This window comes from Rhineura floridana, chromosome 11, assembly GCF_030035675.1.
Source record: "Rhineura floridana isolate rRhiFlo1 chromosome 11, rRhiFlo1.hap2, whole genome shotgun sequence".
Lineage (NCBI taxonomy): Eukaryota > Metazoa > Chordata > Lepidosauria > Squamata > Rhineuridae > Rhineura > Rhineura floridana.
In genome coordinates this window covers 26,198,173-26,270,261 of record NC_084490.1, presented here as the reverse complement: position 1 = coordinate 26,270,261, position 72,089 = coordinate 26,198,173, and the positions used below count along the sequence as shown (strand labels likewise).

The following is a 72,089-nucleotide window of genomic DNA, read 5'->3' as shown; positions in this document are numbered from 1 at the left end:
ACAATCTGCATATGATATCTAAAGTATGTTTGTCACCATTATATGTACAAAGAATGTTTACAATGCAATTCCTTTTGCATGATGCTTTTGGGATGGGACATATTTTCCTCCTTTTGCTCTTCCTTCAGTATCTAGCTGCTGTTGCAAGAAGGAAGGAGGGGAAGGAGGTTGTCAGCTACCCAAAACAGCAGGCAAGCTCTAATAGCAGCTTTTCTCAGACACCGAGGATCTAACTGCTGGGCAGAATTCATATTTCAAGTACCAGTGGAGAGTACAAACCTAGGTCTCTTTGACACAATACATTTAAATTACATTTCACACACATTTAATGGGTATATCTTCCCCCAAACAATCCTGAGAATTGTAGCTCCACCTCCCAGAGCCACAACTCCCAGCGCCTTTACCAAGTTCCCAGATTCTGAAACTTCAGTTCCCAGATTCTTTGGGGAAAGCCATGTGTTTTAAATGTGCTTTAAATGTGTGGTGCAGCCTTAGCCTTTTGCCCCAACAAATGGATAAATAGGTAAGTAGGAAGGTAGGTAGTTAAATAGGCAGATTATTTTTTTTTATAGTTCAGTCAATGAAGACAGATGAGATCTGTGATCTGATGGTGACTGGGATGAAAAGCTTATACAATTTCAAGAGGTCCCATTTTACTTATGTCCATGCATTCATGTATATTCTCTCTCTCTCTCTCTCTCTCTCTCTCTCTCCTCTGCCCCAATTCCTGTGGCACTCCTCTTTCACCCACCCGCTTCCTTCAGTCACTTGTTTTAGCTCTCCCCAGTCACTCTTTTTTTTTTTACTTTTACCTCCTATACCCTCCACACTTCCCTCCTACCTTCTCAGCCACCCTGTTTTCTGTTCAGCAGCTCAGGTACAGATCTGAATCTTGAAAAGTACTTGAAAATTACATAGAGCTGCAAAGAAGTGGGAAAGAGTGTTGTTTTTCCAATTTCTTCATTCAGCTCTATGCGCTTTTGCAGGGCATGAGAGGGGGAGATAGCCAATCTCATCAAGTCATAATAAAGGAGAAAGTCATTTTTGCTGACATCTGCTCTTCAACAGTTATATCTATAGTATAAGCTGATTACTTTATTTTGTCTCCCTTGTTTTTTGTGGCTTTTAATGATGTTTAGTGTCCAGCAATAAAAGATATTAGCAGCTATGTTGATATCAGCTGTGAAATTCTCACAGAATGGTGTTTCATAAAGTGTTGGATATCTGTTGTACACATGACATAAATCTTCCTTTAGGGCAATATCGAAGAAATACCAGCATGTTCTTTCCTTGGTATTTGCCGTCAAGGAGATCAATGAGAACCCCAAGATGCTACCAAATGTCAGCCTGGGGTTCCACATCTATGACAGCTACACAAATGCAAGGATGACTCATCAGAATACCCTGAATCTTCTGTCCACCACAGAAAAAATTATCCCCAACTTCAAATGTGACAAACAAAAGAATCTGATTGCTGTCACTGGAGGACTTGATTCAGACACCTCCTTTCACATGGCTACTATCTTAGGCATCTACAAGATTCCACAGGTACAATGCATTCATGGACCATAAAGCTTTTCCAACTCTGATACAATATTATCCTCCTATATCCTCAGGTCTTCATTTCTCCTTTGTTCATCTTTGCTGTCTCCATTATGTCCTCATTATAATGTCCAGCTAAACTTTTTCAGATGGTTCAGGACTTATTGCATAGTAGCCTGGTGGATAAACCCCCAACAGTCTACTGTGGCCTGTTCCCCAAGTACTTTTGAGGGTAAAATAATTTACATCCACTGGGATTTACACAGTAAAGATGTGGCAGGTAGACCAGAGTCCAGGGTACTGTCTGGTCGACTCTTGTTGGATGAGTTTCTGCCTGTGATGTTGAGGATGTTGCAAGGTGCTTGGACTAGTGCAGCCAACCACTTATGCACTTGCCCCTCTTGGCTTATTAAATATGGCAGGGAGAGAAAGATGAATGGGGCCAGGAGGTGGAAGAGGGAGTACTCCTGGGCTGCCTAAAGGAGATGGCAGTAAGCAACTCCTAAAAAGTCAGCCCCTGGCCCCAGATTATCTAAACAACTACAGGGCAACTGAAAATATACCCTTCCTGGGTAAGGTTCTTGAGTGAGTGCTTGCAAACCAGATTCAGACACTCTGGGATAAGGCTGATTTTCTGGATCCATTTCAGTTGAGTTTCAGGCCTAACTATGCCACTGACAATGTCTTTGTCACTTTCTATGATACTCTTTATTGGGAGAGAGACCCAACAGAAAGCATGACTTTGCTGATTCTCCTTGATTTCTTGGTAATGTTCAGTACCATTGCCTCTGGTATCCTTCAGGTGCAGCTGTATGAGTTTTGGAGCAGTTGGCAGTTGGCACTGCAGCATAGTGGCTCATACCTGAATGGCTTGCTCCAGAAGGTGGTGCTGGGGAATTTTTCACAGATCATGAAGCCTCTAGCATGGAGTTCAATAGGGTTTCGTTTTAATCCCCATGCTGTTTGACATCTATGGGAACCGCTGAATATGTTGATGGCACACAATTCTTATGATACTTTTCACCTCAAGCAGGTGTGGTGGTAATGCACTACATCAAGGGTGGGGAACCTCTGGCCAAGCCCACCCACTCTACATCTGACATTATACGATGGGTGGTAGGAGCACACTTTGCTCAAGGAGGAAGAAGTGTTTCCACTCAATGGAAACCACTTCTCCTTCCTAGTACTGCTCTTTGAAGCTGCCACAACACAGGTGGAAAGAAGTGCAGGGAGGCTTGCAAAACGCAGTGGTGGCAACACCCATTGCATTGTGGGAATCCTGTGTTTCACATTCTTTCCCTAGTGGTAGTATTGTTGTGGGAGTATGTTGGGTAAATAAAATGTGTCCCCATCTGCTGCAAACAGTGTGGTGGCACGTGAGAGTGCAAAAAGCCAACAAAGATGTTGGCAACAATAAATCTGGCACTGCATGCTGTCAGTTCTCATGCCACTGAAACATACAACTACATATTTACTTTAGAAAACTCTCACGGGTTCAGTGAGATGAATCATTACAGTTAAGTATAACTTCTGTCCATCATGGTGAAACAGATTATTTCCCCTTAGGTTGCCAACTGTGTAGTAGCTCCAGTGAGTAGTGTTCAATTCCAGTTCCATTCCTTCTACCGGATGGTCCCAAATGAACAATATCAATACAGAGGGATGGCTCATCTACTTCTGCATTTCCAATGGACATGGGTGGGGATTGTTGCATCAGATGATGACAACGGAGAGAAGTTCATGCAAACCTTGATGCCAATGCTCTATCAACATGGAATCTGTACAGCCTTTAATGAAAAAACACCATCCATATCTCATGCTCTAGATAATTTCAGTTCATTAGAATTAATCAGGGCCAAGTCCTTTTCTGTAATAGTCTCAGAAGTTAAAGTATTGGTTGTATGTGCTGAACCTCAGACTATGACAGCTTTGATATGGATGATATATTTCTTTTCATTATTAGAAGGTATTGCAGAGATTTCTATGGCCAAAGTGTGGATTATGACAGCTGAATGGGATTTCTCACTTGAAACACTGCATAGGGGCATTGATATACAAGTATTTGATGGTGCCTTGTCTTTTGCAATTCATTCAAATGCCATACTGGGGTTTACAGAATTCCTGCAGCTCCTACATCCTGACTCTGCCAAAGAGGATGGTTTTATCGGGATCTTTTGGCAACAGGCATTCAACTGCTTGTTTTCTGATTCTAATGAGCACCACAAAAACATAACTACTTGCACTGGCCAAGAGAAGCTGGAGAGCCTTCCTGGTGCTCTTTTTGAAATGAGCATGACTGGTCAAAGCTACAGCATCTATAATTCAGTCCAGGCCATTGCACATACTTTACATAAGGTGTACTCATCCAGAACAAACCACAGAACAATAGCACATAGTCTTAGACTGAATCATCGAAATCTGCAACATTGGCAGGTAATATTTCACATCTAGAACAATCCTCTTTTCGTGGCTTATCTAATATGTGATGACATGCAATTCATTGAGTACATCGATAGAGTCAAATTGGCATGAATTCTTTTATTTAACATGCCTATATTGGTGGTATTGCCTTGCACATCAATTACGAAGAAAATAGTCATGCATAGCAATGGATCATAGAGCCTAATTTGTGTGTTTATTGCACAGAAGAAGAAATGTTAATTGTATAGTGCACGTTCCAAGATTTCACAGCAGCATGGGATGGGGGGACAGACTGCACACTTCTAATGTAGAGATAAAAGAAAAGGCATGTTTTTTGAAGCTATCCATACTGATCAGAGAATATGCATATTTCTGAATAACACTATATTCTATGTGTGAGAGAAGAGTGTATGTTTGTTTGACCTGTGAGTGCATGGGCAATTCTTCCACCTCCCCACTATCAATGATCACTTGCTAGTTATTGTACATAAATACATGTTTGAAATGTTATATTCTGCTGTTTCTCAACACTTTTCTGACCTTTTCATTGCATGACCTACTTTTTTTTCTCTGTAAGAGCCAGAAAGATGGTCTGTTGTGTTGTTATTTTTTCGTCATTTTGTAAAACCAATGTTTGCCTCTTTCAATCTAGCTTCACCCTTTCCTGAAGCATATCTCATTTAACAACAGTGCTGGGGACACAGTGTCTTTAGACGAGAATGGTGAACTAGCCTCTGGATTTGATATTATAAACTGGGTTACTTTCCCAAACCAATCTTTCTTACGAGTGAAAGTAGGAAGAATAGATCCACAGGCATTGCCAGGCCAAGAGTTCACTGTGAATCAGGAGGCCATCACATGGCACAGCACATTTAATCAGGTCAGATCGCACTACAGGTTTAATGCACTGGAACTGAAGATATAAAGTTCAATATATTCCACTATTAATAATCTTACCCACCTTGCTAGGCAAATTCCATTCTGTTGAATTCTGGGTTAACAAGTTATCGACCTGTGATGTGCAGTATCTTTTGTCTACAAGACTATGACAGGAATATTCCAAAATATTTACCATAAGAAAATTAAGCAGTATGAGACTTGCATGATGAAGAAAGAACTATATAGTCAGAGCAACTTTGTCTTCCTTGTCTGGTCAATGTTATTTGTCATGCACCTCAATCTGATCTGGGGGTGGTGGTAGATGCTTCCAGGTTAAGGATGGGGGGCAGAAATTCAACAGCCATCCTTTGAAATGTGCACTTACTTGAATTTTGTGAAGCAGTTCTCCAACAAAGCAATGTTTACAAAAATGCATATATTAGCAGAAAGTGTGCATGAAAATGAACACATTGGTGAAAATAACATACAAACATACATTATATAATTGCTTGCAAAGATATGTGCATTAGTCAAAACTGCATATATAGTAAAATGTGTTTATTGAGAGAAATTGCACAAAAATGTTGGAATTTTCCTGAGGATTAAAAAAATTGCAAATTGCTGCAGAAATGTGGGGAACCAAATTCAATGTTGGGGAAAAAACTGAAAAACTGAGGGAATTGTACTTAACGGCTCTTCCGTCACTATTCCAGGGAAACTATTTATTTTCCAATGCCAAATCAACCAGAATCCCCACAGACATTGATGAAGGGGGGCAACTCTATCAAACTCCCAAATTTGAGGATTCCAGGTGCCTTCAAGTCAGCTGCCTGAGGAATTAGATGTGTGGAGCCATTCCCTCCTTCTTAGGCATTATATGATTCACTACCAAATTTAGTCTTGGAGCTGGGTAACAGGTGCTTCCAGGGAGGAATTGTTCTCCAAGATACCCTAACCCAGCAGAGACAATCACCCTAACCGGGTGGAGACAATCAGGCCTAAGGTGAAGGGGTCTGTTTCTTTGTTTGAGGGTAGAAGATCCACATGCTGAGACTGCTGTTGAGTGTAAAACAACTTTATAGAAATGTGTTTGTAAACCATCTTTTAATATGTAAACTGCTCTAAGAACTTTTTGCTGAAAGGTGATTTATAAATATTCTTATGAATGGATGAATAAATCTTAAGCTGCAAATCTATACACATTTTGGAAAAGTTGGCTCAAACTTAGTAGAACTGAATAAACATGCTTTGAATCAGGCTGAAGTAGTCCATAAATCAGAAGCCTCCTTCACGTGTTACATACATAAAGGGGTATCACCAACTCTTGATAATGCATAGCTTCCTGCCAGCCCCAACCCTTCTTAGCATGGATATTTGAGGTTGGGAAGCCTACACACATAGATCTCTATGCATTAATGCTTTCCTGGGTTCTGGAACCCTGGGTAATCAGGGTTCCAGGATCTGGGAAATTGTACATGCATAGAGTTTGTACATATGCTTCCTCATGTCAGACATCTACATTTATTCATGAAAGGAAGGGGTGCAAATGGTGGGTGTGCATCCTCAGAGTGATGGCTGCAGTCATAAACACACAGCCCTTTTAAAAGACAATGTCGTTTCACACATAGCATTTGACAAGGGCTAAACACTAAGACATATCTGTACCTTCATACATGAGGTAATATCATTTTACACCTTATTAATATATCTAGAATAATTAGAATCCCTACATAAGAACATATCATGATCAGAGATTAATTGTCTTTTCTTGACCCAAGGGCCACATTCCTTGTTGACCAACCCTCCAAAACATCTTAAAAACATCTGAAAAAGAAAACAACTCAAAAATATGTTTTTAAAAAATCTTTAAATACATCCTAAAAAGCAATTCCAAAACAAAGGTATCTACTTAAAAGGCTTGTTGAAAGAGGAAAGTCTTCAGTAGGTGCCAAAAAGATAACAAAGATGGCACCTGTCTAATATTTAAGGGGAGAGAATTTCAAAATGTAGGTGCCACAACAGTAAAGGTCCACTTCCTATGTTGTGTGGAACACTATATGCAAGAGGTCCTCACCTGAACACACAGTGATCAACTGGGTATATAAGAGGTAAGATGATCTTTCAGGTATGCTGATCCCAAGCTGTATAGGGCTTTGTACACTAAAAGCAGCACCTTGAACCTGGACTAGCAGCTAACTGGCAGCCAATTCTTTCAGCAGTGGGGTAACATTTTGGCGGTATCCTGCCCAAGTGAGCAGTCATGCCACCACATTTTACACCAGCTGCATCCTCCAGACCAACCTCAAGGGCAGCCCCACATAGAATTCATTACAGTAATCCAGCCCAGAGGTTACCAGTGAATGGACAACAGTGGTCAGGCTATCCCGGTCCAGAAACAGCTGCAGCTGTCTTAGCAGCTGAAGCTGGTAAAAGGCACTCCTAGCCACTGAGATCACCTGGGCCTCTAGCAACAAATATGGATCCAGGAGCAGCCCCAGACTACAAACTTGCCTTGTCAGAGGGTGTATGATCACATCCAAGGCAGGCAACTGATCAATTATCTGAACTTGGGAACCATTTACCCACAGCACCTCCATCTTGCTAGGATTCAGAGTCAGTTTATTGACCCTCATCCAGCCCACCACCAAGATCAGGCATTGGGCTGGAGTTTGCACAGTCTCTCCTGATTCAGATGTTACCGAGAAATAAAGCTGGATATCATGAACATACTGCTGATACCTCACCCCAGATCTCCTGATGACCACTCCCAAGAGCTTCATATAGATGTTAAACAGCATGGGGGACAAGATGATGTTGGATTCTTTGTTTACAATGCAAAAGAAAAGTACACTTTCTGCTCTTTATATGGATAGGTGGTGCCGCTTGCAGTGTGTAATGCCCACTGTTATCCAGGCTACAGCAAAAAAAAGGAGGGGAAACCATTCTGTTGCTACGATTGTGATCCATGTCCGGATGGGATGATTTCAAACCAAAAAGGTAGGAGATACCATGTACAGTCTTATTAATATATCTCAACTGTGTCTCCTTAGCAGCAGTTCAGTTCTCCTAAATGCACCACAGAAATAATGTCACCAATTCTAAGTTATGAGAGGTTAACCCACTCCTTATGGGCTGTATCTAGACCAAGATGTACTGGTGGCCCCTTCGTATCTATCTATCTATTTACAGGCATACCCCGCTTTAACGTTCGCAATGGGACCGAAGAGTATACTTTAAGCGAAAATAAACTTTAAGTGAAGCAATTGTCTTCACTTGTACTGCACACAATCACCACTAGATGGCAGCGGCGTCATGCCAATAAAGTGTATGTTATTGCGAAGTGCGCAAACGTTAAGCGGGATATGGGGACGTATGGAGCATGTACGTTATAGCAAGGTGATGTTAAGTGAAGCAATGTTAAGCGGGATATGCCTGTATCCATCCATCCATCCATCCATCCATCCATCCATCCAATCTATGAGGACGCTAGTTGGCTATCCCTGTTTTAATGGGAATTACACCCATGTAAGTGTAGCATAGAATTGCAGCATCGAGCTTGGCCCAAGCATTTTAACACTTGTTAAACTATTGTTAAACTACTTGTTGTAACTATTTTGTACCTGATCTGGTCAATGTTTACAATTTTATTGTTTTAAATTTGCTGGTCTTGTACCAAAATAAACAAATAATGAATTGCAGCATCAACTGTTCACTGAAAACTGTAGCCTGTATTGTTGTTACCATTATTATTTGTATATGAATGAAAATGTGTGTGGCACTTCACTTACTTTGAAGTCTCAATTATATTTACTTCCTAGTGGCTCAAATTTATGTGTCTCAGCTAGAGCAATGTTACAAAGAAATATAGGTTCTGGACAAATAAAAATCATTGGAGATGAACATATACATTCACTCCATTTTACGCACAATGCTAAAGGTCAAAAGAAGAATGAAGGCATGATTACAGAAATTGATAGAGCATGTACTTTTCCGGATGATACCATGATTGTGTCAAAGTTAGATATCTTTGCCACCACCACATGGTGGGCATGATTGTGCATTCTAATATGTTCCTGAAAGTAATGGCTATGACAGTATGGTAAATTGTGGAACTTATGCATCATTTACTTGATTTTTCAGACATGAATTATTGCTTCAAATGCCAAGAAGATAAATTTCCAAACAAGCATCAAGATCAATGCATTCCCAAGATTCTTCATTTCCTCTCTTTCTCAGAACCTCTAGGGCTGAGTTTAGCTGTCTTGGCTCTGTCTTTTTCTCTGAACACAGCTTTGGTGTTTGGAGTCTTCACTAAACATCATAAAACTCCCATTGTCAAAGCCAACAATTGGGATCTCACATACTCTTTGCTCATCTGTCTTTTCCTCTGCTTCCTTTCCTCATTGCTGTTCATTGGCCATCCTCACATAGTGACCTGCTATTTAAGACAAACCACTTTTGGCATTATCTTTTCAGTTGCTGTGTCTTGTGTATTGGCCAAAACCATCACAGTGGTTCTAGCTTTCATGGCCACCAAACCAGGATCCAGGATAAGGAAATGGGTGGGGAAAAGATTCACAAACTGTATCTTGCTTGGTTGCTCCTTTATTCAAAACATTATTTGCGTTGTATGGCTCTCTACTGCTCCTCCATTCCCAGATTTTGACATGCACTCTCTGGCTGGAGAAATCATTGTGGAATGCAATGAAGGTTCATTCTCATTGTTTTATTGTGTCTTAGGTTACCTGGGATTCTTGGCGATTATCAGTTTCACTGTGGCTTTCCATGCCAGGAAGTTGCCAGACAGTTTTAATGAAGCCAAGTTCATCACTTTCAGTATGTTGGTGTTTTGCATTGTGTGGTTATCCTTTGTTCCCTCGTACCTGAGCACCAAGGGGAAATACATGGTGACTGTGGAAATCTTCTCCATCTTGGCCTCTAGTGCTGGGCTATTGGGTTGTATATTTTTCCCCAAATGCTACATAATTATCTTGAGGCCTGACCTGAACAGCAAAGGACACTTAATTAGGAGAAATTAAGAATGCACTAATTTTGGAATGTTTATTTTCATCTTGTTCTGAAATAGTTGTGACTGTTAGAAGAAAACCAAACAAAATAATGTAAAACACTGCTTAAGGTTTGCCAGTTATACCCCCGCAAGTACTTCCTTCTCTCTGTACTTGATTTGTACTTGTGAAATGACATGCTTTATGAACCTTTCCTCTTAAGAATGATAATGGGGGGAATTGCCCCAATAATAATCCTTTGGACGATTGAAATGAAAATAGTACAGTGTGTTGTTTGTTGGGCAATTATTGTTGGGAAGTCAGTTTCCTGAATGGAGAGTAGTAAAAGAATCTCTAAAATTTAATCTGGTACCAAACATCAAAGTCAAGAGTGTTACCAAACGTAAATATATGACCCTTCAATATATTCATTCTGTAAATAATTTCTGAGACAGATAATGTAGTTATATAACAGGCTCATCCACATCATCCATGGCAAACTGCAGTCACACAACAATCTTGGCTGACCAATGGTGGTCCAGGGCACAGAAGGAACCAATCTACACAGAGCCATGGCAGAATGTCTCCTCAAAGACACTTTACCCAGCACATAGACAATCCACTACTTAGAAAACATTGCCATTCTACTTTTCCAGAAGGTGATGCTTTTGCAGGTGAAAGTGGAAGGAGGGCAAGAAACCACTTCCTCAAAGTACTGACATCACTGCATTAGTGTTGTCTTGTGTACCTTTGGGAGAAAGGACAGGATATAAATGTAAATGTAAATAATATGATGTATGGTCAGAGAAAGTGTGTGCATATATTGCCAGCAGCTTCATAGTGTGGGAACAATAACACTAAAATTATATGTAAACAGCAGGTGGATAAATTGTTGTATCTAAACCTGGGGCCTGGGAATTCTGCATGTCAACAACCCAAGGACTTACTGTATGTGACAGCACCATCTCTTGGCCACTGCCAAGCATTGGCCAGAAGAGGACTCAATAACTGGACATTCTTTGAGTATAAAGCTCTGAGCAGCACCTAGGAAAATGGACAGGGACTAAGGCCATGTTCACACCAGACATTTATTCCACTATTATTCCACTTGAAACAGTCATGGCTTCCCCCAAAAAATCCTGAAATGTGTAGTTTGTGAAGGGTTCTGAGAATTGCTAAGAGACCCCTGTTCCCTCACAGAGATACAGTTCTCACAGTGGTTTAATAGTCAGTCCTTCCCAGGGAATTCTGAGAATTGGCTTTGCGAGGGGAATAGAGGTCTCTTAGCAACTCTCAGCACCCTTCACAAACTACACTTCACAGGATTCATTGGAGGAAACCATGACTGTTTCAAGTTCAATAACAGTGGAATAAATGTCTGATGTGAATGTGGTCTAAGAGGCCTAATGCACATGGTCAAGGTGACCCAGCAGGAGCTCGGCACTGCTGTTACAGATATCAGACAGCAACTAAGGGTTGTAAATATCTGCTGTTTCCTAACCGTCTTTTAATAAAGATTTTGTTTAGCTTTATCAAGCTGATGTCTTTAATTGCCTTATCAGTATCAAATAAGACTCCCAGCCCAGGCATAGCCTTTCTGTAGTGTCAGAATAACTTACACTGAAAACTGATCAACTTTTTATTTATTTGCTACAAGTAATACCTTCCACAGGGTAGTACAGTGATTACTTTGAACCATGTAATTATCCCAGATTATTATGATTCATCCTCTACTTTGTCAGACTCCATGTGGATTTGCTGAGGGTACAAAGACACACAAAAAAGTGTGTGTGTATATAAAATCAAAGCTGGACTGAGGGATTTTGGACAGAAATTTCACCTTTTCAAAAAAATTTGGACCCACTGAAGATTGTTGTAAACTAGCTGATGGTGAATGGTAGATAGAAAATTCTAGGTCAAGATATACTCTGAGATGTCTGGGATGTGTCTGGCCTTCCTGATCTTTTTCATGCTGCTGCATCTGCCTTCAAAAGAGGGAAAGGAAGACACTATTATGTGTACTATGACCAGTCCCTTCCAGATTCCATATGAATATTACCAAAAAGGGGACTTAATCATTGGAGAGATGACTTCTCAGCTTGGCTTGGTATTTGATGAATTATTTTTCAGTGAACACCCTAAAACCAAGTTTGTATATGAACTTCTGTAAGTACATTTTTTGCCCATTACATGCAGTAGGGCTTTTCATATCCTCTCAAAAGAAGTTTTAAAAGTGATGATATGTTCAGAAAACAGTCTGCATATAATTTGTAAAATATTTTCCAGAATTATTAAACATGTTTATGCCATTTCTTCTATAGCATGTTCTTATTATTTCAACAACCTTGTTTTTCCAATCAGTAGCTGCTGTTTCAGAAAGGCAGAGTGAATGGGGAGGCTGACTGGTCTGTAGTTCCCAGTAGTTCCCCTTTTTGAAGATAGGAACAACATTACCCTTCCTCCAGTCATCTGACACTTCACCCATCCTCCACGATTTCACAAAGATAATAGACAGTTCTGAGAGTTCTTCAGCCAGTTGCTTCAATACTCTAGGATGCAGTTCATTGGGCCCTGGAGATTTGAACTAGTTCAAGATGATTAGGTATTCCTTGAGCATGTATCTATCAATCTCAATCTCCAATTCTGCTCCTTCAACTTCACATTTGCCAGGAAGATCAGATACTTTTTTGGGAGAAAAGTGAGCCAAAGTAGGAATTGAGCACTTCTGCCTTTTCGTTATCATCTGTTATCATTTTGCCATCCTCACTGAGTAGCTATACCGCCATTTCTATTTTTTGTCTTTTACTGTGGTAACTGAAGAAAGTTTTTTGTTGTTTATAGCATCCCTCACTAACCTCAGCTCATTCTCAGCTTTAGCCTTCCTGACGCCATCCCTGCAATTCCATGCTGTCTATACTATTCCTTTCTGGCCTGTCCTTCCTTCCACTTCCAATATGTGTCCTTTTTTTGTTTTTAGGTCATCACTAAGCTTTTTGTGAAGCCACACTGGCTTCTTCTGTTGTCTTCCTCCTTTTTTCCTTGCCGGATTTTTTTGCAATTGTGCCTTTAGCACTCCCACTGCATGAGCACCAGGGGCTCAAGCAGCCACTGTGAGTCTCCAAGATTAGTTCAAGGCAGAGGTCTGAGGATTGTTATGCCACCTTCTGTCTATGAACACTGTTTTTGAATAGATCCCACAAAAGGTTGGAAGAAGATGCCATGCAACACAGCACCCACACAACTCTGTCTTCAGTAGGTCTGAAGAAAAGACACAGATATTTGCTTAGGATAAGGGCTAAATATTAAATGAGGGATGGAAAGACTCTTTTGCAAATCAGTGAAAGGGAAGGGCCAGGACATGCAATGAGAATAACAATAAACTTGCACTTAATCAGCTTCCAGTAGCTCAGTGCATTGAGCAAGGGCTTGGGAAGTAGCAGATTTGGATTACAACCCTATCATAGTGAATATGCATGCCTGGCTAAAGGAGTCAAGCCAGTGGAAGTTCCCTGGACCTAAATCCACACTGCAGATATCAGAGAGGTGTAGTACCACTCGGCCACACAAACAGACAGGAAAAAAGTAACAATGGGGCATTTGTCCTCCCGTAGCTTCATGACCCAGTCAAGGATGTAAGAAGCGCATGGGCTGCAGGAAGTGGTAGAACCGTTTAGTCTCACATAGAGCAGGCCCCAGGTTTGAATCCTGGATATACTTTATTTATTTTATTATATATTTAAAATATATCTATCCCACCCTTCTATCCTACAATGGGGCACTCAGGCAGCTCACTATGTTATCATATACAGTAAATAAAAACACACAAAAAGCATTAAAATACATAAAATGCAGTTAACAATTCAAGGGGAGTATTAAAAGGGGACTAGAAGTAAAATCAGAAAGGGGGGAAATAAAATCAATTTCAGTTTAAACCTTCTGTCCCTCCCAAAGGCTCTCTGCAACAAGATTGTTTGCACTAGGCAAGGTGGTGATGGGTTCCCAAACTGGTGTAAGAATGAGCCAATCAGAAGCAATGTTTCATGAGCCCATAGCATTGTTCCTAAATGAGCCCTCTTAGCCATTCCTTCACAGCAATATACTGCTGCCTCCCTTTCCCAAACATCCCGCTCTGCCCCAACCCCAAACAACTGCCATATGCAACCTGCTAGCAACACACATATCACGAGTGTGTTATGATCCTCACAGTATCTCTGAGTATGCTAAAGAACGGAGGGTCCACTGGCCCTAGTAATGTAAATCTAGGGAAGGATGAATATGTCAATTTTGGTTTCTCTCAGATTCTCATTTTTCAAATCTTAAGTTCAGTTCTCCACATTTCCACAAGTTTGTACTTTTTAAAGTCCTTTATGACAATTCTTCAGCATTTTCCTAATATACACATTGTTGTATGCAAAGTTGCCTTTGCATACACATTTTTGCAAAGCAATTTCCTCTTATGTAATGCAATTTTGAAAAGTATATATATATATATAGTTTACCCTAGTATATGCAATTGTGTACACATTACTTGGCTGGAGAACTGCACTGTGACATTTGGAGAAGTGTGAATTTTAAAGGCTGTCTATGTTTTGGTTCTCATATTGTTTTGGAAAGTGCAAATTATGAGTTCAAACATGTTCTCTCCCATCTCTACAGAAATCTCCCTGCTTGCTCCCATCAGTGTCCCAACTTGAGGCCACCTAAAGCAAAATTATAGCAGGGTGAGAGGAGGGATCCCTATTGACTTTGGGGGTACATGTCTTTAGGGTGAGCATATAGGTGGTCCACATCCAAATACTGAACAGAAGCACAAAGTTTAGGAGATATTCAGCCCACCTCTGATGTGAAGCACATCTTTCTCAAAGCAAAGCCATTCACATAAGGGTCAGATTTGCTACCTATATTCACAGAGTATTAGGGCAGCTGCTAAAACCTTGTTGCATGCCTTCAGAGCACTGCTCTCCCTGTCTTAGTGAGCAGGGACTGTTCTGAAGATAGGTGTTGGGGTTTTAATGAATGCCCCAATTTATCTACATCAATAGCCTCCCTCCCTCCCCATGCCAGTCAATACAGAAAGTACTGTCTCTATTGATTTGTATATATAAAAAGAAGTTTCCTGTATGAACATGACTGGTAGGGGACAAAGTCCCATTGCTAGCAGCAAGGACCTTTCACAAAACCGGGTCCATGCTGGATGCAGGTTTTTCCTTGCACCAGCCATTTTCTGGTGCTCAGCCTTTATCCCCCATTGCAAGTCAATATAGACAGCACTGTGTCCTTTAACTTACATAGGGAGGAGACACCTACAGTTTTGGAAAACTGAAGTGGGACTCTTCCTCAGGTTGAGGTCAAAGCTATTTTGCCTGAAGTGAACCAAGGTGATGTGGCCCCTGGCTAAATCACTCTAAGAGAGTTAACATGGATTTTTCCTCCCCAGTGCACACTGTACAATCCTAGTTGCGCTAGGGACAACTTCAGCTCTTGAGCTTGCAAGGGTGCAGAAGCCTGCTGGAAAATATAGTTTGGCAATTCCACAAAAAAATAACTGGGACCATCTGGGTCACTGCTGCCAGCCATGACTCCTTCATAGCCTACATGACACAGGATATGGGAGTAAGTCCTTTATCTATGAGAGAGTGGCCTGTGGAGAGCAAGCAGATACCGACAGAGAGTAGCCCATCAATAGTCAGCAGCCGCAAGACATGGTCCCTGAACCTGGGTGCACAGTAAGTTTGTGAGGGGTTGAGAGGAAAGAGGGAGTGGTGCCACATGGGTACCCTGTTGGTGCTCATGCCGCAGCTTCCATGGGAGCAAGGGGACAATGCCATGAATGTTATTAGACATTCTTCCTCCTTGGGGGAGGGGGGTTTGTAAGACCCTGTGTGTGAATTTTTGCTCCATGCATCTGGACTGTCTTTCTGAAGCTGGTGCAAAATGCAATGGTGAGACTTCTCACTGGGGCAGGGTATTGCCAACATGTCACCCGGCTGCTAAATGAATTGCACTAGCTACCTATTAGCTACCAGGCTAAGTTCAAGGTGTTGGTTCTGGTGTACAAAGCCCTATACAGCTTGGGACCAGGATGCCTGAAAGACCGTCTTAGCCCTTATATACTCAGTCAATCACTGTGCTCTGCAGGTGACGGCCTCCTGCAAATACCATCATATCAGGAGGTCCATTCCACACAACATAGGAAGTGGAGCTTTGGTGTAGTGACACCTACCCTTTGGAATTCTCTCCCTTTAGTTTTAACACTACTCACTTGGGCAGGTTATCGCCAACATGTCACCTCACTACCAAAAGAGTTGCACTGGCTACCTATTAGCTACCGAGCCAAGTTCAAAGTTCTGGTTTTGGTGTTCAGAGCCCTATGCAGCTTGGGACCAGGATACCTGAAAGGGGTAATATTACCACGTATATACCTAGTCGATCACTGCGCTCTGCAGGTGAGGGCTTCCTGCAGATACCATCTTATCAGGAGGTCTGTTCTGCATAACATAGGAAATGGACCTTTAGTGTAGTGGCACCTACCCTTTGGAATTCCCTCCCCTTAAATATTAGACACAGTCAGGAGGACAGCCTGGCTGGAAGTCCAGAGTCTGTGAGTTCAAATCCCCACTCATGCCTCCTGGGTGTCAAGGGCCAGCTAAAGATCACCCCACAGTGAGTGGCTCAGAGGTTACGTGCACTGCCACCTGTGCAGCCGTGGGCAAGCTCCATAGTCCCAAGGAGACCAGTTGCCCCCCAGCTGGCAGTTGCGGACAAGGAAGGGGCTGGCTTGTGCAGCTGTGGCAAGCTAAGGAGGACTAGTCTCAGAGGGAGGCAATGGTAACCCCCCTCTGAATACTGGGAGGAAGTGCAGGATATAAAATAAATAAATAAATAAATAAATAAATTCTGCCAGGCAGAGGTTTTCATGAGCATTTATCCTGCAGAGGCAATGACTGGAGTGGTGGTGTTTGGACTTTGCCAACAGACAGATTTTGTATCTCTCTCTCTCTCTCTCTCTCTCTCTCTCTCTCTCTCTCTCTCTCTCTCTCTCTCTCTGTGTGTGTGTGTGTGTGTGTGTGTGTCCCATTCCTAATCTTACCAGTGTTGGATGCTCTCTCCATGTGTTGGACTAGAGTGGGTGTTGAGTACTGGGTATTTATGTCTGGAATGTACAAGGAAGTAGTTGGGGTTTGAGGAAGAGAGGTGTTAGTAATGTCCTCACATTCCTGAACTTTCTGTCATCTGAGCAATGGAAACACTTTGTGGAATGTATATAGTGCCATATTATATGCTTGGTCATCATTTCTTCATTGAAGAAAATTAATAAAGTGAAATACCTTGCACCAGCTACAATGTCAATATAAAGTTGTATGGTTGATGGAGGTATAGTTGGGGGGGGGTTATGGTACAAGTGTCCTCTGTCCAATTCCATATTATGTATGTGACTCCACCCCATTTAGGTGGCCCCAGTGGCACTTTTCCACTGACACAGCATGTCCTCAGTGGTGTGTTTCACCAGCATATCTGGGGAGCCATTTGTTGTGTGAGCATAGGATTGTGTTCTTAAATTTTGCTTCTTTTATTTTTATGGGCTTGAAGAGATGCTAACTTCAATTTTACTGATATTTGTGCCATGATAATATAAAATATGGCATGGTACTTTGGGTATCTGACAAATAATGTACCTCTTCTTTAGAGCAATGCCGAAAAACTACCAGCATCTTCTGTCTTTGGTATTTGCAGTGAAAGAGATTAATGAGAAGCCCAATATCTTATCAAATGTCAGCCTGGGGTTCCTCATCTATGACAGTTACTTCAGTGCAAGGATGACTCAGCAGAACACCCTGAAACTTTTATCTGCTTCAGAACGGATTGTCCCCAACTTCAAATGTGACAAGAAAAAGAAGCTGATAGCAGTTATTGGTGGACTTAATTCTGACATCTCCCTTCACATGGCTGCTATTTTAGGCATCTACAAGATTCCTCAGGTAGGGTGAATGAATATGTGGCCAATGAAGCTTTTCTGTTTTTGATACAATATTATCCTTCTTCAAGCCTCAGGACTTAAAAGTATTTAGACTTTTGTTCATGATCTGAATGTGGAACATAGGACGGGGGATTATTATTTCACTTTGAGATCAGCAACACATCAAACATGGGCTTTACAATGTGTTGTTCCTTGTATGATCTGCAAAGATGATGCAGAAACTATTCTTACTGTCCACCAGCAGCAGCTAATTTCAGTGGTAGCGGGTGCCTATTTGGACTGGTAGGGCAGAAGGCAGGAAGACCTAAACAGGGCTGTGCACCAGATTCAGCTGAAGCCAAACCTAAATTGGGATGATTTGGGGTTGTTTGTCTGAGTAGTGACAACCCCAGATTGCCCTGGGTTGAGCCATCTCAAGCAATCCAGGCTTGACAGGGGGTGGAGTGTCAGGCAGAAAGGCTGCAGGGATCTGCTTTGTCAGTGGGTTCCCTACAGGGAACACTCTGGGAAAGCAGACCCCAGCAGGATCAAATTATATACTCATCAGCTGGTGAGTAGAAGATTTGATCCAGGAACTGGCCAAGGAGAAACAAGCAGGGAGCCCAGTGGTAGATGTAGGCCCAGATGGTTGCCATAGCAACAGGGCCTTGGGAACAAGCCTGGTGGAGAGGTACTTGGAGAGGGGAGGTGGGGAGGGGAAAAAAGAGGCACAGTATCTCCTTCTTTCCCCTCTTCCTCTCAACTGTATGTTTAATTGGAGTTTAAAACCCCTAATTAAACATGCATCTCACCCATGAATTGATTCAGGGCCAGATCCATGGATGGGAGTGTGGTCCTGACTCCCAAATCAGCCCAGGTTGGGTTGGAGAGGCTGTGCACAGCCCTAACCAAAATTAGGGGAGCCAAAGCTAACATCAGGCAGAGCCAACTATTCCTAGTTTTGTCCCCATTCCGTTCCCTGCTGAGTTCTACAAGGACAACACTTGCATTAAACAGGAGAAAGCTGACAGCCGCTGCCATTCCTTGGACTGGTTGTAAAAAAGAAGGGAGGCAGGTAGGTGGATGGCAGACTGAGGGTGGTGGGGCAGTGCCCCTTTAGCTTTAATGGACTCGCCTCCACTGGGTAATTAGTTGTATCGGTTGTACAGGATGGATCAAACCGAATCTTGATGTAAAAAGTAAGGATGAATTACCTCAATTAACATACAGTATAAAGTTGATTCCCCCCCCAAAAAAAATCCCCCCCCCATTTCGCTGGTATCTGGCATGGTTATCCTGTATATATAGCACCACTCAGAGTAACTGCTGGAGATGTCGAATGTTAAATACAGACATATTATATATATTTTGGTCTTGCCCCCACATAAAAATCTTTTGGGAAGTTATTGTAAATGAAATGGAAATAAAAACTGGATATAGATTACCACCAGACCCAGTTATTTTATTGTTTGGTTTTGTCAAGGATCTGGTTCTGTTGGAAGATTCAGAAATGGTGATCCATTTGCTCACTGCTGCTAGAATCTGCTAACTGAAAAAAAGTAAGATCCCCTAAAAATGATGAATACTTCTTAAAAGCTAGTATGGTCAAGCTGACATATCTAATTAGAGTTAGAGAAGGATTATAGACAATTCCTTTGTAGAAAAATGGTCCTTATTATTGCGTATCAGATTAATAAAACACAGGATGGAGTTCAACCATATGTTTTACTCAGTTCAGTCTTGTCATGAACATCAAAATATTAAGAAATGCAGCTCTGCAATAATCTGAAAGATGACAGAGTATAGATGAATTATAAATATTTTTCCTTGTTCCCCCTCCTTTTTTGAACATAAGGTTAGAAAAGATGTATAAATATATGTGAACTTTTTTATTTAATTACTTCACTTGAAATCATTATATAATTGTATATAATATCATGTAACTTTGCTTTTCCTTTCTCCCTAATAAATAAATAAAAATTAAAAAATAAGAATGAATTCTTGGGAGACAGATCATATACTTTTCAGGGTATGTGTGTGAATAATTTCTTCCTTGCAAGATAGCAGGCATGTACAAATGTAAGGACCAGTTATTACATTATTAGTACAGTCCCTGCTTCTCCTCCCCATCATGATAGGCTATTTAATTGGTCACTTGCCTTAGTGATTGAAGTGACTGAACAGTTAATTCACCACAGACAAATGTTGTTATACATATTTTACAAGTACGTATAACAACATTTAACTAATAATAATAATAATAATGAAGATTGAACTAATAATAATAATATAATGAATATCTGATATTTGCATGAAATTAATTGAAATTATTTTGTAGCTTCCCAAGAAGTTGGAAAAAGGAAATTAACTAGTGGCACTGTGACCCAAAAGACACCAGAGTTGGCCTCAAGGGGGGAAAAAGCAAGAAAGTATCTTATGCTGTCAGAACTAATGAATCTTTAGGACACTTCATCATGAAGAAAAATCCTATCATGATGTTGTCCTCATTGTTTTTTTAATAAAACAACAACCTGGGATTCATGCTCCACATGCAAATACAAAGCAAAAGAGGGTAGGCACCTCAAAAAGAACAAAAAACAACATAGGGGAAACCCCGAGGTGCCAGCCAGTGACGACAAGAGAGACCTCTCTTGTTTTGATGGAAAGACTGTCATGTGAATATGTGAATATTGCCCTTGATAAAGGGTGTTTATACCCGAAACGCGTTGGGCATACAATAAATATTTTATACCTACATTCATTGTTTTTCACTGGCTGGCACCTCAGAGTTTCCACATTCAAATACCACATCAAAAAATCTTCAGGAGAATGTTAAGGAATTTTAAGTACCAGGGTGATAGTGTTATATTCCTTCAAATTCCTCTTGGGGATATTTACTTACTTACTTACTAACTTACTTTCCTAATAGAAAATTCCAAGTCAGAAGATATTTCATATGAATCACTGAAGTTTAGTATGACCGCTTTCCATTATAATTAAATTGACATTTTTTCCTTAGGTTGCCTTCTCTGTATTAGCTCCAATGTTGAATATTAAAACTCAGCTACCTTACTTCTACCGGGTGGTCCCCAATGAAGTCTATCAATACACAGGGATTGTCCGGCTCCTTCGTCATCTCCACTGGTCATGGGTGGGGATTATTGCATCAGATAATGAAAATGGAGAGAAGTTCATGCAGACCTTAATGCCAATGCTTTCCCAGCATGGGATCTGTACATCCTTCAATGAAAAAACACCAGCCATAACTCAAACTATAGAGAATTTTAGTTCATTAGAACACATTCGGGCCAAGGCCCTTTCTGTGATCATCTCAAAAGTCAACGTGTTGGTTGTATGTGCAGAACCAGAGACCATGACAACTTTGATATGGATGACATTTTTATTTTCACTTTTGGAAGGTACTACAGAATTTTCTATACGTAAAGTTTGGATTATGACAGCCCAATGGGATTTCTCATTAGAAACAATGCAGAGGGATTTTGATATACAAGCCTTTGGCGGTGCTTTGTCTTTTGTAATTCACACAAATGAAGTGCTGGGGTTTCCAAAATTCCTGCAGATCCAACATCCTAACTCTGCCAAAGAAGATGGTTTTATCAGGATCTGCTGGCAACAGGCATTCAACTGCTTATTTTCAGATGTTGATGAGCAAAAGCAAAAGCTAGCTACCTGCACTGGTCAAGAGAAGCTGGAGAACGTTCCTCATGCTCTTTTTGAAATGACCATGACTGGCCAAAGTTACAGCATCTATAATGCAGCTTATGCCATAGCACATGCTTTACATAAGATATACTCATCCAGGTCAAAACACAAAGTGATAACAGACAGAGGTAGACTGGATCCTCCAGATCTGCAACCTTGGCAGGTAAGATTTCACATCAAACCCAACCTTCTTGTCATGGCTTACCTAATATGTAATGACACTCAGTTCATGGAATATATTAATAGAAGAAAATCTGATTGCAGCATTCACCTGCCCTTAAAACTTCTACCTCTCCAAATCTCAAGTGCCTTCCACTGCCATCTAGCTGAAGTTATCACAGAAGTCCACAAATCAAGATTTTGCCCATATTTTATTTTCTGATGGACCGGTTGAGGAAGTCACTGCAGCTTATAACTTTCACATCCTACTTCTCCACAAACATGAAATGTCAGAAAACACATATGAGGGCTTCCTTAACACCAATGTCACACCTCCCAGTAGCCAAAGGACTCCTGTAATATGGTATTACTGGTGTACAGGTATTGAAAGGAGGCCTATTACTGGGTACCACAAAATAATAAAGAGCCTGAAAGGTTAATAAGTTGTGATCCAGAAAGTGCTTGCTTCTGTACTTGTGTCAGCCATGAATTCACTAACTTGTCAGATACAGGTCACTCATTTTCACCACCCCCCACCTACAAACACACCTGTAAAAATACATGCCAATATCTCTGAATACTAAAAGCAGATAAAGAACAACTGTATGAAAATCTTTCCCAGTTCAAACACAGCTCTGAAAACAAACCTTGCTCTCGTCTTTCTTTGTTTTCTCAAACACATGTAACAGTGCTTGGAAAGTTTTCAGACAAGACAAACAATGAATATCCAGAATCAGGGCTGGTGCTAATGGAGGCCAGGTCAGGCACTGGCCAAGGACCCCTGCATCCCAGAGAGTCCCCAGAAGGGCCCTCTTTAGGGTGTGGGGGCAGAGCTCCCCTTCTGCGATCTCTCTCTCTCTCTCTCTCTCTCTCTCTCTTTCTCACTCACACACACACATGAAAAATGTGCTGTTGTGTTACCCATTTTTACCATTTTATCTATCTCTCAGACAGGCATCAACGGGTGGCATTGGGGGATGAGGTTTCAGACCCTTGGCCTCTCAATTGTGGAGTGCCACAGGGTTCTATCCTGTCCCCCATGCTATTCAACATCTTTGTGAAACTGCTGGGAGCTATCATCAGGAGTTTTGGGCTGCAGTGTCACCAATATGTGGATGACACTCAGCTCTATCTCTCATTTAAGTCCTTACCAGAGTTGGCTGTGAACACCATGTCCAAGTGCCTGGAGTATGTAAGTGGATGGATGGGAGAGAACAGGCTGAAACTAAACCCCGACAAAACCGAGGTGTTGCTCATGGGTGACAAGAGAAGGTTGGGAGATATAGACTTGGTGCTCAATGGGATGAGATTACCCCTGAAGGACCAGGTCCGCAGCCTAGGGGTCATTCTCGACTCCCAGCTGTCCATGGAGGCTCAGGTCTCAGCGGTGAGCCGGGCAGCTTGGTATCAATTACACCTGATACAGAGGCTGCGACCCTACCTTCCTATGCATCTGCTCCCACGAGTGATACATGCCCTGGTCTCCTCTCGCTTAGACTACTGTAATGCGCTCTACGTGGGGTTACCCTTGAAAACGGTCCGGAAATTGCAGCTGGTACAGAATGCGGCGGCACGCTTGATCAAGCATAGCCGTCGCCGGGATCACATCACTCCGGTGTTAGTAGACCTACACTGGTTACCAGTTGTTTACCGGGCCCAATTCAAGGTGTTGGTGTTGACCTTTAAAACCCTATATGGTTTCGGCCCAGTTTATCTGAAGGAATGCCTCCAGTATCACCAATTATGCTGCCAGACAAGATCGGCCACGCAAGACGTTCTCTTGGTCCCACCAGTCAAAACAGCTAGGCTGGTGCGGACCAGAGAGAGGGCATTCTTGATTGGGGCCCCCACCCTCTGGAATTCCCTTCCTTTTGACCTTCGACATGCCTCCTCACTGATGGGTTTTTGCCGAGCCTTAAAGACCTGGCTATTCAGGCAGGCCTATAGGATTGCTGGGGTGGATTAGTTTTTATGATGTATTAATTGAAGGCTGGTTTTAGATTAACTGATGAGTATGGCTTTTTGATTTGTATATTGTATTTTACTATGCTATTGTACGTCGCCTAGAGTGTCCGTTAATTCGGACAGATAGGCGACTCACAAATAAAATTTTATTATTATTATTATTTTGTAAATTCTGTCTTTGCCACATTATTTCTAGCTTCACTCTTTCCTGAGGAGTATCTCCTTTAACAATAGTGTTGGTGACACAATGTCTTTTGATGAGAATGGTGAACTAGCAGCTGGATTTGATATTATAAACTGGGTTACTTTCCCAAACCAAACTTTCTTACGGGTGAAAGTAGGAAGGATGGATCCACAGGCATCACAAGGCCAAGAATTCACCTTGAACAAAGAGACTATCACATGGCACAGGACATTTAATCAGGTGGGATCAGGCTATAGGTCTTAAAAAGCAGAAAATATATGAAAAATGTACAGACTATATAAAAAAGAGTTCAAAAAGAAATAATTTTCTGCACCCTGCAAGGCAAATTCCATTTTGTAAAGCTCAAGTCCAGAAAGTTATTTTGCCACCATATATTTCATGAAGTAGATTTTTTAAAGTGTTTTCCTATAAGAATATAACAGCAGCAAATGTCTGTATATCTACCAAACCCAAATACTTGTGACTTGTAATCCTATCAAAATATACAAGTAATTTGCCTTGAATGTATATGGACTTGTGGCTGAATAAACATGCTTTCAAACAGGCTTCAAAAGGCAACCCACCCAAAGTACCCTTATGTTATTTGTGTGATTATTTTATCATATGATAAAAGGAGCTGTGAGGCTATGCTTCAGGACCAGTCTTTGGTGACACACAGCTCCCTCTTCATTCCATCTCATTTGAACTTGGAAGGTGAGGCATGGAAGTCAATAGTCATAAATACTGTATATATGTGTGTAGGCTTTCCTGGGTCCTCAGCCATTGATGATCATTGCTCTGCATTTGATGAAATTGTGTCCATAGAGTTCTAGGGTCACCTCTGCCACCTTTACCTCTGGTGGCATCATGGCTGCTATGTAGATGCCTTGTGCTAATCCTAAGCTTTATAATCACTGCATGTGTTCTGCTTGTGTACTCACTGTGTACAATGTACTTGCCAAACCTACTTTTATTCACACACACACGACAAAGTACTAATACACACCAAAAATAGAGCACATCTTTAAATAAAATACAAACCAATCCTAAGCAAACCAACCAACCTAGGGCCAGAATATGGGGTGGGTGAGTATTAGATGACACTTGCCAAGTAACTAGTAAGACTAAGACATCAAAAACAATTTTATTTTATTTTTAGAATAAGGATGAGACTGGTATTGATTGGGAAAGAATTGGAAAACAAAGAAGTATATTAGAAAGGCTGGAAACTAGTATGAATTGAAGGATAAACAAAAGACAATCTGAACAAATGCCACCAAACTCTTTCTGACATTCAGAGAACTAAGAAAAGAGTGAATAGCAGTGAGAGCGAGCTGCTAGTTTTAACACTACTCACTGGGGCAGGGTATTGCTAACATGTCATCCCACTACTGAAAGAGTTGCACTGGCTATCTATTAGCTACCGGGCTAAGTTCAAGGTTTTGGTTTGGTGTACAAAGCCCTATACAGCTTAGGATCAGGATACCTGAAAGCGGTAACGTTACTACGTATATACTTATAAGACCTCCCTCTTTCAACAAGCCTTTTAAGTTTGTGTCTGTGGTGGAATTGCTTTTTAATATGTTTGTAAACCTTTTTTTTAAAATAAAAAACAATATATGTTTTTAAAGTTTTTTAAAAAAGGTTTTTAATGATGTTTTGTTTTAATATGGTTTTAATGGTTGTTTTGTTTTAATATATTTTAAAGTCTGTTTTTATGATGTGTTAAAGTGTATTTAGTGCTTTTGTTTGCTGTCTTGGGCTCCTACTGGGAGAAAGTGTGGGGTATAAATCTAATACCTACCTACCTACCTACATACTAGGGTTGCCAGGTCCATGGCCTGAGACTGATCCTGTATCTTTAGGAGAAGAGAAAGTCAGCCAAGTGCAGGGGTTCCTGCAACACTGTAATGGGAAAAACCACAAGGTGGAATTCTCTCTCCCCCCTGCACAACTTTTAAAGATACAGAAGACCTCTTGAGGTTGGATCTAGCAACCAAGAGGTCTTCTGTATCTTTAAAAGTTGTGCAGGGGGGAGGGAGAATTCCACCTTGTGGTTTTTCCCATTACAGTGTTGCAAGAACACCTGCACTTGGCTGACTTTCTTTTCTCCTAAAGATACAGGATCAGTCTCAGGCCCTGAACCTGGCAACCCTAGTCTCAATCAATTCCTAAATTCATTCACACTTTCATCTGGTATTTTCCACTTCCCTACAATTATTTTATCATGCAGAAGCCTGTGTTTCATTTCAGTGTCTGCTGATGTGGAAATATACATATGTTAATATTTTCTTTTTGTTTTTGTTTTTATGTAGCATACAATAGGCAAGCATATCTCAGCCATCAACAGATACTTACAAATTAATTACTTTCTTGCATGTTCCTTTTCAAAATCAATGACTTGCCAAAGGAGTGACACTATTAGTCTTTTACAACAAAAACACCACATTGAGACACATTAAATACAAAGTTAATGAAGTGGCCAATGGCCTGTTACAAAGCTATCTATGGCTTCAAATCTGACCATGTCTACTCAGTAGTAAATCCCATCAAATTCAGTGGGACTTATTCCCAGGAAAGTGGTGTTAGGATTGCAGCCACTCTTGCTACCTTGATTTTATAGTTCACCATTTCTTGTTTCTCTCACTCAGGAATCAGGCACAGACAGTTTAGTTATAAGTCAAGAAAATGGGGGGGGAGCTAAATTTAATTTTAATTTAATTTAATTTTAGTTTTAGAACAAAGATTTATAGTAGTAACATGGGCAATCAAATCCAGATGGTTCCCCTTACTTTGAAAATGAGGCTAGGACTTTAAGAAGGAGCACTGATAAAATCCACAGGTAACAAAAGAGATTGTACTTTTCTCCATGAAAAGAATGATGAGTTCATCCCATTGTTTTTTAAATTGACAGTAGGAAGAAGATCAAGGTTGAAATCCTAACCCCATTTACCTGAACATAAACCTCACTGAATTCAGTGAGATTGAATTCTGAGTAGAGATGGTTAGGTTCTGCAACCCTCCGACTCAGTGTATATAGGCTATCTTTGACAACAAAGAACACTTCAGAAACAAAAAGAGAAAACAGGCACGTGTATTCATAAATAAATATTTAAATGATGTAAATTGCAAAGCAATTTACATATCTATAATGTTAAATGGGTGCATATTTAAAAAAATAGTTTTCACAGCAAGAGTGTGTGCCCCAATCAGGGTTGAATGGGTGGATGGAAGGAAATTTGCATACTAGTCTGTTTTCAATTAATTCTTCCACCATCATACTGGAACATCCATTGCTTCATTTCTGATCTCTTCTCTTCAGTTGTAATCCCACCTCACCATTACAAGCAAGGGTAAGGTTGGCTGCTTTGTTTACAAGAAAAATGAGAGCTACATGTTCTCTTTGTATGGACAGGTGCAGCCACTTGCTGTGTGTAATGACCACTGCCATCCAGGCTACAGAAGAAAAAAGAAGGAGGGGAAGCCATTTTGTTGCTATGATTGTGTTCCATGCCCAGATGGGATGATTTCAATTCAACATGGTAGGACATAATGTACTATGATATAGAATATTATATAACAGGAATGAGGAATTTGTGACCTTCCAGAATTTGTTGGAGTGAAACTTCCATCAGTCAGTGCTCAATTAACAAGGTCATTAACAAGATTGCACCATCAGGGACTCCTGAAAGTCTCTCTGTGTAATCAGGTGCCCAGCAAATACTGCATTTTTAGAGTGACCATTGCATGTACTGTATTTGTTTTTTAAAAAAGAAAAATAAATTAAACCAAAATGACAAGGAAATGCCTGTGCTAGAGTGTGAAGGGGTTGGAGAGTTAGATAATATTTAATTTTGATGGACCTGCCTAGGTTGTAATCACAAGTGCATTAAATCATGAACCACTTTTATTCAAATTACCTGTATAAACAAGGATCTGTGGGGTGACGCTTGTGTCTGTCTTATAAACCGTGAATCCAGGTGTTACACACCTCCCCTTAAGACCCACTCATTTAGGTGAGGAGGGATGCCTTCTTGATCCTCCCTTTCTCTGGGCCTTATGGCTCTAAGTTATACTTTATATATTGGATTCCTAAACATAACTACTAAAATATGGCCAAACTATCCTATTTAATAGCAAAACACACTAAAGAAACCAGCCACATTTTGGTTCTGAGAAATATTTCTCAAATGATTAAATTGAACCTGAATAGGTTGATAAAGGAGTTTTTGAGTGATCTGGAGAAATGGGTATTAAATTTAGTATTTGGAGTAAGGGTGATACACTTAAGATGAATATTCTGCCATGGATAATACTGTATGCCCATATACTTTGTACCCAATGCTCTGATGTAAGATGGACATGTTTAAAATTATGTTTATGTTTAAAATTATTTTACGTATTATAATATGTGTGTCACAATAATAAAAATAACTTTTAAAAATCTATGTTAAGCAGTTTTCACTTATCTGTGATATTTATTGTCTACTATCCAATGGCTCAGAGTTGTTTCAGCCAGAACAATACTTCAAAGAAGAGAGTGTTTGGAAAAAAATATTAGCCATTGGGGATGGATATATTGACTTCATTCTCCCAGGCATTTTAGCATGTGATTTTAAATTGTTTTTAAATTGTTTTAAATGGTTTTTAAATTGTTTTTGTGTTTTAAAAAGAGTATATTTGTTTTTAATGTTTTTAATTGCTGTAAACAACCCAGAGAGCTTTGGCTATGGGGCGGTATATAAATGTAATAAAATAAATAAATAAATAAATAAATGGGATTATAAAAAAATGGCAAGACTGATGGGATTGATATATCTTTTATTTGATTTTTTTTTAGACATGGATGATTGCTTCAAATGCCAAAGAGATCAATTTCCAAACAAGGACAAAGATCTATGCCTTCCCAAGATCCTAAATTTCCTCTCTTTCTCAGAACCTTTGGGGATCACTTTAGCATTCTTGGGTCTGTCTTTTTCTCTGATCACAGTTTTGGTGTTTGGAGTCTTCACTAAGCATCAGAACACGCCCATTGTCAAAGCCAACAATCGGGACCTCACCTACTCTCTGCTCATCTGCCTTTTTCTCTGCTTCCTCTGCTCTTTGCTTTTCATTGGCCGGCCTCACACAGCGACCTGTTATTTACGGCAAACTTCATTTGGCATCATCTTTTCGGTTGCTGTTTCCTGTATTTTGGCAAAAACCATCACTGTAGTTCTGGCGTTCATGGCCACCAAACCAGGATCCAGGTTGAGGAAATGGGTTGGGACAAGATTGGCTATCTCTATTCTTTTTGGTTGCTCCTTTATTCAAGCCAATATTTGTGCTATATGGCTCTTTACTACTCCACCATTCCCAGATTTTGACATGCACTCACTGGCTGACCAAATAGTTGTAGAATGCAATGAAGGATCAGTTACAGCATTTTATTGTGTCCTGAGTTACCTGGGATTTCTGGCCTTTGTCAGCTTCAGTGTGGCTTTCCAGGCCAGGAAGTTGCCAGACAGCTTCAATGAAGCTAAATTCATCACATTCAGCATGTTGGTGTTTTGCAGTGTTTGGTTGTCCTTTGTTCCTTCTTACCTGAGCACTAAAGGAAAGCATATGGTGGCTGTGGAAATCTTTTCTATTCTGGCCTCTAGTGCTGGGTTGCTGGGTTGTATCTTTTTACCTAAATGCTACATAATTATCCTGAAGCCTGACTTGAACAGCAAAGACCAGCTAATTAGAAGAAATTATTAAGAATCTATTTATTTTGGAGGTGTCAAAGCTCTTTCAGTCCTGTTTTTAGCTGTATGTAACAGTATGTAGCAGTGACACCTATTATGCTATCTGGAATACTAGTGTTGTACTTTTAGTTTCCTGATGTGATGCTAGTGTCATTCTATGATGAATCTATTCTAGGGGAAGAAACATGGCAGCTGCAGAGTTAGCACTCCTGAATGTAGCTGAAAACTATACAAAATAAAATAAAAAGGAAGCCTTCTTCATGACAGGAAACGGCAGAAGTTTCCTTTCCCTCCCAACCAACACAGCCCAATGAATTGTGGCCCTAAACCCCTACAAAACCTCTGTTACCTCAGTGAACCTCAAACCCTTGTGGATTTGGGTTCAAATCTGGCTGCCAGCCCAAAACATAACCACTTTGCTTCTACTGGGGTAGAGAGGATATTTTAGCAGAGATGGAAAGTAGAGAATATGCTGTGACATGATGACTGGGGCAAGTCCACCATTCCAGCCCTGGTCTTGCTATCACACAGTTGGAATAATGTGAGTAATAAATGCCATAATAAGATTAGCTCTGTGTCAATTTGCAATGTATATACATGAATCAAGAGGAAGGAGGCTTTGCATATATCAGCTGACCTTTTGAACACTAATGAAGACCGTTCCAATAAAAAATGTATTATGTGACTTGAATCTTTCTAATAAAGCAGGGGGAAGATATATGTCATTTAGGTACATAATGGCACTTGTACATCAAATATTTGAGTTCCATATTTTCATTTATGCAAGGTGCTTACTTCTCCTGACATTTGTCTGTCATGTCACCTTTGCCCCACTAACTTATAATTAGATCTGATCAACATGTTTTGTGTTGCTGCAAGATTACATCAAACACTGGAATTATCCCAGATTACTATTATTCCTTCTCTACCCTTTAAACTCCACGTCTGTTTCCTGAGGCTACAAACACAACTAAGACATCCACATTGTGAAAGCTGATATTAAATGTGTCTTGATCAGAGCTGAGATGAGAGCATTTTGATAGGTAAGACTACTTAAATCTGATCTTTGGCAATTTTATCCATTGAAGAAGCTTATTGTGAACCAGCTGATGGTGAGTAGGAGACAGAAAACAGAACTCTAGGTAAAGATTTACTCCAAGGTGGCACAGATGTGTATGTGGTTGCCGTGCCTCTTTTTGTGGCTGCATCTACCATCAACTGAGGGAAAGGAAAACACCGTTATGTGTACCATGACTGGTCCCTTCCAGATCCCATATGAATATTATCAGAAAGGGGACATAATTATTGGAGAGATGGCTACGCAGCTTGGCTGTGTAGTTGATGAGTTGTCTTTCAGTGAAGATCCTGAAACCAAGTTTCTATATGAACTTCTGTAAGTACTTCTTCCATCCACCACACACACATGTCAAGTCATACCGACTTCAAAGAAGTCATACAAGTAGTTGCGGCATGTTCACAAAACAGCCTGCTTATTATTTCAAATGTAGTTCACAATTATGAAAAATACCGTATATGCTATTCCTTTCACATGATTTTCTGGGTATGTATTTTCCTCATTTTGCTCTTACAGTGAGTGGCTAGCCTATTTAGTACTCTCTTCAGTAACCTATGGGGCCACACCCATGCCAGACCTTTATTTCACTTGAGACAGTCATGGCTTCCCCCCAAAGAATCCTGGTAAGTGTAGTTTGTGAAGGGTGCTGAGAGGAGACTTCTATTCCCCTGACAAAGCTCCAGTGGCCAGAGTGGTTTAACAGTCAGCCACTCTGATTAAAGCTCTGTGAGGGGAACAGGGCATATCCCAGAAACTCTCAGCACCCTTCACTAACTACACTTTCCAGGATTCTTTGGGAGGAACCATGACTGTCTAAAGTGAAATAACAGTCTGATGTAGATGTGGTCTGGGACAGCTTTGGTTTAAATTTGGGTGGGAAACTATATGTGTAGAATAAAAAGGTGGGGGGAAGCCTGAAAAGCAATGATCCTGTTCCCAGTGTTTTCCTTTTGGAAAGGAAAAGGGCTTTCCTTTGGCCAAGCACCCACCCACCAAATCACCTTCCCTCCCCCTCCCCGCCCTCCTCCTCCCCGCCCTGCCCCTCCCCAGGTCAGTTTCACCTATCCTAAGCATGATTGCACAGGGGTAAGTCCCAGTGAACTCAAGAAGTATGCAAATGATCAAACCTGCTCTCCCTTTCTCCTCCCTCCTATCCCCTCTTGCCCCTTCCCTTCTTTTGCCCCTCCCTCCCTATCCCCATAGCCTTCCAAACCCCTCCTTCCTCCTCCTCCTCCTCCTCCTCCTTCCCATCCCTTCTACCCTCCCCCCTCCTCCCCCTGGACAGTTTTACCTATCTTAAGCATGACTGCATGGGAGTAAATCCCATTGAACTCAATAAGCATGCAAATGTTCAAACCTGCCTTCCCCTCCTCCTCCCTCCCATCACCTCCATTTTAACCCTTCCCTCCCGCTTTCTTCTCCCCTCCCTCTCCCTTCCAATCCCCTCTTTCTCCCTCCCCCTCTTCCTCTCCTATGGTCAGTTTTACCTTTCCTCAGCGTGATTGCACAGGAGCAAATCCCATTAAACTCAGTAAGCTCACAAATGATCAGGCCTGCCTTTCTCCTCCTTCCCCTCTCCTCTCCCTTCCTTTTTCCTTTTTCCTCCTCTCCTTCCCACTCCATTCCCCCATGATCATTTTTTCCTATCCTATCCTAATCATGATTGCACAGGAGTAAATCCCACTGAACTCAATAAGCATGCAAATGATCAATCCATGTCTGACCAAAAGAGTCATACCAAAGTGAAATGAAAGGGAACTCCCTGAACTCAAACCCACACTTCAGATATCACAAAGAGCTGCTGTACCACTTAGTCACTGGTGCAGAAATAAATAGCTTATGTGGGGCATTTCTCTTATCTTAGTCTCAGGACTCAGCTACGGTGGGAAGGAGCATATGGTCCACTGGAAGAGCTGTTTACATTTTCATGACTCCATCCTGTCCTGGCCACTCGACTGGTATATATCTATTGACATAGCAAATGCATTGTCTATGTGTTTAACTAGTTATGGGAGTTATACTACAGTGTTCATTGTTTGAGAAGTTTATTTAATACAGATGTATTGTAACGGAGCTCACACCATATCCTATACACACACAGCTGACATTTCTGATATAGGATTAAATAATATATTTATTTTGCCTCTGTTGTTTTCCATGGGTTTGAAGATATGCAAAATTCATTCCTAATAATATTTGAAGCCCTGTAAACTAGGGGTAGGAACCATTGGTCTTCCAGACTACAGAGCCCATAATTCCTGGCCATTGGCTATGCTGGCCGTGACTGATAGGATCTGAAATTCAACAACATTTGAAGGGCCACTTCTTCCATAACCCTGAAGTAAATAATTGCATGCTTTTGGACAGATGATTTATGAAGGGTTGAGTATCTAATGCATCTTGCATCTCTTCTTTAGTGCAATACCGAAAAACCACCAGCATGTTCTCTCCTTGGCATATGCAGTGAAAGAAATCAATGGGAACCCCAAAATCCTATCAAATATGAGCTTTGGGTTTCACATATATGACAGCTATGTAAATGCAAGGTTGACTTATCAGAACATCCTGCATCTTCTGTCCACCACAAAAAGAATTGTCCCCAACTTCAAATGTGACAAGAAAAAAAATCTGATAGCTGTTATTGGGGGACTTGATTCTGACATCTCCCTTCATATGGCTACTCTCTTAGGCATCTACAAGATTCCACAGGTAGAGTGTGCTCATGGGCCATGACATTTTTTTGTAACTATGATACAATAAATATCTTTCTTTTATATCCTTCTCTTTTGTTCACTTCTGTTTTTCTCTTTTTGAGAGAGAGAAAGAAAAAGTTAATTCAAGGGGGAAAACATTTAATGTACAGCAGAGCATCAGGCTCAGGTCATTTTTTTTCAAATGAAATACCTAAGCTGGGGAAAACCTTTTTTTCCCACATTTATTTCATTGAAAAAAAACCAGGTTTTCCCCATCCAAAAATGCTCTCTGCAATTTGTTAATGACCTACACTTTTGATGCAGGAATGATTCTTCTGCCCCTCTATCCCACCAGGATTTGATTTCTTTCATTCTTAGCAGTGTAGCTTCTCTTTTAACTTACCATGGTGATAGGCATATAAAGAATTGATTTGAATTTTTTCCTTTGATAAATGTGACTAAACAAAGAAGTAACTACAGAAAAATGTAAACTTCAACTTATTTCATACTATCTCACACTCACTCACACACACGAAAGAACAAAATGGATATTTCACAAATGTCTGATACTTTGTGAGAAATTTGTTGAAATTATGTAGTAGACTACCACAAAGCCAAAGGAGGAATTGACTGAAGGGATTCACTAAATTGGGACCAAAAAAGACAACAAAGGTGTTTACATCAAGGAAAAGAAGAAGAAAAAGTATTTTATCCTCTCATTTCTAATGCCTCTTAAAAATTATAAAGGAAAAAAACCAATATCTTTTATTTTATTTTACATTCTAATGACCCTAACATAAACCCTTTATTCCTTTAAAATTCCTCCTGTATGAAAGAGCAAATAGCATTTTATACACTATGAAATTCCTGAGTCAGCAGGCAGTAGAGATAAAACATTATAATTTAGTATAACTTCCGCTCATTGTGTTGAAATTGTTTTTTTCCACTTAGGTTGCTTACTGTGTATTAGCTCCAGCGAGGAATGTTAATATCGAGCTCCCTTACTTCTACAGGATGGTCCCCAATGAAGTATACCAATATAGAGGGATTGTCCATCTGCTTCTGTATTTCCAATGGACATGGGTAGGGATCCTTGCATCAGATGATGACAATGGACAAAGGTTTATGCAGACACTGATGCCATTACTTAACCAGCATAGAATCTGTACAGCCTTCAATGAAAAAACACCTTCCGTATCTCAAGCTATAGACACTTTCAGTTCATTAGAACACCTCCGGGCCAAGTTCTTTACACTTACCATCTCAAAAGTAAAAGTACTGATTGTATGTGCAGAAGTTAAGACCATGACACATTTAATATGGATAACATTTTTAGTTTCATTAACAGAGGGTACTACAGAGTTTTCTGTACATAAAGTGTGGATTATGACAGCACAGTGGGATTTCTCATTAGAAACAATGCAGAGGGATTTTGATGTACAAGGCTTCCATGGTGCCTTGTCTTTTGCAATTCATTCAACTAAAGTGCTGGGGTTTACACAGTTCATACAGGTCCTACATCCTTCCTCTCCCAAAGGAGATGGTTTTCTCAGGATCTTTTGGCAACATGCATTCAATTGCTTATTTTCAGATTCTAGTGAGAACAAGGAAATAACTAATATTTGTAGTGGTGAAGAGAAATTGGAGAGCCTCCCTGGTGCTCTTTTTGAAATGATCATGACTGGCCAAAGTTACAGCATCTACAATGCAGTCTATGCCATAGCACATGCTTTACAGAGGATGTACTCATACAGAGCAATGGCAGGCAGAGGTAAGCTGGATATTCCAAATGTGCAACCTTGGCAGGTAAGATTTTATAGCTTGTCATGGCTGATCTAATCAATTCATGCTAATTGTTGCAATTAGAATCAATTGGTGCTAAACAATTCATGGAGTACACAAATAATACAAATCTGCAGACAGACAGTCACCTTTCCTTAAAATGTCTATCTCTTCCATCTCAAATAGCTTCCCTTGGACTCATGCTGTATTCACCACACATGTCTTCACATCATGGTTTTGCCCATTCTGCTTCTTTCAGTTGCAGAAGTAATTGAGAAAGTCATTGCTGTTTGCATCCTTCTGCTGCCTGTCCAGGAAGAAGGGATATTACAAGACACAGGCTAAGACTTCCTAGTGCAGTTATTTCCCACAGTGATGTCATTCTCTTGGGAGCAGGACAATGCTTCTATGGAAGGAGCTGCTGTTGTGAAATCCTGATATATAATCTTGAGATTCTGCATTTACTGCAGAGATGTAGGAAGCAGGCAAATTACACTACCCACCACAATGTGATAATATCAGAAGGGGCCTCACAATGTGATTGAGGAACAGCTTGCTTCAATAATTATTTTGTCCATCATGAACTCACTAGTTGATCATAAGAACATATGAACATAAGCTTCATTTCTGGTGCCAAGGTTTTTAAACTTGGGGCGACTCTACAATCTTTATTTTTATATAAATGGACCATACAACAATATGACAGACAGACAGACAGACAGACAGACAGACAGACAGACAGACAGATAGATAGATAGATAGATAGATAGATAGATAGATAGATAGATAGATAGATAGATAGATAGATAGATAGATAGATAGATAGATAGATAGATAGATAGATAGATAGATAGATAGATTACAACCACAAAACTATAAAGATTTTATTTGCAGGATAACCAATGCAGCTATGCTTCTCCATACTCTCAGAAAAGGTCACTATACCTGCAATTTTAGTCAATTTAAATGAAATGTTATATATGGTTCTTTTTTTTAAAAAAACACACACACAACAAAAACCTTTAAATGTGCCCAGCACAAAAACCTCTGGGCCTATTTGTCTGGAATTTGACAGGAATTATCCAATCAGGAGGGCTACTGTGGCTGCAAATTTCATCCAATTATGTCAGAGTAAAAAGTCAACATAAACTTCTAACAGCTCTAGATGTCCCTAGATCTACTCCTAAGGCTGTTGTACTCATGGAGTCAGCCTGAAACCTTAGCCCAGAAAGCTGCCATTTACTACTGGTTATAGATAATTTTCCAGCAGGCCTCTCCCCTTGTCATAATGGTACATGAGGACATGGGACCAGAATCATGGGCTTCCAAATTAATTGGATAATCTCCAAATTGGGCTTTTCTGTTGGTCACTTGCTAACAAAAGGTTATAGTGGTGTGGAACTTGCATGGCACTTAACGGAAATGGATTTCCAGGTTACCACCACATTAGCATTCAAGTGTCTCTCTGATACATTATATAAAACTTTTGCTGTTCATCCTGGAACATTGCCCCCATATATAGCCTTCAACTGTCCATTTGCCCTTTAGGGGCTTTTAATTAAATGTAAACACCTTACAGTTGATGGAGGTTAAGGGGCACTATAAAGGCCATCTTAATATGAATAGATGTTGCCCTGTTTTAGTGCTTTTCTTTGTCTCTTTCATTTGGTGTGCATGCAAAAAGCCTGGTTAGTTGTTGCATAATAAATTGAACTGAACTGTAAAAAGTTATTGTGTTTTTGAATTTCCCATAATAATGAATGGGAAGGCATGACACTTCAGTTTCTCTAAATCAGGATTTGGATATGACACCAAACTGATTTGGATAGAGAGTGAAACAGTCCAAACCGAATGAAGCTATTTTCCAAAGTGTTGAATTGAATCCAAACTGTATAATAATGATCAGTGAATACCCTGTTTTTTATATATGCTCAACTACATTGAGCATTCTATCTTTTCGGCGCCAGGTTAAGACCTGGCTATGCTCCCAGGCATTTTAATGCGTTTAATGTTACAATTTTAAATCTCTTTGTTTACTGTTTATTTATTGTGATATTTTGTATTTCTGTATTTTTAATCTTTTGTACACCGCCCAGAGAGCCACTCGCTATGGGCGGTTTAAAAATGAAACAAATAAAATAAATAAATAAATACATTGCATATTATTATTCTTAACAGCATTAAATTGCTTGATCTTTATGGGTTTGCATTCCCTCTCTCTCCAGATCAAGAAATATGTGCTCTTGTATCATGCAAACACTGTTTTCCTCATTCTTCTAGCTTCACTCTTTCCTGAGGACAGTTTTTTTTAACAACAGTGCTGGTGACACAGTGTCTTTTGATGAGAATGGTGAACTAGCAGCTGGATTTGATATTATAAACTGGGTTACTTTCCCAAACCAAACTTTCTTACGGGTGAAAATAGGAAGGATGGATCCACAGGCATCACAAAGCCAAGAATTCACCTTGAACAAAGAGTCTATCACATGGCACAGCACATTTAATCAGGTGGGATCAGGCTATAGGAACTGAAAAGCTTGAATCAACCTTAACAAAAACATGACGCTCAAAAGAGAGTTAAGGTGCACATATAAGGCACAAAATGAAGTTGAACAAAAATTTAATACACATGTATTGTAAAACCAGCATAAAATCACTAATAAAATTCTAAATATGGTAATAAATCAATGCCCATACAAGATGAAAGACAAAATACAAATAAAGCCAAACACATTTCAACAAGAGTCTTCTTCAGTGGCCTTGTGATTTAATAGGCATACACTACAAAGGGCCAAAGATAAAAACATATTTAAACATTAATTACACATGATGAGTATCTCTGGATTTTTTACAAAAGCAACAGCAGCAGCTATTTTAGGAGGATACTATGAACCCACTTACCCTTGTATATTACTTTCATTGGGAGTTCAAAGAAGCAAAATCTTGGCATAAAAATAATTTAAAACTAAATTTTAATGAAATGCAATAAACATTACAAGAGTAATTAGTAAAGCAAACATTTTGCCTTTGATACCTACCATTTCCTCCATTTGGCATATTTCAAGAGATAGTAACAAAGTTTCACCAACATTGGACTGCCTTCAAGTCAATTTCGATTTACAGTAACCCTATGAATAGGGTGTTCATGGCAAGCGGTATTCAGAGGGGGTTTACCATTGCCTGCCTCTGAGGCTAGTCCTTCCCAGCTGGCTAGGGCTTGCTCAACTTGCCACAGCTACATAAGCCAGCCCTTTCCTTGTCTACAACTGCCAGCTGAGGGGCAACTGGGCTTATTTGTATTTTGTCTTTCATCTTGTATGGACATTGATTTATTACCGTATGTAGAATTTTATTGTTTGATTTTATGCTGGTTTTACAATACATGTGTATTAAAGTTTTGTTCCACTTCATTTTGTGCCTTATATGTGCACCTTCTCTTAGGATCAGGCTATAGGTCTTAAAAAATGGGAAAAAATGTGAAAAATGTACATATTATAAAGGGAAGAGTTCCAAAATTAATAATATTCCCCACCCTGCAAGGAAAATTTCATTTTGTTAAACTCAAGGCCAGCAAGTTATTTTGCCATCGTATATTTTGTGAAGTCGATTTTTTAAAATAGTTTTGTTCTACATAAATATCAGAGTTCACTATGAATGGGGAAGCCATCACATGACACAGCACATTTAATCAGCTGTGATCAGGCTATTTTTTTAAAAAAATAAGAAAATGTATATTTAAAGATAGGTTGTCAGGGTAGGGTAGGGAAATGTTCCAGTATGTAATGACCTTCCTTACTTTGCTGGATAAATTCCATATTTTTTTTTAGAACACTAGGCCGGTAAGTAATTTTGATATCACAGAAGTAGTCTGAAGTAGATTTCATCAGTGTTGATAATGATATGGACACATGAATGGATTTTAAAAGACCACAACTATATTTAAATCTCTAATTCCCTAATTATGCAAGCACTCTTGGATGAAACTGGTTATGGTGACCTATTTCAATCTGGGTTCCGGCAAACAAAAGTTGAGAATATGGAACTGATACAGATCATTGTTGAATATGCCAATACCACCAATTAGATGCAGGAGTTAATTTAAATTTCAAAATCTGAAACAATAAATATCTTGCAGATTTTGAAATATATGAAGATAAAGGGGGAACTAAAAGATTCAGTGTCTCCATGGTTTGAATATTTTCAAAGTTGAGAAATTTTAACTGAATACCATAGAGTGCATCAAGAAATATTCTCTTTCCAAGAGAGCAGGATTGAACCTTTCTCTCAACAGCTGGTGAGTGGACAGTTCAGAACTGCTGGAGAAAAGATAAATATGCCTATTTGTTTTGAAGGAAAAGTTTGCAAATAAAAAGCAGCTAATATAAAAACTCTTTAAATTATTAATGACGTGTGAAACAGAGTCAAAATGGAATAATGTGGGGAAGAAATATAGGAACTAATTGGCTCCTACTGGGAGGAAGGGCAGGATATAAATCTAAATAATAATAATAATAATAATAATAATATATTGTAAATATTTGTGGAAAGATGAGAAAAGAATAGAGATGATTTTTTTTAAAAAAAACAATGGCAAGTAGGAAAAACTGCTACATCATTAGCATAAAACTTCAGTTATAATAAACAGGATGAGTAAGACCTATTCAAAGACATACTGGAGATGTAAAAAGAACCATACTTGGTGGGAATGCCTATAGCAAAAAGATATTGTAAAATGATTAGTAAGATCATAGAAAGAACACTGGGGTATGTAATCCTTTTATATCTTCTCTTTTATCTTTTAAATTATATGGACAGTTTCATTATTTCATTATTCATTCTCATAAAGAATTAGTGTTTTATACGGCTTTGGCTCCTAAAATACGTTGTATTTTCTTGGCTACCTCCGTGGCACAGAGTGGTAAGCGGCAGTAATGCAGCCGAAGCTCTGCTCATGGGCGGAGTTCGATTCCAACGGAAGGAGGAAGTCGAATCTCCGGTAAAAGGGGTCGAGGTCCACTCAGCCTTCCATCCATCCGTGGTCGGTAAAATGAGTACCCGGCATACGCTGGGAGGTAAAGAAAGACCAGGGAAGTAACTGGCAATCCCACCCCATATATACGGTCTGCCTAGTAAACGTCGCCAGATGTCACCCTAAGAGTCGGAAACGACTCGCACTATAAGTGCGGGGACACCTTTACCTTTACCAATGCATATACAGGTAACAATTTATACAATTATTTAAAGAAATCATAATCTTTTTATCTTTTTAATCTTGTAATACTAATCCTTTTTATCATCTTATATTTTGTTTAATTGTATTTTGTTTTCATTGTGTCTTATATGTTTTGTGATTTTATTATTATGATGTATGTATTTTATCCTATTCTGTTTACCGCCCTGAGAGCTACTTGCTATGGGCGGTATATAAATGTAACAAAATAAATAAATAAATAAATAAAAATCAAAAACTAGAAATTCATGTAGGTATTCATGTGTGCCTGTTCCTAGCAAGGAAACATATGCATGCAGCCAAACTGAGCAGGACTGAGCCTTCCTCTCGCTAGCTGATGATCAACACAGCTGGTTACAGGCATCTGCTTCACCAATCCATTCTGGGCAGGGAGTACACTGAGGAAGCAGAATCCTGCAGGATTGAACCTTCTGCTTACCAGTTGGGATTTTGGGGAGGGCAAAGCTAATGGTTAATTAGGATTTTTAAACCCTAATTAAACACGCAGCTGGGGAGGCAAGGGAAGAAGGGGATGCTGCTTTTACTTCCTCCTCCCAAATGCATTTCAAAGAGCAGGATTAAACCTTCATCTCACCAGCTGGTGAGTGGACAGTTCAAAGGTGCTGGGATACACTTCATCAGTATGTCCTCTTAGGAAAGGATAAATATGCCTATTGCTACCACACCCAAAAGAAGATTCATGACACAGAGATGGAATCATGTTATATTTATTAAAATATAACAACTATTTAAACTTCAACCAATTAACCAAATTGAAACTTCTTCGGACAGGTGAGGATAAAACCTAACTGGTTGAGAGATTTGCCTCCAGTCCCCTGGGTATGTCAGTCACCCGCTGACTGTGACTCCCCAGCCAAGGATAGGGAAGAACTTGTCCCTCCTTCCTAGTAGAGTCAAGTATGTGGATCAAACCTCTGCATCCTGGCGCCGCTGTACTGGCATTCACCATGATGAGCAAGTTAGGCCCACGAGGACACCCCCCAGATCCCCACCAGGCAAACAGCACTGGCAGTTCCCTAGGGGGTGCCCTTTACTCAAAATGCCTCAGTGTACTGGCATTTACCCCCACCTTCCTCACCTGCCCAAATTCCATGCCAGCCAAAGCAAGCTAACCACACATCCCCAAAAGCCAGTTGAATCAACCCACGTAGTATGGAGTAAGCAAAATGAAAGGGAATTTGAAATCAGAATCCCCCCCCCCCAAAAAAAGTCCTACTCAGCCCCAACTAGCGACTAGCAAAGCCCATACTGACAAGGGACAGATGGCGGGTGCTGCAAGGCAAAAGAGAGGCAAGTTTGGGGGAGGAGCAGGCTTTTAAACCTGCTCATCCCTCCTCCAGATAGGCCAACTGGCCCCACCTGACATCTCCCCCCCCTCGGGAACAAATCCTGAGCATTCTTTTAACATAAGGGGGGTGGCGGCAAACAAGCCCCTGCTCAAGGCGAGAATGCCATTGGTTTGAAGGAACATTCACTGCTGTTGGTCTGTATCCTTTCACTTCAACCACATACTCTACACATCCTCCCCCTGTCCTTCCCTTTTCCCATAGCAATCCCATTACTATCTAAACAGTTTAATAAGCCTTCCGCTACCCCCTTTCTAATTTTTACTGCCATTCATTTACCCAACCAATACTTTTCAGGAATGCTGTTCATGCCTGATTTCTAATTTAACCCCGTCAGTTTTCTACACTCTGATAAGCAAGGATTTTAGCTTCTTGGTTCAGAAATAAAACAGAGCTACCTGTTCTTCCTTTTTTATGGATAGGTGCAGCCCTTTGCTGAATGTAATGGCCATTGCCATCCAGGCTACAGCCGAAAAAAGAAGGAAGGGAAGCCGTTTTGTTGCTATGATTGTGCTCCATGTCCAGATGGGATGATTTCCAATCAGAATGGTAGGCGACATGCACAGTCTTATAAAATAATAATACATTTCAATATTTTCCCCTTAGCATAAGTTCAGTTAGGACAAGCCAGCCATGACACAGTTCCCAACATGTCACACCCATGTGAAACCAAATATCTTCAATAACAACCCAGTTCCCTCGTCATTACTGTAATTGTAATATGCAGAAAGATTTACAAAGGTACACTTTTAAATGTTCAAGCTCTTCTGACATTTAGTGCAGAATCTCCAGGTCATTGAAAGATCTTTGGTAAATGATCAAATTCCACATCAATTTACATTCATCACATAAATGATAAGTACATCATGCATTTCTAAAAAGATCTATCTATCTATCTATCTATCTATCTATCTATCTATCTATCTATCTATCTATCTATCTATCATCTATCATCTATCATCTATCATCTATCTATCTATCTATCTATCTATCTATCTATCTATCATCTATCATCTATCATCTATCTATCTATCTATCTATCTATCTATCTATCTATCTATCTATCTATCTATCTATCTATCTATCTATCTATCTATCTATCATCTATCATCTATCTATCTATCTATCATGAGAAAGTAAGATATCTTTGCAGTCACCACCATTCCACTTCTCTATGTATGAATACAATAAGGTAGGAATTACTGTGTTCTCTAACTTGTACTAATTTGTAGTGGATGCCTGACGTATGTCATTATTGTGGAACTGACACGTCATTTACTTGATTTTTCAGACATGGACAATTGTTTCAAATGCCCAGATGATCAGTTTCCAAGCAAGGACCAAGATCAGTGCATTCCCAAGATCCTAAATTTCCTCTCTTTCTCAGACCCTTTGGGGATCACTTTAGCTTTTTGGGGTTTGTCTTTTTCTCTGATCACAGTTTTTGTGTTTGGAGTCTTCATTAAGCATCAAGACACAGCCATTGTCAAAGCCAACAATCGAGACCTCACTTACTCTCTGCTTATCTCCCTTTTTCTCTGCTTCCTCTCCTCGCTGCTGTTCATTGGCCAGCCTCGCACAGTAATCTGCTCTTTGCGGCAAACTACTTTTGCCACCATCTTCTCAGTGGCTGTTTCTTGTATATTGGCAAAAACCATCACTGTGGTTTTGGCTTTCATGGCCAGTAAGCCAGGATCCAGGATGAGGAAATGGGTGGGGAAAAGATTCACAAACTCTGTTCTTGTAGGTTGCTCCTTTACTCAAGCCAGTATTTGTGCTGTATGGCTCTGTACTGCTCCTCCATTCCCAGATTTTGACATGCACTCTCTGGCTGGAGAAATCATAGTGGAATGTAATGAAGGTTCAGTTTCAATGTTTTTTTGTGTCCTGAGTTACCTGGGACTGCTGGCCATTATCAGCTTCAGTGTAGCTTTTCAGGCCAGGAAGTTGCCAGACAGCTTTAATGAAGCCAAGTACATCACTTTCAGTATGTTGGTGTTTTGTAGTGTTTGGTTGTCCTTTGTTCCCTCTTATCTGAGCACCAAGGGGAAAAACATGGTGGCTGTGGAGATCTTCTCCATTTTGGCCTCTAGTGCTGGGTTACTGGGTTGTATCTTTGCTCCTAAGTGCTACATAATCATCATGAGGCCTGACTTGAACAATAGGGACCAGTTAATTAGGAAGAAATAGTATAAATCTACTCATTTTATTTTTATGTGGTGTTCTTTTTATTACTTCATTCAGTTTAATTTTAAATCTATGTATAGAATTTACATAGTGTAAGACCATTTGAAGCAATACTTCAGAAAATACCTTAAAATGTGATATATTGATTTTTAAAAATGAGATTTATAAATGTGTATACATAAATATATTCAGTTTACACAAAAACTAGTTTGGATCCAAAATATTTTGAAACCTAGATTTATTCTTAACCCCAGAGAATACATGTCAACTTCATTTATTATATTGATTGTTCCCAATTTTTTCTTATTAATTCCTGAGTTTTAGGAGACCAATTCTGCCTCCATGTTTTAGCAAATAACATTATTACAAGAATCATTATTAATTTTGAATAGATACATCCCCCCAAATAAAAAAAAAAATCATTTCTAAGGTTCAGACCTCACTATTTCAATTTTAAATAGTTCCCTGTTTTACATGAGCCAATTTCCAATTTGTTATTTCTGGAAACCCTTACATCGTCTTGGATGTCACTTCCTAAAGGGCAGAGCAATCCAACACGGGGAAGCCGGCATAAGTGGTGCTGGTGGTAGATGAACCAGCGAAAAGTCCTGTCTCATTCAATTGCCATTCAGGAGCCCCTGGGATGGTGGAATGTGATTTCTGCTGGCAGAGGTGGGCACAGAGACCCGAAAGCAAATGTCTCCTGTCCCAAACACCCCTACCAGGGAGTAATCCTTAGAAAATGCAATGGGACACATTGCAAGGAGACAGAGGGTATGCTGGGAGAACAGCAAGGGACCACAGACTGCCATTGGAGCTGCCATTGGCATGGGAACCTGTGGGAAGTGGCCTGGGAGCTCCAGCAATGGAATGCAAATACACACACACCATGGAGGCTGTGCACGTGTGCAGCATCCATAGCAATAGCCACCCACACAGCCAATCAGAATGCCACACCACACACACCATGCACACCCAAAAGCTGATCTGCTAATCACACACACACATGCACAAGCACTGTGACACAACATGGCCAGGTAAACACACACACGTGGAGACCTCCAGCCCCTGTGTCCCCCCATTGCACCCACAGCAGCCACCCAGAGAGCACTCCAGCCCCAAAAAACAGGTCCCACACACAAGGAGATCTGGAAAGACCATTTATTAAGAGATACCCACAAGACACATGCAGCCACAGCCACAGCACTGGCAGCAGCCGGGCAGGGAACTAGCACAGGATGTTCAGCTTAAAGAACAGAACAGGGCAACTGAGTCAGAGGCAGACCCAGGGGCAGGCACCCCATCACCTCCTCCCCCTCCCCAGTGGCAGCAGTGGCTGCATCCCCATAACCGTCCCTAATCCATCTACCCCCCACATTGCCACCCCTCACCCACATATCATAGCCATGGAGATGGCCAACCCCATCACCTCACACTGCCTGCAGCAGGGCACTGAGGATGGGGTCATCACAACAACTTCCATGGCCACCATGGCTGTGTTCCTCCCATATCCAGGATGCTCCATTGGAAGACCTCTGCCTGCCCCCTGGCAGTGATGAAACCACCATCCACAGCACCCTGGATGCCCTACTCACATGTAGCCATCACCCATAGCTATGTCACCACCTTCCCAATGGCATCATGGATGGTGCATACTGCATGTGCCAAGGTGGTGGTAGTGTCCTCCCAGAGGTGCCTAGCCTCCACATAAGCCCACAGGGGGACACCATCTGAGGAAGGGGCTATGTAGGTCAAGGGCCCTTGTCATGTCGATGGATCCCCTCCCTCTCATCTGAGCCAGGCTTTCTATCACCAGGCCCATCACCATCTCCTCTGTCATAATTCCCATCATGATCCTCCACTCCCTCTACCCACCACATCCTCACCTAACCCCAACATCTCTAGTCTTATGGGGAGGGGGGTTGGAAATGAGGGCCAGTGGGAGGCAAGGTCATCAGCATGGTTGTTGCCATCCATGGTGTCACTGCTGCTGCTGCCCCTGCCTTCAGGAGTCCTCTACCATCACCACTCCCTGGTGCCCCTGCAGGACAGAGCTCAGCATGGAGAGGGTTTTGTGGTGCCATCAGGAAGGACAGATTTATAACAACAATAACAACAGCAGCAGCAGCTACAACAACAACAATAATAAGTCCAGAAGGGTTTTTTCACTGGGTACCTTTAAATTTTATTTTTTAAAATGAACCCCTATGTAACTTTCTTTGAAGCAGAATTAGATGCAATAATTGCAATGCAATTTAGAGGCATTGTTGACACAACTGAGGGGATGGATATCCCCAAATACAGAGGGATAGTGGCTATGGTTTTCTATTGTCTTATGGGCAACGTTGATCAAGACAGAGTATGTCAAAAAAGTATCATTTGATAAGAAACCTGCCAAATTTCTGAGCGATGGTAATAACAGCTAGGGAGCTAAGATGAATGAAAAATGTCTTCCGGCTTGCATACTCTTGAATCATTGCAAAAGTTACAGAAAATAAATGCAAAGCTGATTTGACAGGAATGGGTATTTGTGTGAACTCCTGGCACAGAGATAGAAAGACTTGATTGACTAGCATTTTCCAAGCAAGCATTCATTCATTCATTGGCGATCTCTCGTGGCCGAGTAAGATTGTCTTCCAAGATAAGGTCTTTAACAGTGGGTCCGTAAGTGACTGTGGAGGCCAATTCTGGATCCACACAGCCTCCCACAGTGAGGACATAAGTTTCCAGATGGAAGATGGTCGCGATGAGCATTTGTTTGATGTGCCTTCCACTTAGCTTGTTTGTCCCGTTTGCCCTGTATTCGTGCTTCTTCAAAGTCCACAGCACCTTTGATAATAGCTGACCTCCATCTGGGACATTCATGGGCCAAGACTTCCCAGTTGTCGATGTTCATGTTACATTTTTTTAGATTCGCTTTAAGAACATCTTTAAACCAACAGACAAGAAAAATGTGTTGTATTACTTCAACACTCTTCGCACCATGATATTTTCCTTATATGGATAGCTTGGGGAGAAATGTTTCCATTTTTGCACATGCACCGACTGTCCGCAGCATATTTGAACACCTGAATCTCCACATTCCTCTAAAGCACTTTGGAAGTCTGTACTTCAGTATGGGACACTTCAGAGAGATCTCTCTTTGGCTGAAAAAGACTCAAATCTATCTGAACTAGCCTCACTATATTTCTTTATCTGGAATTTATTAGAATCTTCTGCACCGCACTAATGCTTTGCTTAATCAAGTTGTAGAAAGACATTGAATATACCAGCAGAAGATTTTAAATCTTAAACTATACTAGATTTCTACAGACCATATTATATTATTTCAATCTTTTGTGAAGTCAGGGGAAAATAGTAGGCCAATGGTATACAACATCTGGTCTGTGGGCCTAATTGGACCTGGCATGGGTCTTATTTTTGCCCATGAGGCAATTTCACTAAGATACACTGACCTTCCCTATGTGTGATGTCATATACAATGCCAGGTGTGGGGCAAGTAAACACACAAATGCCTTCTGAAAGTGAGGTTTGCAGGTACCACAGATCATCTGATTTCTGCAATCTGCTGTGTCTTTCCCACCGTGGCTTGATTTAAAACTGCATGGGAAAAGGAAAATGCTTCACTTGACATCATGGTGCTTGATAGGTGGGCAGCTCCACCCGGCTTTTAAAATGGCCTCAGGCTAGAGGAAGTAAGGACCTGGCCACCAGCTGAATTTAGTTGCATCTCCCATGGTAGGTCAATAATATCAATGAAATTTCTACCAGCTACACCAGTCCCAGGCATTTACTTTGTCCTAGGCATTTACATTTTTTGTAACATTTCTCTCTCTGGGGCCCACTGAATGTACATGTCATATATAGGTAACAGAAAGAAGACTTGGAAGTTACCCTAAAGATCATCTAGTCCACCCCCTGCCAATACAGGAAACCCACTTCTTCGGCATCACTGATAGTTGGTGACCGGTGCTATTTTTTGTGAGACTGTTCACTGGTACAGAGTACCGGCACTTTTTTTTTTTCATAGGACAATACTCCAGAGAGTTTCTTTTACCCTTTTATTACATGAGATTACTATGATTAAGATTCTGTCTTCACATAGTCCACATGGATTTGCTGGGGCTACAAACACAATTGAAAACAGTGTCTAGAGCCTTATATAAAACAAATGTATATCTGTTCACCACTGGGATACACGTTTTTTGACAGGAGAGCCACTCTAGTACAACAGTTGGCAACATCACCATTTCAAAATAATCTGGACCAACTGAATAAGCTTGTGATAATTAACCAATGGTGAAAGTTAGACAGAAAACAAAACTCTAGGTGAAGATTTGCTCCAAGATGTCAAAGACTTTTCTGTGGTTGCTGTTCCTCTTTCTGTGGCTGCAGCTACCTCCAACTCAAGGAAAGGAAGAAACTGTTGCATGTACCGTCACAGACCCCTTTCAAAACCTGAATGAGTATTATAAGAAAGGAGACCTCATCATTGGAGGGATGACTTCTCAACTTAGTTGGATAGCTGATGAATTATATTTCAGTGAACACCCTAAAACAAAATGTGTAGATGAACTTCTGTAAGTATATCTATCCTCAGTTACATGCACTTGGTCAGGTCATTTACACTCTAGAGAAATCATAGAAGTAATGCATGTTCAGAAAACTGTTTGCTTATGAATTTTTAAATATGTTTTCAGGACTATTAAAATTCATATATGCAATTCCTTTTATATTATATTAATTTATTTTCCTCATTCTGTTAGTTGATCAGTGTGTGGCTGCTTTTGGAGAAATGTAGCAAATAAAAGGAAGAAATTGCTAAGTCCCCAAAAGAGCAATTTGTTGCTATCGTGACCACACAGAGAAATTAGGAAGCAAGACACAAAGGTTGAGTGTACCGGGGTACATTTATTATAGCACAACAGATCTGCAGGAGGGAACCAAAGTGTTTGATAGTAACTGCACATGCCAAACTAGGCAAACCAACCCTGCCAAGGGTAAGAGGTAGTGTTTCATCTACCCCTTCCCTTAGGCATCACTGGTTACTAGAAACATAAACTGTTCCATCCCAAATGAAATAGATATACATATACATGGAAAGATAGGCAGATGACCCAGGCAAAGATTTTCTAGACCTGTTGATTTTACTTGGGTTCTAATTAGGACTGTGCTCTGACCATATTTGTTCCAAGGTGCTTCCAAGGCTGCCCAATTTGGCCTGAATCCATCCATATCTCTTTTGTTTCCCCCCATTCTCTCTTAGGAAATTTTAAATATGGCTATAATTGGGGATATATTTTTCTTCCTTTACACAGAAGTTTATCCACTATGTTGGTTATAGTAAGTTTCCAAATTTCATCACGTCTGCCGAATTACAACCAAATAGGTCCAGGGGCTTTTGTGGCGGGCACCTCTAAAAATTAATTGTATTACTTTTAACTTCTCCCAACCCCAAATTTCTGAGCAGAATTAGATTAAGGCATGAATCCTGCCAAATTGTGGAATATTTGCAGAAATTTCCCAATGGCAACAGTCATTTCATTTTGGGAGTTTGGAAAACATGGTTACTTAATTTCCCCAGCATTTTGACACATGAGAGAGATGGCCTTGGATAACACAATTACCAGATTGTCAACAAGTAACTTGTAATAGTCCTTCTAATCTATTATAGTAGTCAGTTAATTTTAAGTAGTTTTCTGGTGTGAGGTGACTGACTCACCCCCTCCCAGTTTCTCGCATTCTGCTGAAACAGTCTAAGGGCACAATCCAACTGGCATTTACACCTGGTTGAGGGGAGTTGGTATAGTGGATCTCCAGCTGAGCTGGCTGGGTCCTGGCTCAGCCAGGCTTTGCTAGTGTAAGTCCCTCAACCTGGCTCAGCCGGGGCTCAGCCGGCCCAGCATGGCTCAATCAGGACTCAGCCAGCTCGGCCAAGACTGGCGTAAATGAAGCTGACACAAGCTGGTGTAGATGCTGTAAATGTATTACGGTCAAAGACCAGCATATAAATACATAGCATAAAAACAACAAGGTATCATTAAAATTCAAACATCCACAAGACTAAACAAATTCTGATTATGAAAAAGGGTATTTCTGGACCGGGATAGCCTGACTACTGTTGTCCACACACTGGTAACCTCTAGGCTGGATTACTGTAATGCGCTCTATGTAGGGCTGCCCTTGAGGTTGGTCCAGAAGTTGCAGCTGGTACAAAATGTGGCAGCGAGACGGCTCACTGGAGCAGGGTATCACCAACATGTCAGCCCGCTGCTGAAAGAATTGCACTGGCTGCCCATTTGCTACCGGGCCAAGTTCAAGGTTCTAGTTTTGGCATACAAAGCCCTATACAGTTCGGGACCAGGATACTTGAAAGACCGTCTTACCCCTTATATGCCCAGTCAATCATTGCGCTCTGCAGGGGAGGGCCTCCTGCAGATACCATCTTATCAGGAGGTTCGTTCTGCACAATATAGGAAATGGACCTTTAGTGTGGCAGCACCTACCCTGTGGAATTCCCTCCGTTTGAATATTAGGCAGGCACCATCTCTTCTATCTTTTTGGTGCCTTTTGAAGACTTTCCTCTTTCAACAAGCCTTTTAGGTTGAGACCTATCCCAGTCTGCATCTGTGTCAGAATTATTTAATATGTTTTTAATAATGTTTTTAACCCTTTTTAAGGTTTTTTTAAATGCTTTTAATGCTGTTTTGTTTTAATGTAATTTAAGATCTGTTTTTATGATGTTTTTATGATGTTTTAAAGTGTTTTAGTGCTTTGTTTGCCGCCCTGGGCTCCTGCTGGGAGGAAGGGTGGGATACAAATTAATTAATTAAACAAACAAATAAATAAATAAATAATATTTGGGGGCATGTCAGGGGAGGGGCCAAAGTGAGGGAACTAAAGCCACATCCAACTTATTTTTGCAGCACTCCTGCAGATCCCAATGTAGGTAAAAGTTATGCCAGGAAAAAGGTTGTTCTAAGAAAATAAATACAATAAAAGTCAATGGAGAGGGCTTATTACCTGGTAGGGGTATTTGGAAGAGCAGGTTTTTACTTCTGGTCCCTGCATGCAGCTCCCGGCTGAGCCAGCATTCAACCAACGCAGAGGCTCTTGAACTGTAATTGGATGCAGCAGAACTTTACTCTGGTTTCTCTTGCTCCAGCACAACTTATGCCAGTTTCCCCTGAGTTGGATTGCTCTGTCTCTGTATTATTCCATGTGCTTTCTTATGTTCTGTGCAAGAATTCACATTTATTTGGCCACTCTGCAACCACACATTTGCTGGCACAGAGGCACTGCAGGGATCTGTTCCTGAAAGGCACATCTACAGTAATTAAATTGCCCTCCCTTGTAAACCGTGGGTGTGAAGATATGCAGAGAAATCTTTTTCTTTCTGTCTTTCTTATTTATATACCAATGTCTCACAAGGCATCACGGCAGTCTACAACAACTAAAAAAAAGTTTAAAACAGTACAGAACAATCATTAAAATGTCCAGCTACATATTTAGGTGTTGATATGAACAATTAAATTCTGAGAGATGATTCATAAAGGGTTGGATACTTGACATATGCATGATGTAAATGTTCCTTTAGGGCAAAATCGAAGAAATATCAACATGTTCTCTCCTTGGTATTTGCTGTGAAGGAGATAAACGATAACACACAGATCCTACCAAATGTCAGCCTGGGATTTCACATCTATGATAGCTACGACAATGCAAGGATAACTCATCAGAACACCCTGAATCTTCTGTCCACCACCAAAAGGAGTGTCCCCAACTTCAAGTGTGACAAGAGAAAGAATCTGATAGCTGTTATTGGGGGATCTGACTCTGAGATCTCCCTTTACATGGCTATTCTCTTAGACACCTACAAAATTCCACAGGTAGAATGACCTATATCCTCAGTACATTTTTTTACCTTCATTCTTTTTTAAAAAATAATAATTTTGCACACTTCTGTTTATTATCTGCATCTTGGAAAGTGGTTATGCATTCTTATATTATGAGGTCAAGAACACATCTGAAAATGGAAATATCATCTAAGGTGGTGAGTGTGCACACACACACAAATGTGTTTGATCTCCAAAAATGTGCATGAGTGATTTTCATGTCTTTTTTCCCTAAAACAATTTCCAGTATATACGTCTCAATATCTGAAAAGGATTTAATCGAAGCTGGAATTAACTGACACAAAACTATCAGGCTTTGTTCTTAAGATAACATGGGGAAAAATACATCTGTTCATGTTCTGCATATGAGAAAGGGATGATGCATTATTGTATCAAGAGGTTAACTACACAACTGAAAAGAGAAATATGATAATTTAATCTCAAAAACAATCCATGAGTTATTATTCCTCTTTGTCCAACCAATGTGCTATTTATGCAGGTCTCATCAGAATGGTTCAAATCAAAGAGCGTCATCCAAAGAAGGAATTAATTATCTAGAGGGAAACGATCACATTTTCCAGATGTTTGTGCATGTCAATTATTTGTTCCTCCCAAATAACATACGAAGTCTTAGGTCAAGTTCTTACAACACCTTAGGAGTGTAGATGATGATGATGATGATTCACCATCATTATTTATTTATATAGTGTCATCAGATGCACATGGCACTGTACATAAAATAAAACAATAAAAACAAGTCCCTGTCCCCAAAGGCATACAACCTAAATAAAATAAAGTGAGGACAACAAAGGAAGGGGACGGAAACAAATAGAGAACACATCGAGGACTTAAAATACACATACTCTAAAGGTAAAGGTGTCCCCGCACTTGTAGTGCGAGTCATTTCCGACTCTTAGGGTGACGTCTTGCGACGTTTACTAGGCAGACCATACATATGGGGTGGGATTACCAGTTCCATCCCCGGCCTTTCTTTACCCCCCAGCATATGAACATAAAAAAACCCAGCTGAAATTCCAAAAGCTTTGGAATAAAGGAAGGTTTTTAAATAAGACTTTAAAAACTGAAATTGAGGAAGCAGTCCAAAAGTACTCTGGGAGACAATCCCAGGAATACGGAGCAGCAAGAGAAAATGGAGAAAGTTGAGCTAAAGAGCAAACAATCCTGGGACAGGTAAGAAGCACAGAGTTTGAGGAGCAGAGATCCCAAGCAGGCCTTTAATGAGAAATAATAACTGATAGATAAGGTGGAGCCAGACTGCGTAAAGCTTCAAAAGTTAAAACAAGATACTTGTATTAAATCCTGAAATAAATAGGAAGCCAGTGAAGGAACTTCAAAAGTGGAGTAACATGGTCAAACAACAGGCAGTGGAATGTTAAACAGAAACCAAGGCACTGATACAAGTTTGTGGAAGACCAGTCAAAAGAAGATTTCAGTAGTCAAGGTGAGAAATAAATAAAGCATGAACTAAAGGTTTGATTCTAGCAATATTATAGAGGAAAAAACGACAGGACTTTGCTATAGCTTTAATGTAGGGAACAAAAGAAAGAGTCAAAAGTAAAACCAACACTATGTGCTTCTTCGACAGGATAGATCACATTCTGACACCGTATCATGATTGGTCAGTAAGGGAATTTATATAAAGGAGTTGTCTGAAATTATTTATGTTGTCCCTTGCCCAGTGGCATGGTCTGTGGGGACACATGACTCAGGCATCTTGCTGAAAACTAAAGAAGTCTGTGTCTGGTTGGTGCCAGAATGGAAAACCTCATGAACACCAGTTTGGGTACTATGGAATATGTTGTACTACTACTACTACTACTATTACTACTACTACTACTACTACTACTACTACTACTTATTACAGCAACAACAACTGAACAAAGAACTCAACTCAGAAAAATGTAAACTGGTACACCAAGAGAGGACAAAATTAGTATTACCTGAACGTTTTTTGCATGAAATTAGTTTAAATGATCTAAAAAGCTAAAGAAGGAATTCATTAAAGATAATATTATGTCCAACAAGAAAATAAAGATTTGGCATCAATGAAAAACCTCAAATCTCTTGCCCTTAAAACAAGCAGCTTACAATGCCCCCACAATATTTGTCCACTAGGCAATTTCCCTAAGTTCCATAACTTCTCCTCATAGTGATATTGATTTTCTCTTCCTAGGTTGCCTCCTGTGTTTTAGCTCCAGTGAGGAATGTTAAAACTCAACTCCCCTCCATCTACCGGATGGTCCCCAATGAAGCATATCAGTACAAAGGGATTTCCCAACTCCTTCTGCATTTCCAGTGGACGTGGGTGGGGCTTATTGCATCAGATGATGAAAGTGGAGAGACATTCATGCAGAACATGTGGCCAGTGCTCTCCCAGCATGGAATCTGCACAGCCTTCAATGAAAAACTTCCACCCTTATCTCAAGCTCTGGAGAATTTCAGTTCTTTGGAACTTGTCCGGGCCAAAACTTCTTTATTAACCATCTCAAACATCAAAGTATTGGTTGCATGTGCAGAACCTCAGACAATGACAACTTTGTTGTGGATGATATATTACTTTTTATTATTAGAAAACCTAACAGAGATTTCTATTGGTAAAGTGTGGATTCTGACAGCCCAGTGGGATTTCTCATTTGAAACAAGGCTCAGAGCTGTTGATCTACAACTCTTTAATGGTGCTTTGTCTTTTGCAATTTACTCAAATAAAGTGCTAGGGTTTACAAAATTCCTGCAGATTCTACATCCTAATTTTCCCAAAGGAGATGGTTTTCTCAGAATCTTCTGGCAAAAGGCATTCAACTGCTTATTTTCTGATTCAAAGGAGCACAACGAAAACACCAATGCTTGCACTGGCCAAGAGAAACTGGATAAACTCCCTGGTTTTCTTTTTGAAATGAGAATGACTGGCCAAAGTTATAGCATTTATAATGCAGTCCATGCCATTGCACATACTTTACATAAGATATATTCATGCACACCAAAACATGGAGCAATGGAAGGCAGGGGTAGACTGTATCCTCCAAATTTGCAGCCTTGGCAGGTAAGTTTTTATATCTAGAACAGACCTCTTGCCACTGAAGTGAGATGACATTAAATACATGGAGTACATGCTGTCGATCAGCTACTAAGTCATAGTCAAGGTCTTGTTACTAATGTATAAAGCACTGGACAATTTGGCCCAGATTACCTGTCTGTCTCTTTATAGACCTGTAAGATCACTTAGGAAACTTCAAAAAAAATGTAGTTGTGGCACTGCAGTGTACAGAGTATAATAGGGAGATGTCCTCCCCCCCTTTTAACTTTTCCCCTGGATGGTGGAATCCCCTCGCCTCTGCCATATCCATCCATTTCTTCAGACACCTCGTAAAGACATTTCGTTTTGCCCAGGCTTTCCCTGACTCATAAGATCAACCCTGTTATTACTATTTCTTGTTCTGAATGTTTTTAGACTACTCTTTTTTTTACTGCATTTTTCTGTATCTGTTTTTATGACATTGTTTGATTAGCTGTCTGCTACATTTTTGTAAACTGCTTAGGTTTTTTTTTAAAAAAACTTTAAGTGGTTTAGAAATGCCTTGAAGTAAGTAAGTAAGATGCCTTAAAACATTAAAAATCTCAACAATAATAATAAAACCTAACCCACCCCAAAAGCCTGCCTGAAGAGCCAGGTCTTCAAGGCCCGGTGGAAGCTCATCATAGAGAGGGCATGGCGGAGATCATTTGGGAGGGAATTCCACAAAGTGGGGGCCACAATTGAAAAAGCCCTCTTCCTAGTCCTCACCAGTCTAGCTGTTTTAACTGGTGGGATAGAGAGAAGGCCTTTTGAGGCTGATCTTGTTGAGCGGCATCCCTCATGATGTTGGAGACGCTCCTTCAGATAGACTGGGCCGAAACCATATAGGGTTTTAAAGGTCAGAGCCAACACCTTGAATTGGGCCCAGAAAACAACCAGTAACCAGTGCAACTCCTTCAGCACTGGAGTGATGTGATCTCGCTGGTGGCTGCCTTTAATCAGGCAAGCCGCCGCATTCTGTACCAGTTGCAGCTTCCGGACTGTTTTCAAGGGTAACCCCACGTAGAGCACATTACAGTAGTCTAGGAGAGAGGAGACTAGGGCATGTATCACCGATGGGAGCAGATGATTGGGAAGGTAGGGGCACAGCCTCCATATCAGATGGAGTTGATACAGCCCTGACCAAAGAGATACTAATCTCCTAAGGATTTGTTCTCATGTTCCTCTGTCCATACATACACTTTTTTTACCCATTCAGCAGTAATTAAGGCCTGAGTAGTGCAACAAAGAGCAAAGTAAGTAAGTAAGATGCCTGCATGGTGCAGAGTGGTAAGCGGCGGTAACATGGCTGAAGCTCTGCTCATGGCCGGAGTTCGATTCCAACGGAAGGAGGAAGTCGAATCTCTGGTAAAAGTGGTGGAGGTCCACTCAGCCTTCCATCCATCCGTGGTTGGTAAAATGAGTACCCGGCATATGCTGGGGGGTAAAGAAAGGCTGGGGAAGGAACTGGCAATCCCACCCCATATATACGGTCCACCTAGTAAACGTCGCAAGACTTCACCCTAAGAGTCGGAAACGACTCGCACTACAAGTGCAGGGATACCTTTACCTTTGAGTAAGTAAGTAAGTAAGTAAGTAAGTAACACATTAATCCCTGCATGAGGCAATCACCTTTCCTTAGAAATGTTACATACTGCACATCCTTCATCACCAATGGAGCCATGATTTTCAGATGCTTGGGCATAGAGTCACAGTCCTGCCTTGCACCCAAAATACAAGGGGAAAGAGCAGTTCATGGAAATAGGTCATACAGTCAGATTTGCATGAAAAATAAAATCAGTTGGAAGACAGGCTACTGTACAAAGTTTAGAGTCACACCTGTTTTGTCACCCATCGGGGCCTTCACCATGCTGACTCTTTGCCTCTAGCCACACTCAACACTTGCATCCCTGCTCTCCAAACAGGTCCATTAGGGAAGTTCCTTTAGCAGGGGGTTACTCTAAAATAATACGTTATTCATACTTAGGGTTTGGATGAAAGACGGAAGGGCTTTCTAAGATAAATATGCCTACATTAAAAATGGGGAGTTTGATGCTTTAGGTTTTCCATGCCAACAGGGAAAGGTGGGTCCCATGTGTAAAATTTCCTAAGTTCAGGTTAATAGCATAATAATAGCCCTGCTGGATCAGGTCAAAAGTCCATCTACTCCAGCACTTGTTCCCACAGCTGCAAACCAAGGCTGCTTCCACACTGCATTTTATTCCATTATTCTGACAATTTCTTACCTGGTATTTAGCACATTATATTTGATCTTTCACATGACACATAAGCTAGGTCCAGAATTCTAGTGGAATGTAGTGGAAGTTTAGCGCTAATTTCCCCGATAAATGATACCAGAAATAATCTGTTAGCAAGGCTTGGGAACCCAGAAGATTGCAGAAGTTTATTGCTAGCTGCAGCTGCTCATGTGACAGGCATCCCAGCATGCAGTGCATTCCCACCCTTTAGTCACATGTTTTGCTTTTTTTTTTTGTCTGATGAACGTCATACCAGTATTCCCGCATTGGTGCAGATAGCAGCAGCATTTCCCACACATACCCCTGTCTCGATACAACTAAAACAATTTAAAAAGTCAGATCCTAAAGGGAGAGGGTTTTCATGGCAACGGCACGAGATCTTAGACCTCCTAAACAGTGAGGAACAGTGTGCATGGGTGAGGGACGGCAACAAGCCGTGTGAAAGAGAGTTGCGGGAAATGCCTGTATATCAGCTGAAAAAGCTGCTGTTCCTTAACACAACAGGTACTGCAGTGTGAAAGGGATTTTAGAAATCAGGACAGAAGCGCTACCTTTTTAATCCATTAAGCTAATGCAATCAGCCCCATGTGTGAAAGCAGCCCAAATGGCCATGGGAAGCCCGCAAGCAGTACCTGAGTATAACAGTGTGAAGGGATTCCAAGAGAGGCTATAACACTTCACTAGCCTCTACAGATGAGCAGACAAGCAACTGATGTGTAGGAGCCAAAATAAATAAAGACATTGAGGATGTCCTGCAAGAGATAAAAGGGGAGCAAGGCTAGGAGTGTCTTTTCCCAGCTCCATCTGGTTCATCAGCTATGGCCCCTTTTGAACAGAACTGACTTGGCCATTCTACTCCATGCTCCAGCAATTTCAAGACTGGCTTATCGCAATTTAAGGTGTGCGCACTAGTGTTTAAAGCCTTAAACAACTTAGGTCCAAAATATTTCAGCTCTCAGATGCTCAGGGAACGGTCGCCTAGGAGAGTGCATTTTCTGTTGTAGCCCCTGTTGTGGAACTCCCTACCCACGGAGGTACGTTTAGCAACTTCATTGTACAGTTTTCTACAAATACTGAAGACACATCTCTGTACCCTGGCTTTTGCAACCTGAGATGTATATTTTTAGGACCCACCCTATTTTTGTTTTGTGATGTTGTGATTTTAAGTTGTTTTCAATTATATATTTTAACCTGTTGAACCCACCGTGGGACCTCAGGTGGGTTCAACAGGTTGAAGGGTGGATAAATAAATAAATGAATAGCAAAGTTTGCAACAGTAGTTCAGTCCAACATCAGTGTCTGCCTCTGCCTCTTAATCATCACAATACCTGTGTTAGCTGAGCCAGACTGGAGAATGTAATACTGGTGTCAGCATGAAAGTTCCCCCCAATGTTAGTGGTGTTGAATTATTTATTTATTTTATATCCTGTCCTTCTCCCAAAAGGAGCCCAGGGCAGCAAACAATAAGTGATAAACCAATGAAAACATATTAAAAATATAAGTTCTTTAAAACAAAACATTCTTTAAAAAATCTTTAAAATGTTACTGGAAATGAATATGTGTGAGAGTTATAGAAAAGATGTGTCCTTTGCCTGAGCTGCAGAATCAAGGCCTTCCTACTTCGTAAACTTTGTAGTTTGTTTTTCTTTCTCTATATCAAACAAGCTCTGTTGCTGTGTTGCCCTTTTCTATCTATCATTTTGTAAAATCTGCATTTCCCTCTTTCAAACTAGCTTCACCCTTTCCTGAGGAGCATCTCATTTAACAACAGTGCTGGTGAGACAGTATCTTTTGATGAAAATGGTGAATTAGCAGCTGGATTTGATATTATAAACTGGGTTACTTTCCCAAACCAATCTTTTTTAAGAGTGAAAGTGGGAAGAATGGATCCACAAGCTTCACAAGGCCAGGAGTTCACCGTCAAAGGAGAGGCCATCACATGGCACAGCACATTTAATCAGGTGGGACTGGACTATTAGTTTTTAAAAGTGGGATCTAAAATAAAATAAAACTTCTGCTATGGGGAAATATCTTCCTTTGTTCAGGGGTGGAAGATCTACATCAGCCTTCACTGACTTGGTAACCTTCAGGTGATTTACAAATCACAACAGCCCCAGCCTGCATGGAGGGCATGAAGTTGCTGAAGGCTGATCTGCATGTTAAGACTGCTGTGAATGCAAAAAAACCAAACAAACTTTCATTTCTTTGTCTTCCTTATGGAATAATAGCTTGTATTTTTATGAAAATATTCTAGAAAATATTCTTAATAAATAAATGAATGAATCGACTTAAAGGACCAATCTTCTACATATTTAAAAGTAAGTTGTCTTAAAATTTAATGGATCTTACTTCTAAGTAAAGTTGCTTTGGAACAGACTAGAGAAGGCCATAAAAGAAAAGCTTTCTTTATATTTTATATGCATGAAGGATTATCACATGATTATAAGAGATGTGGCGAACATTGTTCCAGCTCTACCTCTGATGATGCACCACTCTCCTGCAACTCTGCCCCATTTAAGCATGGTTATCTGATGCTGGGAAGCAATTACAGTAATCTCCCCACCTTAGATGCCCATCCTAATGCTCCAAGGAAGGGGTGCAGGCGGAGTGCTGTGCATTGTCAGAGGCTGGAGCCTGAGATGTAGCCCACAGTTTCTAATCACACAATGCCCTTTCACATCAATAACGCATGTACAAGACAAAGTACTAAAGCCCACATGCTCCTTGTGGACATCTTTCAAACATGAGAAAATATCATAATTATACATCATTAATTCATCTAAAATAATGAGCATCCAACATACCTGTTAGCTGTCTCCACCTAGCTTATTATCATAGGTTGAATTGGACAGCAGCTGACAAAGGTCACATGAAGGTTTCTTTTCCAGCTCTGCTGCCTAAATTATTTGTAGCGAAGATGCTGGAAATTGAATCTGGCTCCTTTCACATGCTGAAATATGTTATGGCATGAAACCATCACTGCTCAGGAATCTGTGTTTAATCAGGAATATCTACCATTGGGCTGTTCTGTACTCATAAGAATCCCAGTGCTGGCTTTTAACAAAACAAGCACACACTGGCATAATTGGAAATAACTAATATACATTGTGCACTCCTTTCTTGACATCCATGCATATGGCACCAAAATCTGCAGCAAGAGAGCTGAAGATTCCAAGGAAGCTTTAGAATTTAAATCTATATTTGTGAAGGTGCCATCACTATAAACATTTGTGCTCTTTGTATGAACATTGATAAAGGAATGTTCAAGGTACATGGTGATGTTCCTCAACATGGCTTCACTCCTTGTTTGTGTTTTGTTCAACATGGGAATGAAGAACGCCTAGATGGGGCTTTAAAGACGATAAAACTGCTGTTGTGTTTTGAAAAAAATAGTTGTTGGTGGTGTTTTTTTGTAACACATTTTAGTCCAATCTTTTTGTTCCCCATTTACATTCTACTTCAACGGCACACCAATCAGACTGCAACCTTCTTGCCTAGACTGGGCTTTTCCCCACAGCAACTCCTGTTAATATAATTATAATAATATCAATATCAATATCAGTTTTATATTGGTTCTCCTACGTGGTCCACCTTTTCCTTTAGTACCATTCACTTACCCAATAATGTTTTTCAGGCATGTTATTTATTTGTACAGTGTCCAATTTCCTCCTCCCACAACATGCAGTGTTTATGATAGCTGCTTTGTTTGCAAGATGAGATCTACATGTTCCCCTCTTTTCATGGATAGATGCAGCCCTTTGCTATGTGTAATGACCACTGCCAGCCAGGCTACAGCAAAACAAAAAAGGAGGGGAAGCCATTTTGCTGCTTCAATTGTACTCCATGTCCAGATGACATGATTTCAAACCCAAAGGGTAGGAAATATATTCATTGTATAAAATACTCCATAATGTATTTCAGCATCACGGTAGCAGCTGTTCATGTCTCAAACACAGAAATGCAATTAGGGCAACCCAGTCATGACAAAGATCCTAATATATGTTTCTTATATACTTGCAAAATGAAATATCCTCAAGAAACAACCCAGTTCCCTTTTCATTGCCAAGGGATACTCTTAAATATCCACAACAACCATTATACCAGCTAGGGATAGCAGAGGATTCTATTTCAAAAATATTTATAAACAGAATTTGGTTGCTCCGATCTGCTTAAGATTTGTCCATACTGGACTGCAATAAAAACCAAGCACCCACACACCGATGCTACATTGCTACAAAGCTCCAGATCACAACTTTCAAATGCTTTATATTAAACAGATGAGAGACAGAATAGAATACTGCACAACTCTGTAGCCCAATGATACTCAGTGATATCCAAACTTCAGATAGAAATGGAAACTCCACGATACTGTGCCTGCAACTCACAACTCACAAAGCCCAAACAAGAGGATGCAATGGTCAATTGTATCAAAACCTGCAGAGAGATCAAGGAGAACCAACAGGGTCACATACCCCCTGACTCTTTCCTGAAAAAAAGTAATTTGCCTGGGCAATCAAAGCTGTTTCAGAGTCAAAACCATCCCTAAAGTTACAATGAAATGGGTCTTGATCATCAGTTTTGTCCAGGTACATGGATTGTCCAGAACTCACATAAATTAATTCACTAATAGGCAAAAAAAACCTTGTGGTTTAAGAACATACCTATAGCCCACAGATATTTCTATCAAACTTTAAAAAAGCAGGGAAATTGGGCAACTATAGTGAATGCACCCGGGGAGCAGGAGACCTGACCTCCTCTCTGAGATACTGTACTGCCCTACAAATCTGTCAAAACGCAAGCACAATTTGGGTTGGTCTTTCACAGTCCACAGGCACATGTTATAAAATTCTTCCAAGCTACACAGGAAGTGGATTGGATTGTGAAAGACCAACCCAAATTGTGTTTGCATTTTGACAAATTTGTAGGGCAGTATAATATCTCTGCTTTTTAAAGTTTGATAGAAATATCTGTGGGCTATAGATACATTTTTAAACCACAAGGTTTTTTCCCTATTAGTGAATTTCTCTGCTTTTTAATCCGGGAGGAAAGAAATGAAATCCTGTCCAAGTTTGCTGAGAATGGATCGATCATTTGCATCCTTATTGAGTTCAGTGGGATTTACTCCTGTGCAATCATGTTTAGGATAGGTAAGACTTACCTGGGGGGATGGAGGGAGGGCTGGAGTGGGCAGGGGAGGAGGAAGAAGGAAGAAGGGAGGGGAGGAGGAAGGGAGAGGAGAGAAGAGGGGAAGGAGGGGAAAGATAGGTCTGATCATTTGCATGGATGCCAGACTATGGATGCCAGAATGGCATGAACTGCAGCATCAAGACTGGAGTGAATGCATACACATTTTCCTTCAAAATATTTTTCAAATGTGTTCCAGAAGGTATCTGGGGAATCTGATATTCCCAGGGCTGGATCTTTCACCAGACCATACACTATCCTAAACACAACACTGATGTACAGTTTCATGAGGAAGCCATGTTGGTGGCACGATTGTGCCTTCTAACTTATACTTGATTGCAATGGCTATGTGATTTTGGTAAATTGTGAAATTCATGTATCATTTACTTGATTTTTCAGACATGGGCAATTGTTTCAAATGCCCAGAAGATCAATTTCCAAACAAGAACCAAGATCAGTGCATTCCCAAGACATTAAACTTCCTCACTTTCTCGGAACCTTTGGGGATCACTTTAGCTTTTTTGGCTCTGTCTTTTTCTCTGATCACAGCTTTGGTGTTTGGAATCTTCAATAAGCATGAAGACACTCCCATTGTCAAAGCCAATAATCGGGATCTTACCTACACTCTGCTTATTACCCTATTGCTCTGCTTCCTCTGTTCTTTGCTATTCATTGGCAAGCCTCACACAGTGATTTGCTGTTTACGACAAACTGCTTTTGGCATCATCTTCTCAATTGCTGTTTCTTGTGTGTTGGCAAAAACCATCACAGTGGTTTGGGCTTTCATGGCTACAAAACCAGGATCTAAGATGAGGAAATGGGTTGGGAAAAGACAGGGTAAATATTTTCTTCTTGGATGCTCCTTTATTCAAACCAGTATTTGTGTGGTATGGCTCTGTACTGCTCCTCCATTCCCAGATTTTGACATGAACTCTCTGGCTGAAGAAATCATAGTGGAATGCAATGATGGATCAGTTATCATGTTTTATTGTGTCCTTGGTTACATGGGACTCCTGGCCATTGTCAGCTTCATTGTGGCTTATCAAGCGAGAAAGTTGCCGGATAGTTTCAATGAAGCCAAATTCATCACTTTCAGCATGCTGGTGTTTTGCAGTGTTTGGCTGTCCTTTGTTCCTTCGTACCTGAGCAGCAAGGGAAAATATATGGTGGCTGTGGAGGTCTTCTCCATTTTGGCCTCCAGTGCTGGGTTACTGGGTTGCATCTTTGCCCCTAAATGTTATATACTTATCCTAAGGCCTGATTTGAACAGCAGGAACCCGTTAAGTTGCAGAAACAAGCAACAATAAGCTCATTTTGGAATTGTTTTGTATATTCTTTTTTTCCAAAACTGTGATGCTTATTGTTTATGACAAAATATTCTAAATAGATAAATGAATAATAAATAGACGTAAAGCATTGATCCTGTACACATTTAGAACTATGTTTCCTTGAAATTTAGTGGAATGTCCTAAATAGAAAAACTACATAAGGACATTTGATCTATTTTATTTTATTTTATTTCTTTGATTTCTTAACTGTCCTTCACCATAAGGACACTAGGATGGGTTACAACAGTACATGGATGAAATCCAGAGCTTGGAAACGTTCCTTTTTTTGAACTACAACTCCCATCAGCCCAGTCTAGTGACCATGCTGACTGGGGCTGATGGGAGTTGTAGTTTAAAAAAGTAACTTTTCCAAGCTCTGAATCATTACAATTCTAAAAGAAGTAAACCCATTCCATATGGAACACAGCATCAGAGCTTGGAAGATTACTTTTAAAAAGTAATAAATTACAGTTACAGTTACATGGCTGAAAAGTAGTAATTACCATTACAATTACTGAAAGTAACTGATTACTTCACTTTTCCTCCAAAGTAATCACTACAATTACATTTCAGTTACTTTTTTTAAAAAAGCCTACAAGGTGCTGGCCTTGGCTGCTGCACATCTAAGTAGCCTAAAACAACATTAAAAATAAACAAACACATACAAAGGTAGTAGAATAATTATTTTTATTCATAAGATAGCAATGGTGGTCTCTCAGCTGGTAAGGGTGGTAGGGAGGGAGGCTGAGGCCACTACTCAGATCTTTGCACGTCAAACCAAGTGCAACCCCCCCCACTCAGCCAGTCAGCATAATCTCTCTCACTTAACCACCTCCCAGATCCTGCCCTGCCACCAACTAAGGAACACTCAAGCAAACATTTTCCCCTGAGATGTAAAAAAGTTAAAATACTGCAAATGCAGCACAGTAGCCAGAGACTGTGGTGGAGGCCACTTTGTGTGCCAAGTGCAAACACAGTACTCTCTCTCTCTCTCTCTCTCTCTCTGTCTCTCTGTCTGTCTCTCTGTCTCTGTCTCTCTCTCTCTCACACACACACACACACACGTTGTCATCTTTCACCTCCACAGTTCTTTATCTCCATTCTGCTGCTGCCTCTTTCTCCTCCTTTATCCATGTTCTTGACCTCCGGATCCTTTTCCCCTCCACTCCATTCTTCACCACCACTATCCATTTTTTAAAATAATTGTTTTCTCCACTCCACCCCATCTCACTCTCCACCTCCTCCCTCGTCGCCTCCTACCCACCCACAGAGCATGAGGAAAGAGTGACACTGCACAGAAGCCCAGTTTGAGGCACATGATTTCCATCCACAAATCAGAGGAGCAGACTTCCCCTGCTCCCCCCCAAGTAATGCCCAAAAGTAATTCTAGAAACGTTACAGTTACTCCCCAAAAGTAGTAAAATTACTCTTAGTTCTATTACAATCAAAATGTAAAGGAATTACCCACTCATTACTCAAAAAAGTAATGAATTACAAGTAATTCGTTACTTGTAACTAGTTACTTCCAAGCTCTGCACAGCATATATGAAAAGCCCCCTTCACATTTTGCATGCATGAAGGGGCATCATGTGATTAAAAGAGCTGTGGGCTATACCTCTGACCACATATCAATGATGGGTTTCCATCCCCAGACCCATTCTATATTAGCATAGCCATGTAAGCACGGAAATCCTACTCCCAGAGATCTCACCACACGCTTGTTTCCCTGGATCTTGAAAACTTGGGGTATCAAAACCATAAGATCTGGGGAAACCTACTCTAATGCATCATGGCACAGGATGCAGCCAAAGGACAGTGCATTATCAGGGGTCAGGCCAGAGATTCAGCCCATATTCCCTTTAATCATGCCATGCTCTTTCATACATGTAACACATATAAGGGACTAAGCACTAAAGCCCATTTTCTTCCTTATGTCATCCTTCATAAATGAGGTAACAACATAATTGTACACTATCAACTACTCCTGAAAATTACAATTCCTACATATAAATTTGCTGTCAAGTTGAACTGTGTAGCAGCTCTCCAAGGGAACAATTTTGTCTTTCATGACAGGCAACAATGGTGTTAGCTACTTCGTTTACAATGTAAAAGAGAGCTACATTTTTTCTTTTTTAATGGATAGGTGCTGCCTCTTGCCAGGTATAATGACCACTGCCATATAGGCTACAGCAGAAAAAAGGAGGGGAAGCCTTTTTGTTGCTATGATTGTTCTCCATGTCCAGATGAGATAATTTCAAACCAAAGGGTACAAGATATTATTTGCATTGTTATAAAATGTATTTCAACATTACCTTAGCAGCAGTTCAATTCTCAAAAAAGTGAAGTGTAGTTATTGCAGGCCAGTCATAACAACGATCCTAATATATGCCGCACACATGCAAAACCAAATATTTTCAAAGTAAAAACTCTTCAAAACAAGCCTCATAACAGCTAGAGATGGAGAAGAAATCCAATTTAAGCAGATTTATAAACAGAATTTTGCAGTTCTGACACAATTGAGCTTTGCCTGCATTGGACTACCTTGTGATCCAAGCACCTACTTATGTCTGAGCCACTCATGTATTGTTTTGTTTCAACAGGAATTTCTCAATGCTGGGAAATGTCCTGAACTGGGATACCCTGACCACTGTTGTCCATGTACCATTAACCTCCAGGCTGGATTACTGCAATGCACTTTACGTGGGGCTGCTCTTGAGGTTGGTCCAGAAGCTGCAGCTGGTGCAAAATACAGCAGTGTGACTGCTCACTGGGGCAGGATATTTATTTATTTATTTATTTAAAAATTTTCTATCCTGCTGTCTTTCCAAAGAAATTCAGAGCGGCATAACAGAATAGTTATAAACAATTAATATCAAATAACAAGGTAAAACAATATCTCACAGTTTAAAAGCTAAAGAAAATAAAAAGGTTTTAAGCTGCCGACGAAAAATTAAGAGGGAAGAAGACAGACGTATTTCTTGCGGTAAATTGTTCCACAAAGTAGGGGCAATTACAGAAAATGTCTTATTTCTAACATTGGACAAGTGAATTCAGGAAAAAGGAGGGACAGTAAGGGCGGAATCTATGGCAGATCTCAAGAGCCGAGGGGGTTCATACAGAGAGATCCGATTGGATAAATAAGAGGGGCCCAAACCATGCAGCGCTTTAAAAGTTAGAGTTAATATTTTAAAATGTATTCGATAGAAAACAGGCAGCCAGTGAAGTTGTTGAAGGAGCGGTGTGGTGTGTGCTTGCCAGTTTGCTCCTGTTATCATTAGAGCCACTGCTCTTTGCACCAATTTAAGTTGTTGCAGTATTCTTTGGGGGAGCCCAGTATAAAGAGAATTACAATAATCAAGTCGAGAAGTGACCAATGCATGGGTCACTTTAGCTAGATCAGCAGCCTCCAGAAATGGACGGAGTTGACGAACCAGTTTTCATTGGGTGAAGGCACTTCTAGAGACTGCCGAGACCTGTGCTTCCAAAGTCAAGGTGGAGTCCAGCAGAACACCCAAGCTCCGGACTTGAGACTTTAGTGGCAAGGTAATTCCGTCCAAAATTGGGTGATTTTCATTTGCTAAATCAGGTTTCCGACTAACTAAAAGTACTTCAGTTTTATTCAGATTTAATTTTAATTTATTGAGACGCATCCAGGACATCACTGCGGACAAACATGAATTTAAAGGTTGAATAGCCTCTTTAAGATCAGGGGGAAAAGAAAAATAAAGTTGGGTGTCGTCCGCATATTGATGAAAGCGGACTCCAAACTTACGAATAATCTCTCCAAGAGGTTTCATATATATGTTAAATAGAAGTGGTGATAGTACTGAACCCTGAGGGACTCCATATTGCAGAGGCCAAGGGTCAGAGTGAAAGTTTCCCAGGTGAACTCTCTGAGATCTGTCTTCCAGGAAGGAGCGTAGCCACTGCAAAGCAGTGCCTCATATTCCCATCCCTGAGAGGCGATCAAGGAGGATAGTATGGTCAATGGTGTCGAAGGCTGCCGATAAGTCAAGAAGGATCAGTACGGAAACATTCCCTTTATCTAGCTCTATTCGGAGGTCGTCGACTAAGGCAACCAAGGCTGTTTCAGTCCCAAATCCCGGTCTAAAACTGGATTGAAGAGGGTCAAAGTAGTTGTTGTCATTTACGAAGCATTGAAGTTGATTAAGAATGACTCGTTCAATGATTTTACTTAAGAACGGTAAGTTGGAGACTGGACAGAAATTATCAAAGTTAGAAGGGTTTAAAGAAGATTTTTAAAAAAGAGGTACAACCGTAGCTTCTTTTAGACACTTGGGGAGAGAGCCATGTTGGAGGGAAGCATTAGTTATCATACAAATCCAGTTGGCCAAGTCCTTCCTAGATTGTTTTATAAGCCAGGATGGACAAGGGTCAAGAGGACAGGTGGTAGATCTCATCCCACTCAGTAGTTTGTTAATATCGTCTGGGTATATAGGTTGAAAAGAGTCCAATATAGTTGGTAGGTAGATAGTATCAGAAGGAACAGCCTGCAAATCTGCAACAGGATTAGAGTCCAATGTGGATCGAATCTGTGCAACCTTATTGTGAAAAAAGGCAGCAAAGTCTTGGCATCATGTCTGGGAGTAGTCAATAGTGTTCTCGCAACGTTTCGGGTTCAAAAGAGAGTTAACAATCCGATAAAGTTCTTTAGGTTGATTGTCAGAGGAAGTAATAGCAGCAGAATAAAAAGTTCTTTGAGCTAAGCGTCTGGCTGCTATATAGGTCTTTAAATAATTTTTTGCACAGATCAGGTCAGTTGGGGCCCTAGATTTTCGCCAATGGCGTTCCAATCCCCTAAAAATGCATTTCATTGTTAACAGTTCTTTAGTAAACCAGGGAGATGATCTATTTCGAGAGCAGGTAAAAGGACGAAGGGGGGAGATAGTATCAATTGTTTTAATCATTGAGTCATTCCATGAGTTAACTAGAGTTTCAATTGAGTCCTCACTATTCGGATCGGGAAACTCTTTAGGCTTTGCTATAAAAATAGCTGGTTCTAAGAGCCTTTTTGGGCGGATCAATTTGGTGGTTTTCTCATTCACAGATGGAGAACATGAGATTAATAAATTAAATTTAATCAGGTAATGATCACCAACATGTTACCCCACTGCTGAAAGAATTGCATTGGCTGCTCTTTAGCTGTTGGGCCAAGTTCAAGGTGCTAGTTTGGTATATAAAGCCCTATAAAGCTTGTGGTCAAGATACCTGACAAATCGTCTTACCCCTTATATACCCAGTCGATCACTGTGCTTTGCAGGTGAGAGCCTGCTGCAGATACCATCTTATCAGGAGGCTTGTTCCACACAACATAGGAAGTAGACCGTGAGTGTTGTGGCACCTACCATTTGGAATTTTGTCCCCTTAAATATTAGACAGAGACCATATCTGTTATATTTTCAGTGCCTGCTGAAGACCTTCCTCTTTCATTGCTTGGCCTCACAAAGTGACCTGTTGTTTACAACAAACCACATTTGGCATCATCTTCTCAGCGGCAGTTTCTTGCACATTAGCAAAATCCATCACTGTAGGTTTTGCTTTCATGGCCACTATGCCAGGATCCAGGATGAGGAAATTGGTGGGGAAAAGATTGGGCACCTCTCTTCTTCTCAGCTGAGCACCAAAGGGAAAAACATGGTAGCTGTGGAGATACTTTCCATCTTGACCTCAAGTGCTGGTTTAATGAGTTTTATCTTTACTCCTAAATGCTACATAATTACCCTGAGGCCTGAGCTGAACAGCAGGGACCAGCTAATTAGGAAAAAAATAACATTCTTAAATACAGACAGGCGTCATCTCTGTTATCTTTTTGGTGCCTACTGAAGACCTTTCTCTTTCAACAAGCCTTTTAAGTAGAGACCTTATCCCAGTCTGTGACTCTGTTGGGATTTCTTTTAAAGATGTTTTTAAGCTTTTCTAAAATATGTTTTTTAAGATGTTTTGTTTTAAAATATTTTAAAGCCTGTTTTTAAGATTTTTTAGAGTGTTTTTAGTGTTTTTGTTTGCTGCCCTCGGCTCCTATTGGGAGGAAGGGTGGGATATAAATTTAATAATATATAAATGATACTCATTTTGGATTATGTTGGTGATTTCCCCCCTAACATTGCAATGTTTATTTGAAAAAAAACAAAACTGCAACATAATAAACATCCTTTGTCTTTCTCTGTTATTCATTTGCATTATGCATATGTTTCTTCTATATCTTACAAGATCTGAACAGGGTGGTTCATGACAGATGCTCTTGGAGGTCACTGATTCATAGGGTCTCCATAAGTTGTAATCGACTTGAAGGCACATAACAAAAACAACAACATATGCCCTCCATGAAATTATCCCATCATCCTGAACATTAAGGGATGGTTGATGTGGCTTGAAATAGTGCCCATAAGGAAATGGCCAAATCCCTTTACTTGATTTTAGAGTATGGTGTGAGATACCCCTCTATGAGCTCATCCAAATGCTCTTGATCCCTAGAAATAGGTTTTTAGGCTCCTATGCTGAGTCATTCAGAGTATCCCCATAAAGTCATTTTGTTCATGTGTCTTGCACAGGGTTTCTGAGCTCACATGTAATTGATCAGTCTCCCTCTATGCTCTGAACTGATCATACCCCAAGTCAAGGTGTATATCAGTTCCTTCCTTTCAGTAGGTTAGTAAGGGCAGGACAATTCTACTCTGACCAGTGGTGGTTCATCCCCCACTGACTTTCCCCTCCCCACCACAGTAGAATTTTCCTGTATGGAATCAATTCCAATATCCATTTATTTAACATCAAGCCAAATGATCTCCTGTGTTCTGCAGCAGTCTGATTCCCATGGAATCAGTGGATTTCCTCTTCTGCTACGGCATCAACGTTAGGCTTTAAATTGTGAAACCATAAAAGTTTACTGTAAACGGATTATATTTTATATGGAATAGCTTGACAAAGTTGCAGATTCAGGCAACCGTTTGTGCTGTATTAACATTCATTACTGTTTATCATTATTCCTGTCCCTGCCTTATGTTAATTCCCAAATGCACTGTGTCACATTAAAGGTAAACCCTTAAATGTTTATTACAGCATGATTAATTGGGCAAAAAAAGACAGTGCAGAGGCCAAGAGAAAATAGCCACTGCTGCAAAATGATGTCCCTGAAGGGTTTTTCCTAGCATTTTCCTTTCAATCCCCCTTCCTTTTTAAAAATTGAACAATTCCAGCACAATTACATTGGAGGGGATGGAAATATGGTTTTCTAAATTGTACTGGTCCTTTGATACAGAAGAATGAACTTTCTCCTTCGATCAGTCTAATAAGAAAAAATAAATATTGATCCATATGTGATATGGGCACCACACTGGCCGTGCCTTCCTTGCTCAGTAGTGCTGACTGAAGTATGCAACTGCTTCCTTATAATTAGATGAATGACTCCTGAAAGCTCTCTAAATACTGTATCACAAGAGAAGCATGGGGCCATACACTGTATCTCAGACTCTTTTTGTTGTTGTTACATTTGGATCCCTGTGGCAAGTGAGGACACTACAATCTTTCTTTCTTTCTTTCTTTCTTTCTTTCTTTCTTTCTTTCTTTCTTTCTTTCTTTCTTTCTTTCTTTCTTTCTTTCTTTCACCACCCAACAGAAGCTCTGGGAAAGGATGCTGCTACCCCTTCAGGGAGGGATCCCAATTCAAAGTCTTAGGCCACCATCTCCATTGCACACCCCTCTGAGTGGGACATACTTTGCACACACTACAAGAACTGCAATCTGCTGAAGTTCACATTTGCATGGAAATCTTGAGATCCATAAAGAGAACTGCAAAACCAAGTTCCAGGGTGTGGTGTTGATAGAGATTTCCTTTCTTTTTTTGCTACATAAATATGCATTTGCTCATTTATTTTTTTTATGTGGAGCTTTAGTGTCATCACACAGAGTTTCACTTATTGTTGAGTGATGCAGTGAGTATTGCTTTTTTCATGCCCTCAGTATCCAAAATAGCTCCTCAATTGCTACTGAGCGAGTGAGTGACTGGAGAGGGCAGGCGGGGGAGAGTGGGGGTGGGGGCAGGGCAATTGAGCGAGTGAGCGAGCAAAGAGGGCAGATGGGAGGAGAGTGGGGGTGGGGGGCAAGGCAATTGAGCGAGTGAGCGAGCAAAGAGGGCAGGCAGGGGAGAGCGAGGGTGGGGGCAGGGCAATTGAGCGAGTGAGTGAGCAAAGAGGGCAGATGGGAGGAGAGTGGGGGTGGGGGGCAGGGCAACTGAGTGAGTGAGTGAGCAAAGAGGGCAGATGGGAGGAGAGTGGGGGTGGGGGGCAGGGCAACTGAGTGAGTGAGTGAGCAAAGAGGGCAGGCAGGGGAGAGCAGGGGTGGGGGCAAGGCAATTGAGCGAGTGAGCGAGCAAAGAGGGCAGGCAGGGGAGAGCGAGGGTGGGGGCAGGGCAATTGAGCGAGTGAGTGAGCAA

General features: G+C 40.6%; 4 protein-coding genes across 4 annotated transcripts in view; all 4 read left to right on the top strand.

Annotated features, from left to right (window-relative positions):
• LOC133367607 (vomeronasal type-2 receptor 26-like) overlaps positions 1 to 9,881 on the top strand; it is a 10,201-nt gene extending 320 nt beyond the window's left edge. The window contains exons 2-6 of the mRNA XM_061591703.1: positions 1,257 to 1,548; positions 3,109 to 3,975; positions 4,616 to 4,843; positions 7,716 to 7,839; positions 8,983 to 9,881. Of these exons, the coding sequence (XP_061447687.1) occupies positions 1,257 to 1,548; positions 3,109 to 3,975; positions 4,616 to 4,843; positions 7,716 to 7,839; positions 8,983 to 9,881 (2,410 nt within the window). The remainder of the gene's footprint in view (positions 1 to 1,256; positions 1,549 to 3,108; positions 3,976 to 4,615; positions 4,844 to 7,715; positions 7,840 to 8,982) is intronic.
• Positions 9,882 to 23,986: 14,105 nt separating this feature from the next.
• On the top strand, positions 23,987 to 29,578 carry LOC133367606 (vomeronasal type-2 receptor 26-like). The gene is made up of 3 exons (XM_061591702.1): positions 23,987 to 24,063; positions 27,242 to 27,378; positions 28,677 to 29,578. Exons 1-3 carry the CDS (start codon positions 23,999 to 24,001, stop codon positions 29,576 to 29,578), a joined length of 1,104 nt encoding a protein of 367 aa, XP_061447686.1. The 5' UTR covers positions 23,987 to 23,998.
• A 12,592-nt stretch (positions 29,579 to 42,170) lies between these two features.
• Positions 42,171 to 43,902, top strand: LOC133366387 (vomeronasal type-2 receptor 26-like). Its single transcript, XM_061589428.1, has 2 exons — positions 42,171 to 42,261; positions 43,004 to 43,902. Exons 1-2 carry the CDS (start codon positions 42,243 to 42,245, stop codon positions 43,900 to 43,902), a joined length of 918 nt encoding a protein of 305 aa, XP_061445412.1. The 5' UTR covers positions 42,171 to 42,242.
• A 2,194-nt stretch (positions 43,903 to 46,096) lies between these two features.
• On the top strand, positions 46,097 to 63,616 carry LOC133367605 (vomeronasal type-2 receptor 26-like). The gene is made up of 7 exons (XM_061591701.1): positions 46,097 to 46,258; positions 48,295 to 48,479; positions 51,497 to 51,788; positions 53,989 to 54,855; positions 58,859 to 59,086; positions 60,874 to 61,000; positions 62,709 to 63,616. The coding sequence occupies exons 1-7, from the start codon at positions 46,097 to 46,099 to the stop codon at positions 63,614 to 63,616; spliced, it is 2,769 nt and encodes a 922-aa protein (XP_061447685.1).
• Positions 63,617 to 72,089: the final 8,473 nt, after the last annotated feature.

Excerpts from the sequence above, each read along its gene's own strand:
- LOC133367606 (XM_061591702.1), top strand. The coding sequence starts at position 23,999 with ATGGATCCACAGGCATCACAAGGCCAAGAATTCACCTTGAACAAAGAG. Across the intron at positions 24,064-27,241 it reads GAGACTATCACATGGCACAG|GTATGGACAGGTGCAGCCAC; the intron begins GACATTTAATCA and ends CATGTTCTCTTT. Across the intron at positions 27,379-28,676 it reads GATGATTTCAATTCAACATG|ACATGGATGATTGCTTCAAA; the intron begins GTAGGACATAAT and ends ATTTTTTTTTAG.
- LOC133367605 (XM_061591701.1), top strand. The coding sequence starts at position 46,097 with ATGAACCCCTATGTAACTTTCTTTGAAGCAGAATTAGATGCAATAATT. Across the intron at positions 46,259-48,294 it reads GCAACGTTGATCAAGACAGA|CTACCTCCAACTCAAGGAAA; the intron begins GTATGTCAAAAA and ends CTGTGGCTGCAG. Across the intron at positions 59,087-60,873 it reads GGCACAGCACATTTAATCAG|ATGCAGCCCTTTGCTATGTG; the intron begins GTGGGACTGGAC and ends TTTCATGGATAG.